The sequence below is a fragment of the Camarhynchus parvulus genome, chromosome Z (assembly GCF_901933205.1).
Source record: "Camarhynchus parvulus chromosome Z, STF_HiC, whole genome shotgun sequence".
NCBI lineage: Eukaryota > Metazoa > Chordata > Aves > Passeriformes > Thraupidae > Camarhynchus > Camarhynchus parvulus.
This window is the reverse complement of record NC_044601.1, coordinates 62,545,931-62,616,899: the sequence shown is the minus strand read 5'-3', so window position 1 is coordinate 62,616,899 and position 70,969 is coordinate 62,545,931. Positions and strand designations below refer to the sequence as shown.

At 50.0% G+C, this 70,969-nt stretch overlaps 2 protein-coding genes across 2 annotated transcripts in view; one reads left to right on the top strand and one right to left on the bottom strand.

Moving 5' to 3' along the window:
• Positions 1–23,930: 23,930 nt before the first annotated feature.
• NOL6 (nucleolar protein 6) lies at positions 23,931–50,545 on the bottom strand. The gene is made up of 26 exons (XM_030969175.1): positions 50,520–50,545; positions 50,201–50,425; positions 48,812–48,928; positions 48,368–48,547; positions 47,602–47,770; positions 46,712–46,846; positions 46,400–46,563; positions 46,062–46,182; positions 45,670–45,728; positions 45,406–45,507; positions 44,768–44,883; positions 44,213–44,390; positions 43,688–43,810; positions 43,376–43,524; positions 42,580–42,655; positions 40,230–40,370; positions 39,833–39,944; positions 39,459–39,613; positions 39,066–39,229; positions 38,467–38,619; positions 37,210–37,307; positions 36,205–36,329; positions 35,955–36,044; positions 33,688–33,885; positions 25,418–25,519; positions 23,931–24,322 (listed from the first exon to the last, which is right to left on the bottom strand). Exons 1-26 carry the CDS (start codon positions 50,523–50,525, stop codon positions 24,173–24,175), a joined length of 3,408 nt encoding a protein of 1,135 aa, XP_030825035.1. The 5' UTR covers positions 50,526–50,545; the 3' UTR covers positions 23,931–24,172.
• Positions 50,546–69,857: 19,312 nt separating this feature from the next.
• The window catches only part of UBE2R2 (ubiquitin conjugating enzyme E2 R2), a 54,404-nt gene continuing 53,292 nt past the window's right edge, over positions 69,858–70,969 (top strand). Inside the window, exon 1 of the mRNA XM_030968439.1 lies at positions 69,858–70,185. Coding sequence (XP_030824299.1) covers positions 70,009–70,185 — 177 coding nt within the window. The 5' untranslated portion in view covers positions 69,858–70,008. The remainder of the gene's footprint in view (positions 70,186–70,969) is intronic.

Below are 70,969 nucleotides of genomic sequence, written 5' to 3'. Positions count from 1 at the left end.
AACTTCACAAGAACACTGACTCATTACAAGGACACAGAGGCAACACAAACAACCTTCTTCAGATCCAGACAAGTATAAAATAATTGCACTTTCTTTCTTATTTGGATCTTTGAAAACAAGTGATCATAAAAAACCTCTGAACTGAACATGTAAATGTGTCCTCTATCCTCATCTCTCAGCACTCATCACACCCTCTCTGTAAACAACTCCAGCAAGACAAATAACTGAAATAAAAGAGTTTATCACATGGCACAATTGCCACACTCAGCAAAGTTTTAGCAAAATGACATATCAGAGGCTTCTGTGTTCTGGGTGAGGCAAAGCATTTAAAACACTACCCACAAATCAGACTGTCACCTTCATAGATGTTAATGGACTTTTTAAACATTCTCATTAATTCAGCATATCCCTGTTAATCTCATGATTGGGACATTTTCCTCAAGATGAAACACAAACAAAATTACAATGAGAAAGAAACCCAGTAGGATTTGGTTGTGCTTTAGCTAGCTACCGAGGTCTCAAGACAAGTCTTTAGATTACTTATTCTGAATAATAGGCTTAGAGGACTTCTTTTATTTCATAGAGCTTGTTAATATCACCTGTGCCTGTCCTTTCAGCCTGTGAGTTTTATCCTGGACATGCCCATAAGGATTCTCCAACAAGGAATTCACCCACAAGGTGAAGCCTCCTATCTACTTCTGATACTTGCAGCTCTTCTACTAATTTGGGCAAAAGGGTGAGCCCACTTAGAGCTGCAATCCCTGCAAGGCCTTTCTGCAAAGGGATTGGAGATAAAATGAAACACGCTTCATTGTCTGCTTACTTTAACATCCTAAAAAATACCTTTGTCCCAAAAACCCCTGGGCAAAAACATGCAGGAAACCCTCTGGAGTGGAGAGCCCATCTCCACAAACCATGAAAGAGAGTACGTTAGGAAAAACAAGGCAGTGGTGCCCACGCTGAGGTGAGATGTTGGAAGCTAAAGTGGGTCAATGAGTTATTGCATTCCAGAGACAATGGCTGCCCCACTTCTAGACTGTGCCCTGAATTACCAAAGCCTTCCGGCACATCAGCCCAGGGTTTCAGAGACAGGAAGATTTTAAAACTGCAAATGAGCTGCAATTAATGGAACTGGAATAGAACCAAAATAGCAAGACAAAAGAAAGCCCCTGCCCTTGCGCTGAAATTACAGAGAAGCTGGATCCACCCAGGTGAAGTGCGAGTATCTCACCTCAACTGGATCATCCTCATTAAAACCCTGTCCTCAAAACACTTTCCAGCTCCATCATCTCTTCCGCTCTTTCTTCTACCTTTCAGAGACCTCTCAGAAGCATGGCCTCTCTAAAAAAACTACACATACTGCAAGACTTTATCCAGTTCCCAAACATACTCTGTGATTTTGTGATTCAGAGATCTCTCCTCATTAGCAAATACAGGCATTGTAGTGAGTAACTGCAGGTTTTGCTTTCTTCAAGCCACTGCAAGTATTTTTAGAGGAATCAGATCCTTGTCAAACAACAGCAGTAGCATCACAGCCAAGCTTCCTGGAATTACCTTTTGTCTTGCTGCTACCAGGTAAAATTCAAGATAGTGCGGATTAGCAGAGAGGTGGATGACATTCAGGATGTTTGTCAGCATTGTGAAAAGTTAGGATCAAATCTGAGGCCACTGTATTTGCCTCCCAGAATCAACATGCCCGGCTTGTGATGCAGAATCATAGAAAAATGGAGCTGGGGATGTCTGCCTAGTAATTCATAGATACCTGGGGCTGGATTAGTGGATTAGTATTGCTCAATATACTTTTACTAATCCAGAAAAGGAAGTGAGCAGTTAGGTGGCAACTCGATCATCACTCACACCCTTCTCAGCTGTGTTTATGAATATATTAAGTAGCAATGACCATAAATTAACACTAGTTAGTTACACAATCATAGAGAATTGGGATGCAGAGGGACCTGGAGAGAGCCAAGAAGGGGTCAGCCCTAACCTTGTGATTAGAGACAGATGTTTATCTAGCCTGTTCTTTGAGATTCCCATTCTGGGAATTGCCAGCCTGCCCAGATCACACATTCCAGCCCCCAGAGATCCCACTGTCCCTAAAATTTCCTCCTTTGTAATTGCTACATTACACTCTCTTAACTTCCTACCTCCCCAACCAAGAGAACAAAATTTTCCTTCTATTTTATGCATTTAAAAGTTGCCATTGGGCCCCTTTCACTCTTCTTTGTGAAACAGGAGTGGTTCATTGTCTCTCACTTCAGAGTTGGGCTCTAAGTTCTTTTGCAAGGACAGAACTTTTTAGAGATATTGTATCTGTAGACAGCCCTAAAGCATATAGAAACTTGCTTTTCTTATTCACCTTTTCCAGACCATGTACAAATAGACCAGAAGACAATAGGCCACAGTCTGGAAAACCGCTGCTCTAGACCCTGGTCTCAGCCACAGATCATGTTCCCTAGCCCTCCAGTCACTTCTGTTGCATTGTCTGAGCCCTCTCCCACTGGTACATAACCTTCCTGAAGGGCAGTGCCCAGAACTGGTCATATTACTGCCATGTAGGCATGATCCACACTAAAAAATTATTTAAACTATTTCCTGTGTCCTACAAACAATGCCATTGTTTATACATCCCAGGGATTATTAAATTTTCCTTTCTTTTTTGCAACACCATGACTCTGTTGACTTATGGTCAGCTGATAACTGCTCCAGCCACCTGCAAAGCCCTTTCTGTACAGCTGCTGCCACCCCAGATGACTGTCTCTCCCTTGTTTGTACAAAGGACTGTTCCCGCATCCGCACCGAAATCTGCGCCATCCTCCTTGAAATGTATCCTTTCTCTATTGTCAGAGCTGACAGATACAGTGAGCAAAGAGCTGACGGGGTTTGGCACGTCACAGTGAGCAAGGAGGGGCAGCATGTGGTCTGCAATACTGGGAAAAACCCCTCCATCTTGCAAACTGAAAAATAAAATATTTAATTATTCAAAACAGGCTTAGTTCAGCCTCTCTGCTGAGAGACTGACCACCACAGTAGTCAACTCACTGGCAACATCTGTTCCACGAGTGATCAGCTACATTGTTCATTTTTTAATCAAAAATCTCTGCTTCTTGTTGATGTTCTGCAAGATGCAGCCCAAACAGCACATCTCTCAAAATAGTCTGGACAAATGAGGGTGGGATTGCAATGCTAGCACCACGCAGCTCTGGTTACCATGGGTGAACAAAGTTCAGGCAGGGATTCCCAGAAACAAAAGTGAAAAGTGTGGTTTCCCCAGTTCAGGAGCCCAGCACAAGCTGCCTCCCTGCCAAAGGCTCCTCCTGACGCAAAATCTGCTTGCACATCGCATTTCATCTCTGTAGGGTGGTGAACTTGTGAGCTCCCAGCAAGGTGCAGCTTTAACACCTACCTGGGGCTTTACACCTCAGCTGCCTGGCCCCTGAGTGACCAGGAAACCCATCAGAGTGCTCCTGGCCTTTCATATGCACCGTTGCCAAAGCTGAAATTCAAAGCAAAATAGCAGCAAGAAGCAGGAGGATGGATGAAAGGGAAGTCAGGAATTTTCAATAGTATGTATCCTTTTTCTTTTTTTATCAAAAGGATAAAGTCTGGAGGGTTTTGACATCGTAACTTCACTCTGAAATGTCCCATGGGCCAGAGGTGTGTGAGGTGTCTCATGCAGGGTGGCCTTACAGACCCTGCTCCCCAGGGAGGCCAGGACACCCCAACTCTACAAGCCAAGTAGATCCATGAAAGACCTGGTAATCCCCATGTCATATAAATTGTCCTCTTTAATTTCTCTCCATGCTAAAGAAAATTTGAGCAGGCATCAAGCACCTCAGGTAGTTCAGATCACAGATAAAAACAAAGGAAGGGTCCATCAGGTTTTCTGCATATTTCCTCCCTTCATATCAGGATCTCCTAATCACTATAACCTTTCTTACTAATTAGACTTCAGCTGACAGGATGAGAGAGTTGGGGCTGTTCAGTGTGGAGAAGACTCTGGGGAGACCTTCCAGTACCTAGAGGGGCTTCAAGAGAGCTGGAGAGGGATTTTTTACAAGGACATGGAGAAGATAAAGAGGAATGGGTACAAACTGACAGATGGCAGGTTTAGATTAGATATTAGGAATTCTTGTCTGTCAGAGTGGACGGGAAGTGACACGGGTTGCCCAGATAAGCTGAATTCTCCATCCCCAGAAGTGTTCAAGGCCAGGCTAGGTGGGACAACATTAACTAGTTCACTGATGTCAGCAGTGTTGATATTAATCACTTGAATTTCAGTATCAGGTGGACCTTTGAGCAACCTGGTCTTGTGGAAGGTATCCCTCTAAAGTCTCTTCCAACCCAAACTACTCCATGATTCTGTAACTGAGGAGTGCTTTAGCACCCAAGAGCCTTCCCTGATGTAGTTTATCATGCAGGACACTGTTCACACACCCAGCAGTGCCGTCAGCTCCCAGCTCACACACAGCCAGGTATCAGGTTCTCTTGCCATTGCGAAATACTTGTAGTTGAAAGGCACACAAAAGAATGTAAAATCCAAGGTTTTACCACAAGCACAGCTTCTGTAGCATGAAAGAGCATTGCAAGGGCCCCAGGGCTCAGTGAGGTGGATGGGGCAGCCCCACCTCGCCAGGCTGTGCAAATCGTGCCAGGCCAAAGCTATGCTTGCACCACATCCCTGGCAATCTCAGCAAGAACAACCCAACCTGTCCCATAACAGGAGGGGAGGAAGGCTGGAAAGCGTGGATGAGAGTACCTGTGAGGCCCTGGGATGCTGCATCACCCCTGTTTGACCATCCCCTGGGAGAACTCATGCACTGGCCACACAACGAGCCAGTAGTGACACTGAGCCAGAGCGAGAGGGCCCCACAGTTATTTTTCTTCCTTTTGGCATCTGCAGTGGTTGTTTCCAGCCCATTAGCTGTTCTCTCAGTGCCTAGGTGTGGATGATTCCACTCCTGGGGCACAGATGAGGCCCCATTGATGGATTAACCACCTCAATAGGCAACATGAATGGCAGGCATGATTTGTGCGCTGAGCTGCCAGGAGGAATTGGATTTTAATCTCAGCCCAATGTGGGTCATATCCTCAGCTCGCAGCCTCAATCACATCCTCACCTCACATTCCTGACCCACCTTCTAGCACAATCCAGCCTCATTGGCAAGGAAATGGTGAGGGCATTTCAAGCACCTCAGATACAGCAAAGGGGGAGCTGTGCCTGAGTCGCATTACAACTGGTGGAACATGGGTGCAGCTAAGCCCCCTTTAAACCTGGCCCACAGAAGGAAAATCTTAAGCCCTGCCTTCTTTCTTTTTAAGGAGTTTGGAGATCCCTCTGGAGATGGACATGGACAAAGAGCCACCAACCACAGCTGCATGCATTTGCTTTCCTAAAAACACACCCTCCCAGAAACAGCAAGCCCATCCACATAACAGGAATCAGGTCTGGTCCTTGATTTGGTGAGTGCTCTGCAAATAAATTACATAAGAAATCTCTGATTACATAAAGTGCATTGCACAATGCATTATATAAAGCTAGGGTCATGGCTTAATCAACCAGCACTCAGCTCTCTTACATCAAGAAAAATTAATCTGAGGAGCAGCAAGGAAGGAGGAGGATGAGGAGGATGCTCTTCCTCTCTTAAGGAGGCATCTGGCATGCACATGGCTGGCATACATAACCAATGAGCATGCCTCCACAGCTCAATCAGCCCAAAAGGAGCAGCTTCCAGCCAAACTCTGGCTTCTGGCTCAAAGGTCACCTGCAGGGTACCTGAACAGGGCAGGAGATTTATGCATCCCTCAGAAAACAGACCCATAATCACAACCACCTCTCCATTAATCTTGTCTGGCTCTAATGGGATTGCCCAGAGGCACAGGGTGTCCATCAACTACTGTAATGTATCTTGGAGGAGAGAAATGAGAAACTCCTCATGAATGCATTATTTTAAAAGGCCTGGTTTTCTTTTCTGACACTTACTGATTTCAAATCAGTGGGAAATAGCCAAGGGAAATGTTTCAATGTTGACAGTGATAGAGGAAGTTTGACAGCAGCAGATGGAAACCAAAACAAATTGGAAATTCTGTGCGGAATCTGGTGCCAGAGGTGCCCTAAGATACATAACAGAAGCCAAAGGTCCCACTTCTCTGCCCTAACATACAGGTTTTTCTATAAAAAATAACGTGGGTTTCATAGTTTTTAAAGCCCAAGAATGACATTAAATTAGTCACAGGATTTCCAATCAATCCACCACGGGGCTGGCAGGTGGGACCTGCTCCTTCTCTTGGAAAACTTTGCTCTTAGAGAACCCTGAGGCTATCTGTGGCTTTAATACAACTCTTTCAATCAGTTTCAACAGGTCTTGTACAGGATTTTGAGCCTGCAAGCACTTCAGGGTAAGAAATACCTGCAGAAGTTCCCACCATGTCTTGCAGAATCCAATCAAATCAGCAGGGGTGTCAGTGAAAATCATTTTAACTACTGCAGGTTTCAATGATAATAACATCCATTAAATAGGAAAAGCAATAAATCTATAGGGGACATATGGTGAAAATAAATAGTGAAGTTTCAGCCACGCTTTGAAGTACCATGGAATGGACCAGAGGCAAAGAAATGCTGGGAGCTGCTTGGTCCATTGTTCCAGACAGGCAGAGAACTTTTGTGTACCAGCAGAGAGGCAGAAAGTTGCAAGGAGAGGAGAAATGCCCTCTTTGATGGTTGATTTTGCAGCTTGGCTATTTCATGGAAGGTGAAATTCTGAAAGGAGAGGTGGGGATGCAGGAAACAGCAAGGACAGAGCCGAGAAATCCTCAGGGGATATTTCTGAGCCTTGGAGACAGATGGTTTCTAATAGCTCTTCCCATGAGAGTGACCATAAAGGAACCTAAGAGGAGATAGGATTTTGTGTTCTGTCCCCTTTCTCTTTGGTCACAGGAGCACCAGCTGTCACCAGGGGAATACAAGAGGTGGGCCAATTGGATGTCGTACAGATGGAGGGGTGTCACACCTCCCTGGCACTTCCCAACACAGCTGTCAGCACATTTAGGGGGTTAAAAAGCAACAACAAACCAGAACCTTGCCCTGTGTAATAAAATCCAAAGGGAAATCATGAGAGGCAAGAAGGGAGCCAGAGCACATTCCCTCTGACCAGCCATTCCCAGGAAAGGATTTCCCATCATGTCTTCTGCAGAAAAGAATGAGTCAAGGAGAAGTCACCACAGACACGACAGGGCATGCAGGTGTGCCCAGGGAGACAGCTTTCCTCCTTCGGTCATGGCAGTGGGGGAGCATTACTCAGGAGACCTTTCTTGCAGCCAAGATCTCCACAGGTGAGGTCAACAGGTCCTCAGGAGTCAAGGATTCTGCAGACAGATCAATGTGCTGTAGCCTGGATGTGGCATTAGGAGAAATTCAAACACTTGGAGCCTGCCTGTGCCCAAAAGCCATTGCAATAGTAATGGGTTAGGTTGGAGGAAGAGGATAGGGAGTTGCTCCTAGCTACTCCTTCCACCTGTCCTCCTTTTCTTCCAAAAATGCTGTTATTGAGGGGTTATTCAGTACACAAAGGCTCTCTGTGCCAAGGCTAGATTTCTGAGTCACTAAATGAAAAGCAAACCTATGCCACCAGGGAGGTAATGCCTGTAATGCAAGAGTGAGAGGGCTCTTGCACAAGGCGCTGGGTTCCTGATCATCACTGCCTCATACCTGGCCAAAAGCTGTGGGCTTTAGTGCTCTGTGTAAAACTGGGAAGACACAAGATGCCAACCCATGGGACGCTCAGGCTGGCTACACCTCCTGTTTGTCCAGTTGGGAAACTGGTTCTGCAGCGTGACCAGGGAAACCTGGCCCCTGTGATGCCTGCACCAAATCCTCCCTTTGTGTTAAACAGCATTTAACAGGTGCCTCCACTCACGCGTTCTCCAAAGCGTCTCTGCCACCCGCACCTCTACCCCGCACAAAATGTGTGTTCAGGGGATCTCAAATAATCCCCAGCACAAACAGACTTTGCACTGTGGCCTGGGGAGATGTTCACTCACAGAATTCTCAGTAAGATTAGGCTTTGCAACTTGTATTAACACAAAACTCCCATCAAAGCTAAGTGAAAGAAAACAGAATTTGACCACAAGGTCTCCTAGTTGGTTCTGGCAAGCTTTAGTTACAGTCAGGCAATCCAGAATCCTGTTTGATGTACAGGCTGACAGCTCACAGGGCTTTTTGGCTCTATGGGTTGTAGCACAAGATTGCTCAGATAAAAAGGGAGGTGAGATCCTCTGGCTGCAGAGGAGCCCTCTGTGGACCATGCAGCTCCAGGGAATTCCCAGGACAAGGAATGGATGGGGCTGAATACACTTCGCACCAAAGAATGAGGCTCAGAGGAGAACTCTGCTTAATCTCAGGATCAAACCATGTGCCAAAGCCAAGTCGCAGAAACCACTAATGGCACATTCCTGGCCAAGAAACAGCTGTGTTGGTACAAGGTAGGCACTGCACAATTAGGATTCCTGGCAGCACACCGGTCCATCAGGCAAACCCTCCAAGTTTTGTCAGGCCTCAGGTACAGTGCAGGGGAGTCAGCAGTGACCTCCTTCAGCCTGTGCTCTTCACCCAAGGACTGGAGGATTCCATACACAGATCCCTTCTCTCCCCCAAAAAATGAGACGCAGAAATGAACTGATGAACCCCCAGGTAAACAGCCCCTGTGAGTGTCAGACAGACACAGGTGAGATATCCATATCTCCCCTTTGGAAAGCTTCCTCACTTCGCACAAAAAAATCTGAAAGAGAACACACAAATCAATTCTATCACGGCCATGGCAGCGGGCTTTCAGCAAGAGCCCCTCACCTCAACACCCTCTCACTTAAGCATCCATGAAAGGCTTGTGTTCTGGCCTCTGCAGTGGGAAGGGAGCCAGACCTGGATCTCCTGATACCACAGGATGGGATAGAGAGGTAAACAGGTAGAAAACAGGAAGACAGCCAGGAAAGGAAGCCAGCTGTAGGAGAGCACAGACTGGGACTACATACCTTCCCCCGGGTGGAACCAAAAGGGATAGAAATTGTGGGTATTTGGCTTAAAGAGCTGTATTCTCAGTCTGCAGTATTTTAGGAATGTGGAGGATTCCCCTGCTGTGCTGTGTACAGAGTCCAGGACAGTTAATACCATGTTTCCAGGTGGGAAAACCCACTGGGGTTAGAGGTGCTGTCCCACAGCTGTTCCCTTCCCCGGGCATCCCAGGGGAGCACCATCACCTGCATGTGACCAGGTGCATCCCAGAAGCCCCACAGAAAAGTCCACTCCTCACCAGGCTCTATCATGATAAAGAACCTGGCTCTTCCTCTTCTTGTTTTTGGTGTCTAATGCCTGGCTAAGGAATGGAAAGTGATACATGTATATAGAGTGAGGCAGGTAGCAGAGACATTCAGAGTGATAGCTGCCACTGGCAAGCTTAATTATACAGGCATCATTGTATATTTTTGGCCACAGTAAAATATTTTCCAGCACTTTTCTGTCATATTTGTTAATTGCCATGAAACTGGTGTTTTCAGGGTCTGATAAATATGCACTAGATCAGACACAGCATGAAGCTGTGACAGAAACTATCCATACCATGTGAAAGGAGAGATCCCAAGTGACTTGTACCAAGGAAGAGCTGGTCTGCCAGTCTCAACTCAGCCAACAGACCTCTGATTTTTGTGGCATTCTGCTGCTCAGAAGTTCTGTTGTAGAAGAGAGCCATTGCTCGGGGGAGACTCTTTGCAAACAAGGTTGCATGTCAGGTTTTGGCCAGACCAGAAGCAGCAGTGTTGACCCGTAACTCAGGTGAGAAGTGCTGCAGAGCCAGCCTGGTGATGCTGTGTGTATGGCTTGAGAGAAGAAGGTTTTTCTGCACCACCTTCCCTTACTGGTTTCCCTCTAAAGCATGGGAGAAACAGCAGCACCATGCTGAGGGCAGGAGGGAGCAGGATGTCAGGCAGCTCAGTAAGTGGGCCTCTTCTTTGTGATCTTTTTCAAAGTCATTTCAGCCTTTTACCTTTTTTATTCTACTGCTTATCTGCTGGGAGAGCTTTGGAGCACCACTAGCTGCCCAGCCACTTCTTTATCTTCCTCTCTGTGACCTCTTTGTTCAAGGGCAATGGAACAATCCAAGGCAAGGGAAGCTGACGTCTTGGAGGCATGGACAGAGTACAGACCATGGAATTAACATGGGAACACTCACCTTCCTGTCCTTGGGTCACCCAAGCACACCTTGCACCTTCAGCTATTGCGGTGTACTCTCCTCTCTCTGCTTATGGGGGTTGGCTCCATCCCACATTAAGATCAGTGATTAAAGCAGGGAATAAATAAATACAGTAAATTGAGAAAGATCAGCTCATCAGGCCAAGTGCAAACGCTACAGAGTCATCCAGAAAGCATCCTGTAACATGCAAACAGGAACTGATAGAGATCCTCTTCCAAGGGCTGAGCTTGTTCATAACTGATGGATTCCCTTGGCCAAAACCACCTCCTGCATATCTGGGTGTGAGCTCTGCTATCTGCTGCTGCATCGTGCACAGCCCAGGTCTCTCCTGGGCCGAGGGCAATTCTCAAATTGGAGAGAATGGGAGCATCAGCAGGGGCAGATGTGTTGTCCTCATTAGCCCATTCTGTCAGGGAGCATTTCAGGCTGAAAGTGAGGGAAGGAACATGCCTTTTTATCTTGTCACATTCTTGCATATGGAAGGGAATAACTGAATCCCTGTGGCAAGTTCTGCCTAGCAGAGCAAGCCCAGCTGCAGAACCTCACACTGCAGCCCACATAAACATCACCTTGGGGAGATCTCTTGGGAGTCACAGCACAAAACAGCTCTGTGCCTGGCAACAACTACAACAGTGGAAAAAATCCCTCACTATGGAGCCTGGGTCTCAAGGCACTGTAACACAAGAAGCCTCACCAACTCATTTCCTTACCCTGGGGAGGCTGCACCATGGGAAGCCACCTGAATCCTCTTATAGGAAGCGCTATGATGGGGAGGACATTGAGCAAAACAGGTGGTACCACACCTCACCTGCACTGCACAGGGCATTGTTGAAAAAAGGACACCTAGGAACCCTCAAGGAGGGGTAATGAGGCAAGTCAGCAGCAGGATGAAGCAACAACTTGGGCAGCAAAAGTCACAAGCAGGAAAACCTGCTCTTGGGTCAGACGTTTTAGCCCAGGCCAGATCACCCCTCTCTATCCCATTCCTGTCATTGCTGCTGCTGACCTTTCAGAGCAAACCCCAACATCCAGAGGTCTGCAAGGCAGATGGACAGTAACCATCAAAGCTGACCACTGGCATCACTCAGGCTGAAGAGCTCCACACCCTGTGTGTCTGGTATGCATGGCCAGCTTGTGGTAGGAGAGGGTCTACAGGAGTGGCTTCTATGAGGTTTCTGTGAGAAGCTTCTGGAAGCTTCCCCCATGTCTGGCAGAGCCAATGCCAGGCAGTTCCAGGATGGACCCAGCACTGGCCTCTCAGGACTTCAGCTGGTCAGAGTGACCCCAAGATGCATTAGGAAGTCTCTTTTCCCAGTCAGGCAGTCAAAGAAGGAGTCAGAACTCTTCAGTTCTTGGTCTCAGGGTTGTTTATTGTTTCTTATCTATAAAATTCTCTCTCCTGTCCAGCCCAGGTCCACTCAGCAGGACAGTCAGAGGCACTCTGCCTACTAAAAACTATGTGTACAATATTTACAACTACTTTCCAATACCTATCACCTATGTTTCACAGTGAGCTTCTACTCTAAACCAATCTAAAAGTGCCAGCATCACAGCAGAAGATGGAGAACAAGAAGAAGAAGGAGAAAGGCTGGACACACCCAGATCCCTCCATCTTGCCCCCTGAACCCTCATTCTAAAAACTCCAAAAAATCTATTTTTCACCCCGTGGCAAACTGATTATTATTCTATATAAGGTTGGTAACTTTTTCCATGGGTCATAATCAAAGTCACAGGCATCTTGGGCTCTGTGCCAGAGTCTCTGAGCCCCCTGGCAGGGGTCCTGGCAATCCAGGACAGCCAGAGGGACGTCCTGAATTCTGACACTGGCCAAGGATGGGCCAATCAGGAATGACAGTAATGCCTTTGTGATAACATATTTAAGAAGGGAAAAAAAAAGTTATTGTGCAGAGGTAATTGCATCCAGAGAAGAGCAGGGTGAGAAGATGTGAGAGGAGCATCCCTGCAGACCTGCAGGGCAGTGCAAGAGGGGCAGGAGGTGCTCCAGGCTCTGGAGCTCAGATTCCCCTGCAGCCCCTGGAGCAGCCCAGGCTGAGGCAGCTGTGGCCCTGCAGCCCAGGGAGGGCACGGGGGAGCAGAGATCCACCTGCAGCCCCTGGGGAGCCCAGGCTGGAGCAGGGGATGCCCAAAGGAGGCTGTGACCCCATGGGAAGCCTCTGCTGGAGCAGGATCCTGGCAGGACTTGAAGACCTGTGGAGGGAGGAGCCCAGGCTGGGGCAGATTTGCTGGCAGAACTCCCCTGTGGGGGACCCACACTGGAGGAGCCTGTTCCTGAAGGATTGCAGCTGTGGAAGACTGAGCCACACCATGGGATGCACTCACATTGGAGATGTGCGTGGAGAACTGTCTCCTGGGGGAGGGTCCCTGTGCTGGAGCAGGGGAAGGACTCCTCTCAGGAGCAGCAGCAGGAACAATGTGTGATGAACGGACCATAATCCCCTTTCCCATCTCCCTGTGGCACTGTGGGAGGAGGTAGAGCCGGGAAGGAGGGAGGGGTGGGGGGAAAGTGGTTTAAGATTTATTTTACTTCTCATTATTCTGCTCTGATTTTGATCAGTAATAAATTCAATTAACATTTTCAGTGTGAGCCTGTTTTGCCCATGACAGCATCTGATGAATGATCTCTCTGGGTCCTTATCTCAGATCATGAACTTTTGTTATATAGTCTCTTGTCCAGCTGAGCAATGGCAGAGCAGCTTTGGTGGGTGCCTGGCAGGGCAGGGTCCAGGGTCAACCCACCACCCCCTGCAGTTCCCAGCCTAAGCCTGGCCATCCTCATGGCTGGGATTTGGTGAGCTCCTTGGCCAGGCAGCTGTGTGCTCGCCACCTCAGAAAGGCGCCCAAAGAGCTTTTGCTGGCCAGGGTCCGCCTGGGGACATTCACAGCTCTGAGGGATGGCCCGACAAACCAGATTCCGTACTTTTCCCTGCTGCTGTCATCTCAACCATCCCACCTCTGCCCTCAGCGTTACCTTTCCCAGCATGGCCATTTCTCACATGGGCAGGGTATGGCAGACCCACAGCTGGGATTTCAGACTCAGGGAGATGGGCCTGGGAGCAGGGGATTACCCACAAATGGGGTTACAGAGAGATGGGGTGAGGGTGGAGAGGAGGGGTAGGAGGGATGGCTTCCCCATGCCTTCTCCTTGAGCTGTTCCACCTCATATGGGAAAGAAAGTAAAAAAAAATTAGTCCCTTGAGCCACAGAATGCATAATAGTGAGCGCAGCTCCACCGTGAGTCATCTCTGCTTCCAGACAGGACAGGAGGGCTGAAGTTTCCCACGACTTGAACACAGAGGACAGTCTGGCACCGGCACTATAAATCAGGGGAACATCTGCCACAGGGTCAGAGACACACAGCCCTCAGACACAGCCTGAGCCAAAGCCTGGCCTGAGAGGAGAGAATATCGTGATACACGGCTCTCAGCTGCTTGTCTTATGTGACATTCAGCAGGATCCCTTCCAAGTCTTGTGGAAGCTGTCCCTGTGGTAGATCACCTGGGAAACAAGATGATCTTTCAGGTCCTTCCAACCAAACCATTCTGTTTCAAATCCCAGCTTAATGGGGTCAAGTCAAATTTCCCTGCAGAGCCAGGATCCAACCAGTGTATAGAGAGCACAGCCAGTACCTGCCTATCCACTGGAGAGGACTCCTTGCATGTGTTGCTGCTGAAATCCCAAGATGAATACAGGAACTTCTCACATTGGTGCCCCAATCCCACTGGAAAGACTAAAAGCAAATCTACCCTTGGATCATCCTGTGCGCTTTATGCTGCCATAGAGAGCAGTATGAGAAGCTTCCACCTGCTCTGCTCTTTTCCAGATTTCCCTGCATGTCCCTGGAGATGTAACATGGCACAGAAGGAGCACTAGGGATGACAGTGCTTGTGGGACCCACTAGATTCAGGATCCCAGCTCCAGCCCCTCTGCCCCCACCCCAGAAGCAGATTATGGTGACCCAGCCCCCCTAGGAGGTGTGTGGGGAGGTCGATGCTGCCCTCCAGCCCTCCCAGCTGGTTTGCCAGATGCATGAGCTAAAGGCATAAGCTGGACAAGTACAGCTTGTGCAGGGACTCTCCCTCTGAGGGCTTTGCAGCCCTTTTTGGGGTTACACAGGTTCAGGCTGTCCTAGTGGGCAGTGCAAGGGTAACCCCAAGCCCAAGGGTTTCTCTGGGAATGGGTACACTGTTGAAGACAGCATGGAGGCAGCTTGGGCAAAGCAGTGCAAGCCCTACTCTCCTCTCAGTGTTACATCCATGCCCATCTACCTCCCAGGCTGGCTATTTTTGTTGACAGTGCACACAGCCAGACCCTGTCTTCTCAAGAACTCTGTGTGGGTGATCCCCAAACAGACCTCAGATTCTCTGGCACCAGTTGCAACATTCCTGCTGTGCACACTGAGCTCTGCCTCAGCAATGCTAAAAATCTCAGAAAAACAGATTTCTGCTCTCAGGATCCCCAGAGAGCTGCTCTGGTAGTGAACTCACCTTTGCTGTCTACAGCAACCCCCAAAGGAGGGTGTGTTGATCTCTTTCCTAGGAGATGAACACTTCTGGAGGGCAGTAGCGCGTGCGTTGTCACGGCCAGGTCTGCCCTGACTCACACTGAGCCCCGTTTGCCCCAGGGCCACCAGTTCCAGCCATAAATCCCAGCCTGGGAATGGCCTGCCAGCACGCTTGGCCCAGCCAAAATTCCTGCAGAAAAGCTAATACTAATAAATGAAGGTTTGCTGGAAGTGCTGGCACGAGGCAGCAGGATATTGCTGAGCTCTGCACAGAAACCTACCAGCAGCGTTGTGGTTTCAGATGAAACTCCAGGCATGTGAGTCCTCCGGCCAAGTTTCACCACTGGTTTCAGTGTCACCCTCAGCAGCAGGAGCCAGCCACCACTGCAGGACACCAGGATGCTGGGCTGGGAGCACAGCCAGATCCCCAAGGCTGGATATGCTCCTGGTTCAGGAGGCAGAGGGGACCTGGTCTCCCCTGTACCCACAAAGACAGGGTTCCCTGGCAGCCTGCATGTCCTGGATTTCATATCACTCCCCAAATGCGGTAGGGAGGCACTACCCCAGTCCTCTCACACCAGGGACACAGGAGAGGCTCATGTGGGTGGCACCTGGCTCACAAGCCACACAGTGCAGCTGGGACCTGGCTGCTCAGCGCACACACCTCCATCCCCAGCCTGACTTGCTGCAGTGATTATTGGAGCTCAGGCAGCCCCCGTGCTGAGTGACCTCTGCATCCCTGTCAGCAACACTGCCACTGGGAGCTGCAAGCCCAAAGCCTCCTCTAGCCTCCTCATCTCTCATCCTGCATCTCCAAAACTGCAGCTTGTGGATTCAGGGCTGCTGCTTGCTACTGAGCAGGCTGTTTTCTCCAATTGCCACCACCAATAGATTTTTGCCCATGCAAATCTGCAGACAAGTCACCTCCTATTTCCAGGTGCAATAGGTTTGTGGGGGAAATCCCTCCAGTCAGGCTCTTCTGTCCTCATCACAGGAGGGATGGCAGCTCTGCAGTGTCCCATTTCCATGGAGCTGCCTTGCAGCAGGAGAGGTGTAGGAAAGGCCTTGAAGAAGTGTGTTACAGGCTGATAGTTTATCTTGGACCACTCCTGAGCACTGGCAATCCCCCAACCCTTGGAAGAAAACTCTCTTGGCTGCTTTGAACATTACTGTTCAAGCCCAGCAGCAGACACATGGAAATATTTTCATGCTCCAGGACATGTCTTGCTGGAAGAGGGAGAAAGAGTGGCCGGATTCATGTCCCTGCTTCCAGCACTGCTGGTGGCTTGTCCTGGGACTTGGGTCCCATTTTTTCACAAACCACACCATGTCCAGCTGAGATGGGAAGATAAAGGCAGCTCCACACTGCCAGACCATGGCCATCAGACATTTTTATAGCCCTTTATACATATAAGTGGTAAAGATTGCAGCCTTAAAAGGGAACTGACATGTTGACCCCACAGCCTGGCTCTTGGTAGGTGAGGAACAGGTGCTGCACTGGGGAAATGGTGTAAGCCAAGCCAGGAGCACAGGTCTGGAAAAGGCCAATGCTTCTCCCCATGGTGGCTGCACCAGTGACACAGCCCCACCTTGGGATGGACACCACATCACCGGGGTGAGCAGGGGGTGCCAAATGCAATTTTGGATTTTGCTTTGGTTGATGGCTGAGATCCATGTCCATGGCATGGAAAAGAGCAGGGGAAGGAATCCTGCAAACCTATATGGCTGCATATCAGCATGCCAGCCATCCTCCTGCCTTGCACAACAGGGACAGGCTTCCCCTCTTTCCAGGACCATTCCCAGACCCGTGGCTGTGATGTCCCACCCATTCCCTGCCCAGACCCCCTGCTTACCCTGAAACTCCCTCCCCATGTGCCGCTCACACCCTGCATGTCTCATCCTACCTGCCTCCAACCGTTGGTGCTCCAGGGCAGGGAAAGTATCTCCTTGCCTCCTTTCCATGGGCTGTGGCAAATTGCTAGGGCTAAACAAATTGCAGTTCCTGCCAAAAATCATCACTGTCGTGGGCCAGGAGCTGGGAGCGTTACTCACCCAGGGAATTGTGTTTGCCTGTGTCAAAAAGGGCTGGGGGCAGCAGCTGCCCTGCTCACTCTCTGCTACACACCAGTGGTGACATGGCACAGGCCACCAGCCCCCAGCTACATATTCTAGGGAAAGGCCTGTCATTCCCCAAGTCCTCGCCACCCTCCAGTAAGTACCCAAAAGAGTGAAGGAAAGGCATACCTATATAAATATAAGGTATAGGGCAGGCATAGGGCAGGGCAACACCTTGCCCTCTAACCGTGCAGGGGAAGGATATGAAGTGTACTATGAAGGCATAAGGAAAAGGAAATGTCCTTGGGATGGGACCGCCTGGGCAAGAGGTCCTGGTGCTGTGGCAGCAGGAAGAATGTTAACCATCTACAGCCCCAGGCTGTACTGGGAGGGAGCATGGGATTTGGTTGCCAATTATTCCACCTGGCTGAGCCTTTAGCAAAGATAATCCCCTCTGACAAGATCTAACAGAAAGGGCTGGCTCAGCCCTGCACTGTAGGACACCCCTTGCACCATGCAGTCCTGCCCTGTGAGCCCTGATCCCACTGGATGGAGGAGAGGCATCTCCCATCCCCTCTGATCTTCCTTTGGTTTGGGGAATGGCCTTGTTTTGGGACAGGGTCTGCTGGTCCCTGGTATCCTTACAGAGCTAGCTGCCCACCTGCAATACACAGCCCCTCATCCCTTCCCTGTAACACTTTAGGGTCTCCCATCATGCAGAAGGACATGGTTATCCCACAGCAGCATCTCCAGCCCACAGCCATGGTCTTGCCCTGCATTAACACAAAGAGGTCAGCATTCCACCAAACCAAGCCTGGCTACTGTGTGTATTCACAGAATCAGCACAAGCTAAGCTGGAAGGGGCCCAAAAGGATCATCAAGTCTAGCTCCTGGCCCTGCACAGAACCACCCCAAGAGTCACACCATGTGCCCAAGAGCATTGCTCAAACCCTTCTTGAACTCTATCAGGCTTGGTGCTGTGACCATGTTACTGGGAAGCCTGTTCCAGTGCCCAGCCACTCTCTGGGTGAAGAACCTCTTGCTGATGTGCAACCTAAACCTCCCTGACACAATTCAGGCCATTCTCTCAGGTCCTGTCACTGGTCACAGAGCAGAGATCAGTGCTGTCCCTCCTCTCCCCCCATGAGGAAGCTGTAGCTACAATGAGGTTTGCCCTCAGTCCCCTCCAGGCTGAACAGACCAGGTGACCTCAGCCCCTCCTCACATGGCTTCCTCTCAAGGCCCTTCATCATCCTTGCTGCCCTCCTTTGGATGCTCTCTAGTAGCTTTATATGCTTTTATTGTGGCACCAAAACTGCACCCAGAGCAGAGCAGAGCAGAGCAGGACAATTTGCTCCCTTGCCCAGGTGGCCTGATGTCCCCAGGACAGGGATGTCCCTTCTGGCTGCCAGGGCACTGCTGACTCATGTTCAGCATCTCATGAACCAGGACCCCCAGGGTCCCTTTCCCTGGCACTGCTTCCCACCTCTCATTCCCCTGTCTGTCTGTCCCATGTCCCAACCCTGTATCTAGGGTTGTCCTTGGTGCAGAATCCGGCACTTTCCCTTGTTAAGCTCCATGTGGCTGATGATTGCCCAGCCCTCTAATTTGCCGAGGTCTCTCTCAGGGTCTCCCTGCCTTAGAGGGAGTCAACAGCTCCTCCCAGTTTTGTATCACCTGGGAACTTGCTCCACTTCTGCATCCAGATAATTTATGACAATTGAAGAGAATTGAAGAGCAGAGGGCCACAGATGGAGCCCTAAGGAACCCCACTAGTGACAAGTCCCCAGTCTGGTGTCATCCCAGCCACTATAAACCTTTGTGTATGACCTGTGAGCCAGCTGGTCTCCCATCCTATAATGTCTTTAACCAGCTGTGGAACGGACATTTTGTCCAGAAGGATACAGTGAGATACAGTATTGAAAGATTTACTGAAATCCAGGAAGCTGGCTTCCTGAACTGGCTTCCCTTGATAACTAGGCAGGGAAGAGACAGAAAATGACAAACTTAAAGCCTAGTGGGGCCACCACTGTAGTTTGCCTCCCAGACACTGATCCTCAGTATTTTAATATGCATGAAACAATGGGATGCAGCCAAAAAGGAGAGACTCAAGGCTCATAAATCAATACCAGGTTCCTGCCATGCCCTTTTCTGGCACCTCCCTTAGACTTCCTATGCATATCCAGGAGCAACATTAACAGGAACAGTCTGTCTGGCACCTTCAGCAGTGCAGCAGTCACCAGCACAAGGCACAAGTGTTTCTCTGCAGGCTCACTGCCAACACAAGCTCTCGGCACCTTCGTTTGTGACAGCAAACGAAACCCTGGGGAACAGATTCCCCCTTTCTTGCTCTCTGGTGGGAACAGGCAGAGTTTGCAGAGCCTGGTCAGGATGCTCAGTAGGAAAGTGGAATGATGGGGAGGTCCTTGATACACCCACAGTTCATTCCTCTGCCAGATCCCATCATGCATCACCAGCTACCCAGCACCTCCCCACTGTGCTTTCGGCCAATGTTTATTTTTCTCCTGGTGGCTGCTGAGCCTCTAGCACTTGAGTCTAGTGCAAAGGCTTCACAGCACCAGAGAATACATCTTTGTGACAGCTCGTATGGTCTGAGCAGCTTGCAGTTTCGTTCTGCTCCCCCTCACACTGTCCTGGGATGCCAGCAACCAGCACTGCTTCTCCCACTACCCCTTGTTTCTCAATCCCAGCATCTTTCCAGACTGCATTTCTCCCATTTTGCAATTCCCCCACCCAATATCTTGATTTCCCCTTCCCTGTGGTGCACCCTGCACTTAGTAAACGCCACCCTCACCCCTTAGCTGCATCACTGCCTTTCTGAGGAGACCACAAGCACTAAAAGCTGCCACCCGCCAGAGCTGCTTTGCTGGGGACCCAGTACTTCCCAAGAGCTGCTGCCTTGGCTGGGAATAATAACTTCAGGTCCAGAACGTTTGTCTGATAACAAAAACCCCAGCCAACAAGTCATTGCCCAGGCTAGAAGAATGGCCATTGTGGGAACAGCAAACTAGGGGAGATTATTCCCTTTCTGTGCCAAAAAAAACCCCAGACAATCACTCCTTCCCTAGCCAGCCGTGGAAATTTAACCTAAGGGTTTTCAAAAATGACCAGTAATTGTGGGTGCCTGAGCAAGAAGCTTCTTTAAAAGGCCTTATTTCCAGGACACATGTGCTTCTTGCTTTCAAAGGGTCAGCCTCAAGCCAGGCAGCCTCACAGAGACCACAAACAGCCTCTGAAAAGATCTCAGCTGCCCCAAAGAATGAACATCAAAGTCTGAGCAATTCAGCAAGCATGGAAACCTCACAGCACTCAACCTGCTGTGGTCATCCCATCATCCAAGCTTGTTTCATCAACCTGTTTCCCCTGATCCTTTTCATAAATCTGGTCACTCAAAGCTGTCAAGGGCACCTGGCAAGCAGAGTCTGGTGGCACAAGAAAGGCTCCATCTCCCTCCCCTCCTCCTGAGCCTCCCAACAACTGCTGTCTGCCACATCCTTGCATCCTTGCAAAGCATGACCTGACCCTTTTAGGAGAAAGCTGCCCAAAGGGTGGCTCAGGGAAAGGCCCAGGAGGACCCACCAGCATTTGGAAAGCCCTGCTAGAAAGCAGAAAGCACACATGAAGCAGACAGCACTTGAGCCCTGTCTTGGCTGGCTCCATCCATACACTAAGTACACCAATATCGTCACACCAGCCCAGTCTTGCATTTGGAAGCACCTCCCTGTTTGCACTCACCCCCCACGCACAGGAGACCCCTGGAAAGAGCTTCTGAGGTAGCTTTGCAAAACCAACACATCAAAGCCCACTGCTGCTGCCTCAGCTCTCCCTCTGCCCTCCTCCCAGCTCTTGCAACACAACACGACGTGGGCTCCCCAGGGCAGCTCTGTGTTTGTGCAGCTCTTGTTTATGGCTGGGACCACAGCTAATCAAACAAGCAAGAGCCCACTCACTGCTCTGGAAGTGGAAGCCCAGCATGGTTGTCAAACAAGAGTGCTCTGAATAACCCAGGCCCTACCCCAGCTTTCATAATAGGAATTAGTCACAGGGCTCCAACAGGAGCAGTAAATCCACAACAGGAGATAAAGTTACAGCAGAGACCTCACTTGTCCTCTCTTGTGTACCTGAGACACCCCTTTCCTTCAGATCCTGCCTTTCCAGACCCCTTAGAGGTGCAGGGACCCCCTGCTCTTGAGAAAGGTGTTTTGGACTTTCCTTTAGGTAAACTGCTGCTCAAGAAGTCAGAGCACAGCAATATCCAGGCCCTAAGAGCAACCAGCAGATGTGCAGAGGAGGCCATCAAATTTATTAAAGGGATGGAGCACCTCTCCTGTGAGGAAGGGCTAAGAGAATTGGATTTGGTCAGCCTGGAAAAAAAAGGCTTCAGGGTGACCTAACTGTGGCCTTCCAGTACCTGAAGGGAGCCTACAAGGAAGATGGAGAGGAACTGTTTACAAGACACATAGTGACAGGACAAGGGGGAATGGCTTCAAACTGAAAGAGAATAGGTTTAGACTAGGTATTAGGGAGAAATTCTTCCCAGTGAGGATGGTAAATACTTAGATATTTGGAGATTTAAGGCAATGCAGAGTTATCCTTACCCTGAAAGCAGAGCCTGTGCATCACCTACAGCTTTGGCAACAAGAGTATTGCAAGCAAAGCTGGGATAATTTGTTATCTGGGTAACTTTTGCTGACACAGGTGTATCCCTTCCAGGTGATGTAACCTGGGCTAGCAGTGGTCAGTACAGTGAGTCTTAGGTCAATTCATGACAAGGTCTTTGCTGAGGTGCCCATGTTTGTCACCTAAACTGGGCTCACATCTGGCTTCTGAGCACAGTGGCACCACCTTATGAAACACCAGCAGGTTAGGACTTGTACAAGGGTTTGCTTATGAGTTTCATTTATCATCATTTTATTGGGACCTGCAGGAGATTTGCCTGGATGTTTCCCGTCCCTTTGCTGCACGCTGCAAATGGAGGGTGGAGGAGCAGTTTTATGCCTTTTTAAAGGCAAGAAGGAAAAAGTAGAAATACAATACCTGACAGTGTAAAAGAAGCAGATAAAAGCAGAGCTGGGCTGGGGAGGACAGGGTAGAGGAGATTACAGCATTGTTCAGCTGAAAAGGCAGAAGCCATCACCCCATAAATATATCCAGGCAGGGAATAAGCCACTAAGGGGCCACATCCCATGACAGCCCCAGAGAAGGATGAGCAGGACCTTCAAGCCTGCCTGGTGAAGGTAGCTGGAGGAGCTCTGCTGCCTTAGAAGCTAATGCAGGCTCTGGCACACACCTGTGACCTGGGGAAAAGCAGATATATGCAGTGGGGAGAATGTTCCAGCATCTGCAATACACAGCAGGGGGAAAAGCAAAGGGGGGATGGGGCATGGAGGGAACAGAGCTCTGGCACAAGCAACCACTGCACCATCTCCAGTGGTGTCCAAAAGCTGTGTTGGCAAATTTACATGATTCTAATGTCAAACTGTATGTCAGAGTGAAGGCGAATGGACACAAAAAGAGGGAACAGTCCAGCTACTGAGGAAAACTACAGCCATCACTGAAGGCAGGTTGGGCAATTCCAACATCTAGAGGATGATAATGCACAACAAAGAAAAGATTAAGAATTAATCCCTAATTAGCTGCTTCTGAAACCTGTCGAAATCACTGCCTGCATCATTTGTTAATGGACTTGTCAGCAAGTTCTGAGGCTGCAGGGGTCACAGCAGCAACAGAACGTGCTGCTTTGTTCTCAGGTGAGAGGTCTGTTTTGCCCACCAAGAGCTTTTGATGATTTCACTTTAGGTGTACTCAGAAAGCTCTTTCCAAAAAACAACGGGCAATGGATTCCACATGTAGCCTCCCTCAGCCACCAGCACAGGGAAGAGAGAAAAATTATCCTTGTCATTTAAATGTACCAGATTTACCCCATAGCCAGGGGTGCTGCACACATATTCCTACCCCACTGTGTGAGGACACACAGTGTTTCCAGCACCGATCAATGGGCACTAAGCAAACAGCACAAGCCCAGAGTCCTATCTCTGCCATAGCCCACTTTAAAATGATTCAGAGAAAATGTCTGAAAAACAAGTTGTGAATTTCCTCAACAAAGCCCTGGGCTCACTGCCAACAGCTGGAAAGGCCAGTAGGTCTTGAAGCAACACACTAAACTTCCTATCTGAAATGCTCCTAACCAAGAAACAACTGCCTAGTTATCAGGCTGCCTAAATATCCACTTGCCTTTCCAGGCTTGATCTGCAAAATCAAGCAAAATCCGCTGTCATGAAGCCTGTTTTCTTTGCTCTACATCTGATTCATCCGTGCTTTGCTGTTGAAATGTGTGTTCTGCCTCCACCAGAAGAGGGGATGGGACAGTTGCATTTGCTCCAACTTATTTTCCTCTCTTCTCTTATCAGGAGCCTTCACAATGATTCCACGCAAGAGAAACAATCCAACATCCCTGCTCTGAGTAGGGTCACCTGAAGCAGGTTGCCCAGGACTATGTCCAGTTGAGTTTTGAGTATGAAGTATGCAGATTCCACCCGGGAGTCTGTGGGCAACCTGTGCCAATGTTTAATCACCCTCATGGTAAAGAAAAAGCATTTTAAGCAGAACTTTCTGCCTTTCAATTTACCCCTCTCACCCATCATTTGGACTCAATCCATCTTCTTTACTGCCTCACCAGGTATTAAAACACATTGCAATAACCCCCTGAGCCTTCTCTTCTCCAGGCTGAACAACCCTGGCTCTTGCACCCTCTGCCCCTCATCACAGAGGCTTCAATTCCTTTATTGTCTTTGTTGCCCTTCACTGGACCTGCTCCAGTATCCATGTCCCCTTTTTATTGGGAAAACCAGCACTGAACTTAGTGTGCCAAATATGCCTCACTGGGGCTGAACAGCAGGGAATAACCTGGTCATTCTTTTAACAACTGTTCTTTTGGTTTTGCTAACCCCTACAACAGCAGCATCTCATATAAACTCCCTACCAAACCAGGAAACTGCCTTTCCATTGCACACTTCAGCCATATTTTTCAGACCTTTACATTCTCATGTAAGCACACCTCCAATTCCTACAACAAACAAGAAACAGGAACATTTTCAAAAACTTTATCCCATCTTTATATTTTCTTCAAAATAAAAAGGCATTTGTATTCTTGAAAACAGTATCAGGTCCCATTGCTTTTCTGAACCATACATATAAAGATAAATAGAGTAAAACATACAGTTCTGGGATTTAGAAAGCTAAAAGGCTCTTCTGGGACTGATTTATAGGAAGGAACAGACCCAGAGGTAACAAACTGCTTGAGGACAGGCCGCTCTTACACCTCTCAGTGGTTTCAGATAGTCCATTTCTCTGTACGAGCTTCCACACTTTTGACCAGGCCTTCTCCCAAAATCTCAAAGTCCTCCAGAATTGCCTCCACATTGGGAATGCAGACCAGCTCATTGTTCAGAGTTGTCACCTTCCTTCCCCTCATGCTGGAGACCTGCAGGACACAGAAAATATTGCACAAATGAGAGCGCACCTGCTCAGCGTTGCATTGCAACCTCTGCCAGCCCCAAGCAAGAGATGTAAGTTCCTCTCCTGCCTTGTCATATACAAATCCTGCTACACCACTGCACCCAGTTCCACAAGTTTCACTTCTCAACACTATCAGTGCTCATTTTTAGAGCTAACAAAGTGCAAAAGTGGCCCTTCCAGCCCCTTTTAGGGTTTACCCTGGAGCCACAGTCCAAAGACTGTGAGGCAGTCACAAGGCAAAGCAATGGCCAGGGGCATGGTGGAATGACAAGCGTGCAGATGCATGGCAGAGCCTGGGTAAGCAGGGCACAAGGAGTATGCAAAAGGGATCACAGCACAAGGCTGAGTAAGAGCTGCTTCTGCTCTTTGGTGGGTGTCAAGACCTCAGGTGGGAAGATATCCTTGGCTCCAACAGTGGCAAAAACAGAACCCTTGTGTTTAATCCAGCCAGACTCAGTTCCGATGCAAGCATCTCCTCCTCTGTTTCACCACTGTGAATAACTGGGTTTCACAACAGCAGCCAGGGAGAATGGCCAATGCCCTCTGGCCGTGAAGAGAGGGGAGATAAATCACCAGAGACTGACAGAAGAGCCTGGGCTGCCAGCTCCGAGCCATGACTAACTGGTTTCTTTGCGTCTTTCCTTCATAGAAAGCAGCATGAATCACTCCAGCATGCCTCACACCTGGCTTAACCACCCTCTAGGGTTTGCCAACCCACACAGTGCAGCTGGAAAACAGCTCCATGCATCAGTGAGGACATGGGCACCCTGGACCTACGCTTCTTGTGGGTTGGGTATTACTGGTAAGATCCCGAAGCCACAAGAATGGGATAGTCTGTTTCCCTTCTCAGTTCTCCTGATGACTGAAGGCACTGTGGCCACATCTCCGTCTTGGTTTCTCCCCTTCCAAGCAGCAACAGAACCATAACCTCCACTTCTCAAAGGGCTTTGGGGCTGATGAGAGTTGGACAAAGCAATTACCATACAGAAAAATAAAAAGAGCCCTTCAAGCTTTCAGGGTACAAAGGTAACAAAAAGCTTAAAACTGAGACAAAACTCACCTTAAAAGGCTGAGGCTGGAAGCTCAAAGGTTTCCACAGAACTGCAATCACTTCCCCTCCATGCTTATCATAGAAGAACAAGGCAAGATCATCAAAGGCGTTCTGGAGAGAAAACAAACACAGGTTAAGGACAGTGACCCTTCAGTGACAACCCACTAAGTGTCCCTCACTGTGGTCCTCCGTCAGCTGACCTGGCACTGCCAACCAGTGTCCACCAGTGTCCACCAACCATATCCAAGATTCCACAATGCATGAGACAGAGAGAGGCAGGCCCTACCCAGCAGGCAGTCCTGCCACAGTACAGTTCATGGCACCAAAGACAAACACAAAACCAGAGGCCAGCATCTCAAGCTGTGCAATCTGTGCAACCAAGGTATCAAAGCTCCTTCTCCCACCAAGATAAACTCCGCGTGAGCTGTCAGCACTTTATCCAAAAAGGAAACATTAGAGCAGAGGTTTTAAGTAACACAAAGTTCTGTGGGGTGGAAAAAGATGGAAAGCTCAAAGGAGGCACTGCAGCAATCTGTTCTCCTTGCCCCTTGTGTTTCAGCAATGGTGTCAGTGAGCATCTCCTTTGGTGGTGCTGGGCAGCAGAGATCAAAGAGAGATGTTGCACAAAGGGATGACTAAAGCCCAGTCTGGCTTCCCCCAAGCCCACACCAGCTGGATTCCCATGGCTGCAAGGAGGCAGATGAGCGTCACAGCAGAAGGAAACAATGCTGTGTGCAAGCAACTTCTCAAACCCAAAAGTCTGGCCCTACAGCTCATCACCCAACATGCTGATACAAAGAGATGTGTACCCTGAAAGAAGCTGACCAAGACAGCCAAGCAGCTGCTCCCTGATATATGTTTGTCTTGGTGGAGATCAACATCAGGCAACAAGATGTATTTACCAGGCTGAGCAAACAGTCCCCAGCATCAGTACAGGAGAAGCTTCTGCACAGGGTTTCACCAGACTTGGAACAAACTATTGCCCAGAACACAGACCCTCTGCTCCCTCTTCAGCCTTCTTCTCCATCACCTGAGTTTCCCAGCTTTTATCAAGAGAAGTCTCTGCTGGCATCATCGTATCATGAGATTTTCATGAGGATGTGCATGAAAAGAAAATCATAATCAAAGACAAGTTTGGATGGGCTCTTGTATGGACATACCAGAATTACAGTAGGAAAAAAAAGGTAGAGTGGGTTGGTATTACCAGTGATCCTAAAAGGCAAGGTGGAATTTTTAGAATACAGAGCTGACAAGCAAGGAGAGGTGGAGTTGTCTGCAATCTTCAGAGACAGATTTGAGTTTGGAGTGTTGTTGCCCTCACAGAGGGCAACGAAAATCAGGTCATCAAGATGGAAAGATCCCAAGAATTGCCAACTCATCCCACTCCACGGGCTTTTACAGGGGCAAGTCTGGTCAAGGCATTATTTCACCAAACTGGCTAGAAAAACCACTGTCTAAAAATACATTGAGAAAGAGGTAATCCACCCTGGCATTTCTGTACTGAGAGCAACGGGTTATGCTCAGAGCCCAGTCAGCAGGGAAGACTCCTCCTTTTCTAGCCAAAGAGGGAGGGAGGGAAAGCTCAAGGAATGGCAATAAAGCTCAGGGCACGCTGACCGCCAAGGTGCAGATTTCTGAAGCAAAGGGGAGCAGACATGTGAGAACCTGAAAAAGCCCAGCTACTCTGCAGGGCGAGGCCTCAGTGCCACGCGATGCTCCTTGTGAGAACAGTATTTTTTACAGATGCATCCTGCTGGGCAGAAGCCAGCAGCATTTGCAGTAAAAAAACCCTCCCAGGCTCAGCTGATTTCCCAATAAAACCACTGTTTGGCCTGATACCCAGGAGTTTTTTTTGGTTTTTTTCCCAAACAGCAGGCAGCAGAGGGCAGATGTTAAAAGGATAGCATCCAATCCAAAATCTCAGCACTTGTCCTGCTCCCAGTGTCATCCATGTGGTCGTGTTTCAAACTGGCCCACCAAGCTGTGGAGTTCTTGAGAAATGGCAGCATTAAAAGGGTCAGGTGTATTAGTCACTGCACTTCTGTTTGTTCAGAGGCTTGGGGAGTAAAAGCAAACAGTTCACCCTCCTTTCCACATCCCACGTTCTCTGCCCAGTGTCACTGGACTTGTCTGAGCCTGCAAACACCTTCTTCCAGGAAAAGTTTCAGAGAAAAGGGAGAAAAGGCAGGGAGTACATTTGTTCAATTCTCCAGGTGCTCTATCTTTGGTTGCAAGTCAGCATTAAAGGTCCATGGAAATCCCTGCCATCAACAAAACCTACAGCTGGTTCCCATCTCACAGGGACATGGGGGACCTACAAGCTCAGGGCTTCACTTTGGAGAGGCCTCATTGTCCAGAGAGAAGGTGTGTATGGCACCTGGAAGAAGATTAGAACCACCTCTGTAAGAGACCATCTGGGTTATAGGAATGAAAAGGGTGGAGAAATGTAGTGAGTAAAACAATGCCTGGATCTAAAATGGGATTACCAGATTAAGCAGCTCATTCTGAAGCATGGATTTTGCAATGAGCTAAGTGAAATTTAGTTAAGTATCTACGAGTTGTTAGATATCTACATTGTTAAGTATCTACTTGCTGCTAGTTAAGTATCTACTGTTTAAGTATCTACATTGTTTTTTAGGGATAGGGTTTTTTCCATCTGACCCTTTATCCACCCATTTTTTTCACTGCTTCTACCAAGAGATTAGGCTCATTGCATCACAGATGCTGGAAGAGCTTTTTAGGGAGGTCTCTGCACACAAAAGCGTGTCCTACAGTAGTATTTCCTGGTTCAACAGCAGCTCAGAAGGCAAATGCATCAATAAACACTTGCTCAGTGTTCAGAGCATTTTAAGTGCTCTTAGCAAGGAACTCACCAGTGTCAAACCTTATTAAAGCTACTTACTTCCAACAAACAACTATTTATTTGTGGTTAACATTTCAAGGTTTCTGCCACCCTATTGTGACCTGCCCTGATGCTCCCAGTTATGTGACACAGAGAGAGCCTCCCCCACGACCCCAACAGAGAAAGGAGATTGTCCAAGTAACCCCAGGCTGGGGCTACCTCTGTGACTTTCTTTTAAAAGACAAAGGAACCCTTAGGTTTGGGATTCAGCTGATAAAAGGTTTCACATTGAATTCAAACTAAGCAAACTTTTCCACCTGAGAGCTACACACTTATCCTTGTCTTGGGGCTTGGGGGCAGCAGGAAAGAAACGTGGAAAGGAAAGAAGCCACTCGTGTCCTCCTGGCTGCATCAGCAAACATGTCAATCCACCAAATCATTGAGACAAAAGTCTTCTGTCACTTTCTACACAACAAACCCTGCAGAGGCTCTGGGAGGGCATTGCCAACACAGAAGAAATGCAGCCACAAGTCCCCTGTCAGCTCAGCCCAGGAGCACAGGGGGCTGATGCCCCACTGAGCAAAGGGGCACACACACATGTACCCGCCCTCAGCCCAGGGCACTATGCTACAGGTCTGGTGGCAGCTCTGCAGCCCTGAAAGCAGGTGATGGATTTCCTGACACCTCTGCCCTTCCAAAGGTGCAGATCCAGACAGGAAGCTTCCTGCCCAAAATGAGAGCCCACAGAGCTTTTTCAGCTTTCCCCTGTCTACCTGGTGTCACCACAGGAGGAGTCAGCCCTGTCAGTCAAAACAAGAAGGGAGCAGACTGACCTGGAAAGATTTCACCAATTACAGCTACATCACATGATCACAGCTTACATGTTTTAGGAGACAGAGAATTTTTATTGTCATTAATTCCTTTCTAACATGCAGTAGCAAGAGACATTTTTGCACCATGGGAGGAAGAAAGGAAAGGGCTCAAAGTCTTCCTGATAGGTCTTGCCTTAAGGTGCAAGAAATGCAAAACATTACTTTAGAAGGATGTTTATTGTAAAGCGGGAACATTTTCCTGCTCATCCACACAGGAAAGGTCTCACAAGATGGACAGTTTCTCTGCCACAAGCCCTTCCTCTGGCATGTACAGCCCAAGAAAGCTGAATCTCAGTGAATGACAGCACATCCCATCAGTGACCTGGTGAGACCAAGGACCCAGGAAGAAATGTGAGGTCTATTACAGCCATAACAGACAGGCAGATGGACATGGCACAAATAGCTTCACCCAATTTACCCCACAATGAGTGAACAGTTCAGGGAAGTGACCAGAGCCTTTGGCTTTTGTGAGCTCCAGAATGCAGGCAGACAGGCATGGCAAGCAAATCCAGAAGCACCCCTGTGTCCTCTGGATGGTCTCGAGTCCAGAGGACAGCCAAATCACCCTGGAGCAAAAGCTACACGGACTGAGCCATCTCAAACCACATCCCCAGCAAACACAGGGGTGTTCTGCAGCCACACAGCCACCAGAACACAGATCAGCAGCCATGATGGAGACTCAACAGGAGCCTCATCCCAGACACTTAAATTTAACTTAGCCTTGCTGCAGAATCCCCACCAGGAGCCAACCCAGGGTTTGCTCAACCAGGTGCTCTGAACTGTAGGTGGCAAGGAGGCTGCTGATGGGCTGAATATCCAGGGAAGCCCTCTCTGTGGGATGTCTGGCACCTGCTTTCCCTCAGAACTGTCTACTAAGCCTTCTCATGTGGACAGGATCACAGAACAGGCCTTCTCTATCAGATCTGTTCTGGAATTGAAGAATTTGCTGCCTGAATCCCATAGCCAGCCTTTCATCTCTACCAGAGCCTCCCAGACACCAGAGCAACTCAGGCCAGCTCCTGCAGCACATCTCCTTGAAGCAGGAAAAAAAATCAAGCAGTCAGGACGCAGCACCTCCTCTCCTTTCATTTTCTACTCTGATTAAGCTCCCTGGAAAAAGCACACAGCAATCCTTCAGCTCCAGAGCACTACTGCCTTGCTAAACACTTTGACTTTAGAAGAACGGGGGGAAACAGGCTGGACAGAAGATCTCCTGGATCTCCTGGTTACCAGTCTGAACTAGGGGAAGAAGCCACTCCCTGCCCCCCTCAATTCAATCAAAACACCAAGGCGTTTAAATCCTGTTTTCGTGGGGAAATTTCAGTAAAGGGCAGATGTTTCTTTTCTGCCCACAGAAGAACACAAAATCCCACAGCATCTGTGAGGCAGATGTCTCCCTTTGTTGCTACAAACCCATCATGGCTGCACTGTCAGCCATGGCCACAGCCCCATTGCTCAGTTCTGTGGTTTGTGCTGTTAAGAGAGAGCAAATTACTCTGAATCAAAGCCAGTCAGTTCTGCGTCCAAACTGCCTTCTCATCCAAGTTCTCTCAGAAGGATTCACTGCTGTCACCACACTTCTTTCTGGCACCAACTTCTTGCAGGGTTTGGATCACCCCCAGGGCTTCCAGCCCACAGGACAAGGAAGAGCCGAACACTGCTTAGAGCAGCAAGAGCCAGGGAAGGAGAAATAAAAAGGTGCTGCAGAGGCTGCCAAGCAAAGCCAAAATGAATGAAAAGGTCTTGCCTTGAACAACAACATGAATACACTGAGACATGAAGTCAGATGATTTCTAATGGATAGAGTAGCTTCTACTGACAGCTCAGCATCAGCAGCTTGCAGTGGTCCTGTAGTGCAAAATCAGCTTTTGAGGACTTCCAACTTAACTGCATACAGCTGAGTTCTCTGAGACCATGTGCAAGCACCACCTCTGTGACTTTTCCAGGAAAATGAACGCCTGTTTGCCTAGAAAAGCAGGTATTTACCAGCTCCTTCAGGACTGCCCGCTACTGATCTGGATGCTATGAATGACAAGCAAACTGTTACTGCAAGATGTCTCCAATGATAGCCACAAGAGAACAAACAATATTAAGAGCCTTAAAGACAAAGAAAAGCCTCCCAGACAGAGGCGGATTTCGGGCTCTCTGCCCCAGAGCTCACTCTTCAGAGAAAGCTGCAACCAGCTCCTGATCTGCTCCCTCCTAAGAACCCTCATGTCAAAGAACAAGGGACACCAAGAGAATCAACACTGCTTCCAACAAGCAATGTAACCTTTGCTCCTATCCATCTTTCTTCATCGGGATGTTAGTATATTGGATTTAGAAGCAGCTCTAGTTTGCATCCTGAGCAAACCCAATTCCCAATTATAACCTGTATTAATAAAAATGGGCAGTAAAAATTCAGGCAATTTGGATGTCACTATTGACTAGACCACATAAATCAGAATTGCCTGAAGATTAATGAAAGCTGCTTTCCAGGAAAATCTTTTCTCTACCTTTCACTTCCAGAGCATTTACTGACATCAACTTGTCTAGATGCATAAAAGTAAACCTATAAACCCAGTGAGTTTCCTGACTGACTGCCTCAGTCTACAGCCAGACCTGCTGCAAGCCTCCCCAAACAGACAGCTTTCCCAATCAGCTTATCCAGCATCCTCCAGCTTTTCTTCAAGCAAGCATTCTTCTTTCTTTCAGGCTTCCACGAGACTTGCTTAGCCCTGTCCCCTTCAGAGATACAGAGTCTCTGTCCCCATGCATCTCCAGCACCGTGGTAGCTGCTGAAAAGCTCAGTTCAGCTATAGAACCCACTTCCAGCACTAGGGAGAGAAGCATTTCAGACTTTAAAAACTCCATTTCCTACCCACATCTGCACCTCTTGGCTGAGGTTTCATGGCAGCAGGTCAAACATTCATCATTGAAAAGCAAGGGGATGGTCTTGATGTGACTCCTCAGACACCAGAAAGGAAAGAGCAAACAGTTCCAAATCTGCTTCTTCCTCCCTTTTAAAATCCTTGTGAAGGATGCTTCTCCCCTTCCTTCTTGGCGAAGAAACCCCAGTGCTCTCTAGAACATGTTTGCAGGACCTTCAGGTCCACCTTCCTTCTCAAAGGGAGGAGAGCACTGGGCACCTCCTCTCCCAAGTGTCCTTCCAGCTAAGGAAGCAGTGCTTTTTGCAGGGAAATTATGTGACAATTTGGTGATCTTTGTCAGTTTCATGAAGCCTTTCACACATCCCGGTCCCTCACCAGCCAAGACTGTCCCAGGCTGCTGTGGGTGACAGGAGGACTAAGCTTACACCTTGGTAGACCTGGCAGCTCTGCTGAAGCCACAGCAGATTCCCATGGGCACAGGTTATCATGCACTGGGGCTGGCATGCAACTTGGGGGGTAACAGGGCTGTGCCCAGTATGAGGAAACCTTCAAAGAAACCCTTGCAAGTTTTCTTTGCCCAACTCCTAAGGTACCTAGTTAAGGTGAAAGAAGAGCTTGAACTGAGAGGGCCCAGAATCTTCCAGCCTAAACTGGAGTTTCAATTCAGGCACCACTTTTTCAGCGGTGGCCAAACACTGGGGCAGGGAAGTAGGGAATCCCCATCCCTGGAGACAGACAGCATCCAGCAGGACTGGGCTCTGTGCAGCCTGCTCCAACATGAAAGCTGTCTCTGTCCTGAGTGGGGAACATGGCCAGAGACCCTCACAGGCCCCTTCCTGCCACAGACAGCCTGGATTCCCATGCTTACAGTTCTGACACTGCTCACAGCACTCCTGTCAGTAAGGGAGGATGGCACTTCAAAGTCAAGGCAGGCTTTGAGAAGAGGGCACCACAACCCCACCTCTCTGCACATCCGACACTAACATTTAATCCAGCAACCACATCTGAAGCTGGGAAGTGCCGAAGTGCCAGGTGCTGCACAACTGCAAAGCACAGGCTGTCCAGATCCAGGGAGGATCACTGCTGTCATCCAGGATCCTGCATACCTCCCCACCTTGCCAAGGCTTTGGCTTGGCCTTATGGCAGAAAAGAACACAGTCAATGACTTTGGTTACTGATGTTCTCCATACTTCCACATTACCAACTTCCTCTGTTGTTATGCATGTGGCCAAACACAGAGAAACCACTCTGTGACCAATTCTGATCTCCTTTGGCTCACACAACCACTGGCCTAACAGTAGAAAGCTTACTGGAACCATGTCATGGATGCCTGTACTTCCCCCAAGAAATTGTATATGGCTACTGACCATCACACACACCAACTGGTAGAAGAAGCCATGAAAAGTGAGTTAACTAACTGAAGACAAATGGCTTAAAGACACTTTTGTGCTGAATACAATCTTCTTCAGCAAAAGCTCCTGGTAGTTTGTATCTGAGCTCATCCTCACATCACAGCAGCATCCCATTTCCATGCAGGAGGTGGTGTATTCACCAGGACTTCTGCTGGAGAAGCAATGCCCATCCCATGAAAATACCTAAAGATGTCACCAACCACATCCTGCACCAGCAGGCAATCCAAAAGCCAAGGGGAGCTCCCCCTTAGGCACCTCTACCTCTCCAACAGGCTGTGCTTACCCTCAGCTCCTGAAGGTACAACTGCACAGGGTCATAATCCACCACAGGAAAGAGGATATTCATGGCAGAGCTGTTCTTCACCACGCCACGGCAAACCGATTTCACCGGCCGGTCCACGCTCTCCAGGAGCCGAGGAATCTGGTTGGGATTCAGGTGGATCAGGACATCATAGAAGTCCAAAGGAGGGCGGAAGACCATCTGCAGGGAGAAACAAACAGTGCTGGTCAGTACAGGACACAAGCAAGCAGGAGAGGTAAGAGAGGTTTCCCAAGTCCTTGTTAGCATTTTGTCTCCTTCTCCTCAGGAAGCAGTAAACCAAAGACAAAATTTTTTTGAGATTAATGTTACAAGTTTGCCACAGATCCCAGGAAGCCTACCTGAATAAGTGCTAGTGGGGTGGGAAACAGAGAAGGACAAAGAGGTGAGCTGAGATAATTGCACTGCACGAGGCAGAGTCCCAGGATGAAGAGGGGAATCAAGAAGCCAACAGGAGCTGAACAACACGGAGGGGACAAAGGAGCTGTTTAATAATGGGATGGCCCCATCTGTCCACCAGAACTTGCCCCAGAGGGCAACAGCATCTTCCATCAAACAGACACGGTGAGAGCAAAACCTCATTAATGGACAGGAGCAATCCCAGACACATAAATATTTGCACAGGCAGGATCTAGCTGTGGATACAGCTGTATTAAAATGGAAAAAAACTTAAAACTATGTGTACATTTTCAAATGGAACAAATGATGCAGAGACATGAAGAGAGGCATGGGACACTGCTCATCTTGGCACTGGAAGAAAACCCACTGCCTGGAACTGGTTTACAGCCAGGCTGGGGAGAACACACATGAAGAACATCAGTGACCAGCACTGAGTCAGTCCTAGCTCTGTTCCAAACAGACCTCCTGTCCCACCCAGTGATCAAGTCCATGGCTTCCTGTGTGTGCCCTGGGAGCAAACCCATGTGTGCATCTTCATGACAGCAGGCATGTCCCCATGGGATCCAAATGCAAAGACAAAAAAAACAGCTTGCACCACTCTCTTAGATACAGGAGGCAACTGTAGAGGAGCCAACTCTAAACTAAACTGGAAAGGCTTTTCCTTCCTCCCTGCCCCAAGCTCTGCCCTGGAAACACCATCCCATGTTTATCTCTAAGGAACATCATAGGCCCCCATAGGGAGGACACTAGCATGGACCAGAGAAATTCCATGGCAATGAGAAACATTCCCACTGCAATGGAAGGGAGGAAGGAGGAGTCCCAAGGAGGCTGAGTGAAGGAGTTGGGAGGCTGCTCCGGCCAGATGACACTTTGTTTTAGAAGTTAACCATCCTCAGCTCACAATGTGCCTCTTGAATTTCAGTCTTGGGCCAGCACTGTGACTGCAACACACCGGACATGCCTCATTCCTTCACAGCCCTGTAACACACACTGCTACTGCCTCAAATACATCCTCACCTCATAACACTTCCAGTGCAAAATAAAGCAGAACAGAAAGCAGTGTCAGTAAGTCCTTTTTATACTGCTTAGGCAGAAAAAAAATCCACTGTATGTGCTGCTTTCTGGTTTTGGTTTTCATTTGGGGTTTTCTGTCCCTAATGTGAATCTGCCATATCTAACCACTGCTTGGCTTCTTTAGTCCTTTGAGATTCAATCTCCTGGTTCACTACCTAGTACACCAACAAACTACCCTTCAAAACACATGTATCTCCCTTCAAATGGCAAATAAATATACCTCTCTCAAGTCCATTGCAGTAATCGATGTTTTAGTTTACTTAAAGAATGAAATCACTGAGAAACTGAAGAGGGTTAAACTCCATAGGGCTTTACTCCTCCACTCAAACCAAAATAACATCCTCCTGAATTGCCTGTCCTGCCAAAACCTCCAACACCCTGAGTATGGTTAGAGTTGAGCACACAAGCCAGATTTCCACAACTATTCCAGAACAGTCTCCCAGAGGAACCATTTGATCACGTCATGGACACACAACCGGTTTGGCACAGGAATATTGTGGGTTTGCTCATGTCCCAAGAAAACTAGAGAACACAGAATAAACTTGTCCAAGTCACCCCAAGCTGCAGTGCAGAGCTGGGTCCCCCAGAAGCAGGGTGGCATAGAGGGACACCAGCCTCCCTCCTCCCATCCTTGCAGCTTTACATCCCAGGGCAACCCCATGGCCACAGCCTGAAACCTCCTAACACATCCCAGCAACCACCACCAAAGCCCAGTCTGCTTGGCCAGAGCCTGAAAACCCTCTTCCCCAGGAGGTCACCTTCACATCCTGGTCGCTGAGCGGGTCCATGAGCTGCTCCTCCAGGGCACGGAGAGACTCTGAGGCGAGCAGGACAAGGCGCTGCAGGATCTGGGGAGGGAAGGAAGTCAGAGGGTAACACTTGGCAGTCTTGGATGTAACTGGGACATCCGTCCCTCACGGGGCTCTAAGAGCCGGCTCCAGCACTAGGAGCAGAGAAATGCCCCCAGCCACCAGCACCACGGGCAAGGGGACAGAGGGCCCAGCTCACTTGTGCCGAGGGGCGCTCCCGGGTCCACATGGAGCTCCACTGGTCCTTGGGGGTGGCCAGGAACATGACGGGGAGGCGAGAGCGAGCTGCTACAAACTTGTTCTTGATCTCCGTGCAGTCAGAATCTGGAGAGGGCAGGCAGAGAGGTGAGATGCTCTTCTCCATCCACAGCCCTCAAATCTCCTCACCCACATCACAGCCAGGAAAAGGCAGCACAACAGGATTTATCCTCTCCCATCCTCTGATCCCACAGTCCATGTGAAACCAGAGCTCCTTCACCTCAGGCTTGTGCCTCACTCCCATTAGATGGGCCTTTGCTCTAAATCCACTCAGGTGAGCTCAGGCATGGTGGGTACTGAGACTGACACAAGCTGGAAATTCACATTATAAGCTAGTGACAGTTTGTATTATCCAAAGAGTGTTCTACCTTTTGTCTTTTATTTCCCCTCAAGTGGGGAAAAGCTCTTTAGTTCATTAAAATAAGTTGGAGGGCACTTCGGAAAATATTAGTTTTCAAAACCCAATTCTTTCCCAAACACCTTTACTTTTTTTTATAAATCAGCTTTAAAGCTGGGTGTAACTATCTCCCCCATCCCATGACTTTGCAGAGCAAACACAATCCCATGGTCTCCTGTGGCTCCAGCCTGTACCCAAACAACAATCAACAGACAAAACACTAGAGGGCAGGAACAGACTGCTTCAAAGACAACTCCACATCCAACATCACCCACGCTTGTAACAGACTTCAACAAGACCAGAAGCAGCAGAGCATCATCACGGAGACCCATCTCTTCAGAGGCAGGCAGGGGAAAAAAGGAAACCACACATGGCACAACCAAACCCATCCTGCAGGCAAGTGAAACATGACAGGGCAGGAGCAAGGGAGTGGAAAATCTCCTTTTCATAGTGCAAGCTATGATGTACCCAAGAGATGGGGAGCCAGGCACTGACCAAGGAGGGCTCAAGAATATCATGCTGCAGCTCTCCTACCCACTGCCTGCTCACCTGTGAGGCCAGTGTTTAGGTTGACTATCAGAGGGTTGTTTTTCCAGTCAAAGGTTGCCAGCAAGTTGAGGAAGCGCAGGAACCCCACCTGTGGAGAGCTGGGGGCAGGACAAAACAGTTCAACATCATCATTTGCTCTCCTAGCAGCAAGAAGGGCTGCACTTGGGGGTAACTTAGTGAAGGCCCAACCCACATGCAGCCCAACAAGGGATATCTGTGATGGGAAAGGGAAGTCCAGAACAAATTTGAGACACTTCCCCTTCTCCAAATCTCCAGGGAAAGTCTTTTCACCTTTTTCCCTCATTCCTCAGGAAAAAGAAACCAGCAAAACGAAAATCATAGCATCCCCCCTAGTCCCCTCCCAGCTGCCCAATCTCCTGATGCTCTTTCCACCCAGACTCCTGGGTCTGGAAAAAGGAGGAGGTGGAGAGAAGGCTGCTCCCATCTCTGGTGCAGGTCTGAACACTAGCCAAGTTCCCAGAGTGCCTCTTCCCCTGCAACACGACACATGCACAAAGCAGATAGCTGGGAAGATGGGGATTCTGTTATTTTAGGAGACAGGAAAGCATTCTAGGCATCAGACTGCTGTTCCTGCTACTTTGGGAAAGGAAACTGCACCACAAGTGCAGGGCAGAGTAACCTTTCGACTCCACACAGAAGAAAAACATTTCCTTTAACTTCATTTCACTTCCTCTGGGCCCCATAACATCTGTCTGACAGGGGCCAGCATCTACCAACACACTGCTCCATTCAGATTTCAGGGCCCAATCCCTTGTCCTTCCCTTGGAAGCCTTCTCCAGGAGGGAGGCTGGAGCTGCCATCACCACCCTGACATCCTTCCTAAGGAACTCAGGAGCCCCAGCATGCTCGTAGCCACAACACAGCTCTCACCCTGCTTCTCCTGGCCATCACGCCCAGAACAAAGGGCCTCATCAGTCCTCCAGAAGGCACAAGACACCTCCAGTTGTGCCACCAGCCCCTAGAGGCCACAAGGACACTCACTCCCAGCCTTACCTGCTCTCCCCTTTTTCTCTACAGTGCACAGTGTAGGGAAAGCCACAGCCCTCAGTGCTAAGCATCTCCATCTCTTCTGACAATTCCCAACAGGACTTGGGACAGTATTTTGGCAGCACAGGGGCCTCCTGCTCCCTGCTGTGAACCCTCCCAACACCTCCCACCTGAGCAGCATCCCACCCTTCCTCCATGCCATGTAATAGAAGGCACTAAATCCCCATCGGGCCAGCTCCTCATCCTCACCTGGGTGGTGTGAAGGGGGCTGAGTGGAGGAAGAGAAATGCCACAAGCAGGTCCACACACTCCTCAGAGATGCTGTCGCTCAGGAGCTGGGCGCTGATCCAGCGCTTGGCCAGCCGGGAAGTGCTGCCAAACACAGGGTGCTGCTGCTGGAGCCTGTGAGGAGGGACACATGCCACTGCTCAGCCCACACACCCCAGGACTCACAACAGCCTCTTGGCATTTGGCAAGAAAGAAAAGAGGGGCAAAAATCTGCAAGGAACACTTACACAGCATCACAAGCACAGAGACTTTCAGCAGATATTGGGGGAAAAAGGGAAAATGCTGCCTCATGCTTCCCTCTAAGCATGCTGCATTTTAATATTTGTCTCCTCACACCAGTGACACAAGGTGAGAAGTAGTGCCACCCACACCCACATCCCTCCCTTAATCCTTCCAAAGAGCTTCTCACAAGGCCAGCTGAAGGACCACTTCCCAAAGCAACCTCCTCTACCCAGGAGGCATCCAAGCTCTTCTACCCTGCAGGATCCAAAGGCACCTCCATGCTGGTTTCCAGCCATGTCCCACGTTCTGACCTCTCAGGCACTTTCTGCCTCACTTACCCATGCAGTGAGCTGGTTAGATAGGGCAGATGCAACGTTTCCAGCTCCAGCTGCCGAGATTCCTCTGTGTCCTGGTACTTCAGCATTCCTTCTGGAGTGACCACTTCTTTCAGGATCAGGGGCTCCCGGTGGTAGGCCACTTGGAGACGGAACACGTAGCCATCCTGAGATGGGACACAAGGCAAAGTCAGGCTGGATGGTGACATAAGCAGCATCATGCGTGTTATGTTGCCCCTCAGGGGATACAACAGCAGCATCCTGACATCAATGCAGTCTCACCACACTCCTTCCTAGGCCCACCATCCAAATATTGTTTTTGTCCAGTGGAATCACTGCCACAACCCCCTGCCTCAGTAAGGTCAGGCCTGGGGAAGGTTCTGGGGATCCCCCTACCTTGTACACATCAGTGTGGGTGACTGCAGGTCTGCACACGAGCTGGTGCTGCTGCCGGAGGAGCTCAGCCAGCTGGAGGTGGAAAGCAGCCTTGATGCGCTTGATGGCTCCTTTGTCCTGCGGCCACTGGCCACTGCCTTCCATGTGGCAGATGACTGGGGGCAAAGGGAGAGCAGGAGGTCAGTGAATCCCACCCAGAAACAAGGTGTTGTATAGGGGTGTCTGGAACTACAGGTTACAGCACAAAGGCAGGAGGAGACAGGGTTCTGCTCCTGCCTGTAGCACACCAACACAGCAATAACAGAGCCAGGATTGATGCTTGCCTCCACTTCCCTCCAACAGATCATCTCCCACTCACATCTCACCCCACTTACTCTTCAAAGGTGTTATGTAGGCTGGGCAGGGCTTCTCCTCCGAAGGAAGCAGAAAATGCTTGCTTCTGTTATGGAAGGAATAAATTGGCTTCATAGGAATGGGAGGAAAGACCTGAAAGAGAACAGCCACCCAGCAACTGAGAACAGGAGCAGAAACCTCTTGGCAATGTGTATCCCTTCACCCAAACCTCCCACACCAGCAAAGCCCTCCAGTACAGAGGGTTTGGTCAGCTTGTGCACAGCCAGCCCAAAGGATGGAACAGCAAAGAAGAAGCACCATATTGCCCCCCAAGGGCTCTCAGGAGCCACAAAAGCAGAGAGTGCCTCATTCTCTCAGTCCAGCCTCACCCCAGCTCCCTGCAGCCCCCCAGGCGCGGCCATGGCCCAGGACACTCACGTCTGTGTAGCGGAGGGCTGGGTGCACGCCCTGCACAGCCGTCACCGTCAGCGGCAGCTCCTTCAGGTTCCACAGCTTGCGGCTCAGGTCATCGTAGGAGCAGACCACACTCACCATGGCCTCCTCACCCGTTCCCCCTGCCTGCGGACACACAGGGAGCCTCTCCAAGCACCTCTCCTGCTCCTGCACTCGACTCACCTCCCTCATGGGCTGGCATCACAACCAAGCTCCAAGGAGCCAGCACTGCCACCCCAGGGAACAACTTCTGGCAAGAGCGCTCAGCAAAATGGGGAGGTAAGAAAGAGAGCAAAGACAAGGGCAAGGCTGTCTGCGACTCCCCAGCAGCCACAGATATCCCAGAGGCAAATAAAACTGTTTCTTTTGCAAGACACTAAGGCAGCACCAAGAGCTGTATTGCCAGCAGTCACTATAGTAAAGGAGAAGCCAAGAATGATCAGGGAATAGAGATCATACACTGGCAAGGTGAGAGCTGTGCTACTGTCTCCCCAGTAGTTACCATGATGCCAACAGAGGCAGCAGTTAATAGAAAACTCCACTGACTACATCCTTAGCCAAGGCAGAGCTCTGGCACATGGCAAAAACAAAGACAGAAAACATTCAGAGCAGCACAGGAACCCTGCGGAGGGCAGCAGAGAAGCACCAGAAGGAGAACTGCTGCTGCCCTCCACCTCTCCAAATAACAGCAGAGCAGCCTGATCTGTCAGGGAAGCCACATGGGTGACACCAAACCACCCAGCTCAGAGGCAGCTGAGTCACACAAGGAGCCAACCTGCCTGGAGTTTTCCAACCTGGGCTCTCTGGCGGAGCAGCAGCACCCTCTGTGGGTGTGCCATGAACCACCAACCCCATCCTGCTTGTGGCTGCACCCTTCCTCTACCTCCATCCTGCACACCCTCACATTGCTGGCTCCCCAAGCTGCCTGCACACAAGCAGCTGGAGGAACAGGTAACCCTGCACGCAGCACCTCACACTCAACAGCAACTTTCTCCTTTGTTCCTCAAGGACTGACAACAATGGAATCCCTAAGCACCCCTCAGGCTCCAGGAAAATGCATCTCCTATCAGACTGGGGAGTATCAACCCTGCTAACCCCAGATCAGCCTGAAAGGACACAGCACACAGACCTTCCTGCCTCACCACACAACAGGCTGTGAAAACCAGCATCTCATCCCAAATCTGACACCCAGCTCTGCCCAGACCACAATCGGTTCTGGCAGAGGAGATCCTTTCCATCAAATGTGCACCACTTCTGAAAAAGGGGAAAGGAAACAATTTCTTCCTCCATCCAACAACCAGGTAAAGAGCTGGTTGTACTGATGCCTTTTTGGGACTACTTAAAGCAGAGGCCAGACAAAATTAAGGGAATAAAAAGGGCCTTCAGGTACATTTTTGGGCAGACAAAGCCCCCCTCAGGGGCTACGCCCAAAAATGGACGACAGGTCATGGGTTTTTATACTTGCATAAGTTTGGTTCATTTGCACATTAGGGGTTAATCTTCCAATTACAGCTTCAGGTAATGAAGACATTTACTCCAAGTTTGCTCCCTCTCCACTTTTGTTTACATTTCTCAGGACCTGAGACAGTAAGGTATCCTTGATTTCCAGGGCTAGAGAGGAATTGTTTTGTCTAACCAAAATGCGAAGACAGTAGCTAACACTCTATGTGGAGTTTAGAGTTATACACTAAAGAACTGCAGGATTATAAATATATGAAAAATATTAATGCTAAAATCCTAAGGCATCAGTACAAAAAGACCAACAAAGTGTGCCAAAGTGCTCATGGCTCATCTCCAGACTTGAATTTCACAAGCTGAAAAGCAGAAGTTGTAAAGAGGGACATTTCCCAGCCTCTGAGATGCATCTTTTCTGTCCAAAAGTGCAGTTTTTTTGTTTCAGCTGCACATTTAGATGGAGTACAATCTAGCCCTTTGCAATATGCCAGGCAAGATCCTTTTCCTGAGTTTGCCAGCTGGACCTAAGGGATGGCAGCACAGAATTGCCTGGCCCATGTCCTGAAGGATGCAGTACCCCAGAGGTGCAGCCAGAGGAGCACTGTGGCACAGTAATATATGCTCAGGCATGTGGACAGAGGGGCAAAAGCAGTGAGACTAGGACAGTGGGGTGCTTGCAGGGGAAAATGAGGTCTGGGGGATGCTAAAGCAAGAGGATTTCAGCAGTTATGCATTGGCTGCCATTAAAGACTTGGCAGATCCTTACCCTTACTACATTCTCTTGAGAACCACCTAGGCGCCACTTGAATGACCTCCCTACAGCCCTTCCCTCACTGCTCTTCCTGGAGAGAGCCCCAGCTCCACGGGGAAGCAATCATACCTCTTTCCCAGTCCTGATCACAGATTCCAGCAGGGCTCCTGTGTAGCAGATGGAGGACTCTGGAATGTCCGCATGGCTATGTAGGAGAAGACAACAGAGCAGCACAACTATGACATGCCAGCCTATTGATCTTATTGACACTGCATGGGTCAGCCCAAGGATGAGCAATCCCTCTCTAAGGAAGGTCCTGGTGAAAAGACAAATCTCCGTGCATTCCTCCCTGCCCAAGTAATCCACCCAAAGTGGACCAGTACTTGTGCAGCTTCACAGGATGCACAGCCAAAGGCACCAATGTGCAGCCTTTGCTCACAAGACCCATCCTCAAGTCAGGACAAAGAGGCACAGGCAAACCCTCCTTTCTGTGCAAGAGGGCCTCACTTTTGGCAGATGGTATAACCTGCTGCAGAGGCATTCCAATGCCATAGGGAAGACACAATCTTGTGAACCACTACAAGGTCTCAGAGGATTTGACAAAAATGTCCTGCAAGGTCCAGACAGCTTCTCTTCCACACTGAGGAGTATCCCAGCATCCCATCCACATGGTAAGGGCAGGACCATGCTGCCTCCTTGCCCTCTGCATTACATCCAACAGAGGCTACAGCACCAGGTGCTTGCCCTTCCCACCCGCTCTTGGGAAGCGGCTCACAACATTAGGACAACTAAAATGATCCCACAAATCTGAAAGAACCCACAACACCCCACAAACCATGAAGCTGACAATGGGGTCACCAGGGACAGGACTCATGGCAGGAGTGACACATGGAGTGACCCGCAGCTGCTGCTCAGTGCAACTTACAGCTTCAGCAGGTGCCTGATGATCTGCTCAGGAATGAGGCGCTTCTGGCAGGCAGTGCTGGCCTCCCACACCACGGCCTCACAGATGCTGCCATCCTGGAACCGACGCAGCTCTGACTTCTCTCCCCAGAACGTCCGGAACTCCAAGGCCTGTGGGGGGACATGGGGACATTGACCAAGCCAGCACAGGGACACGGGTTATTTCTGGGCCGGACAAAACCTTCCCAAGATTACCAGCCAGCCTCCCAGCTGTCTTCAACCACAGCACAGCACCAGCTTTGCTCTTACTCAGCACAAGCAGGGCTCCCCTCACCTCGGGGTGATCAGCCTGAGGACCCTTCTCCAGCGTGCTGGCAGCAAACTCTGGGACAAACAGGAGGCCAAACGTCAGGGGTCCCACATCCTTGTGTTTTGGGGGCTCAGCATCAATTGGCCACTGTGGGAAAATGAGGAACATGACACACAAGGAGAGATGAAGCTTCTGGAGCAGCAGCTGCTGGGATTATTGGGGTGCTAGATGAACCTCCTGCTATGCTCTCCCAGGGGCCCAGACAAGCACAGACAGGGAAAGTCTCATCTAATAGGTCTCCCCAATGACAAGAAAAGCTGTCTTCACCCTTCCTCATTACTGGACCAGGACTTGTGTCCAGACCAAGCAACACAGCTGCATCCCACAGCCCAGTGCAGGGCCTCAGGTTCCACATTCCCAACAAGGGAGACAAGCCTGTCTCCTTCCCCAGTGAGCAGGGATGCCCTCCCTATGCTCTGTAGTGCCACAAGAGACAGTTGAAACCCCACAAGCTGCAAATGATGCAGTGTCATTGCCAAGCTGCCTTACCTCGGGGATCTGGGGCAGGGAGTGAGCCACAAGCTGTGCTCTCTGGGACAGACCCCGTGCCAGCAGCGAGACAACGAAGGGCAGGGCTGCAGCCACATAATTCCCACCCCAATCCATCAGCTCATTCAGCAGCTGCATCTTCTTGCAGGTACCCTGCAGCTTGGAGACATGCTTCAGGCTACAGAGAAGAAGAGAAGCTGGTCACCTACCTCTGCCACCAAATCCTTTCTGAGAGAGGGCTATGTTAGAGGATGGATGAAATGGGGAACTGAGGGTCCTAGCCCAGGATGGGTGCTACAAGAATGCCCTCTGGCATCTCAGGAGATGCTGATCATTGTTTCCGAGGCTTAAAATTGCTCCCCTCCTCCGGAGGGCTATCTAGACAGTAAAAGTGGAACAACCCAGTGCAAGGAGGAACCAGTGTCTATTTCAGAGCTTAGGAGAGCCACTTCCCACTAGGTAAGTTCAAATCTAACCTGGACCAAAGCCAGCAGCAGCTCAGTTGTCTTTGAGCAGGCTGCCTCAGCACCACCCCACCAGCAGAGTGAGACTCACTGGAAGATGTGGTCAAAGGTCCTGAGCATGGGCTTCGGGGTCATGAGCAGCGCCTGAAAGCCATCCACCATCCGGTCATCCAAAATCTCCATAGAGCGCTTGGCTTCGAACTGGACCTGAGCAAGGAGGGAAGGCAGTGCAGCAGCATGAATGCAAAGGGAGAAGGAAAGCAAATCCCTCCATCAGTGGCCACTTGTGCTCCTCCATCAACGAGGGCCAGCCCAGTTCCATGGTCAGCAGCACACCCTGATCCCAGTCTCTGTCCTTAGCATGAAGCCAAGTAACAAACTGCTCTCACTGCTGGTCAGAAGTCTCTTCTTGATATCCCGGACATCAAGGTGATTTATTTTTTTTCTCTCCTACAGAACAGTTACATCTGCTAAACAGCTGCTTGGCTTCACCCAAAGGTGCACACAAAGAGGGAAAACAAATTTCCCACACCACTCAAGCAAGACTGGTAAGGCAGTACTACATCTAAGTCTCCGAATTCACTTCCAAGCTTCAAAGCTGGAGATGTTAAAAGCTTAGGAAACCACAATGAATGCTCTCCCTTGGTCCTACATCCTCCTCAAAGGTATCTAACCATTCTCTGCTTGTCTGAGCTCACTGATAACACAGCACCTCAAGAAGCTCAGTACCTGGTGGTATTTGCTGGCAGTCATATCAGCACAGAGATTGACTAGTCCAGAGGGATCCACAAAGACCACTTCAAATGCCTGGTGGAAATCATCCAGGACAGGCTGGAAAAGCAAACATGGTCCTTAGTGCTACAGTGCATCACATACACCAAGACACCCCAAAACTGTTGCCATCTGCCATCCCTGCAACAGGCACATCCCAGCCCCAGGAGCAGTGGCAATACAGACAGACTCAGGCACAAGAGCCCTCAGAGGGCTGCTCACCAGGGAGGGATCAGCATCCTTGGCTAGACTGATCCCTGTCACGCTCAGGTCAGTGGTGGCTGTGGACAGACAGGAAGGAACAAGTCACACCAGCATCAACACCTCTCCCCCTGGTGACAGTGGCATGGTTATATGCCAATACCACCAAGGTCTAAGAACGTCAACAGAGCTGCAATACAATGCTGGCCTCCACCCTATGATGGGAATTACCCACTGCAAGCTGCACCATCCAGCCCTGCTCTGTTGACTCATCCCCTCCTGTCCATCCCACCCACAGCGGCTCAGCACAAAAGAAAAGCCACAATGGCCTCTCTGCCTCTTCTCCCACTATGTTCAGGCTTTGTGCAGAAACAGCAACCTTTCCTTGTCCAGAGGGGCCCCTGCAAACTCACCCAGGAATTGCAGAGTGCTCCTCAACACCTGGTAACCACTCATCATTTTCACAATCTTGCGCTTCATCAGCAGGTAGGCAACAAGCATGGAGACCAAGAAACCACTGAAGCACCCCAAGCCCTGTGAAAACAGAAGTACCACAACCCCATGGCAGCCTCCTGGTTAGGACAGGGCCTCCATGAAAACCTAACACAGCTCAAAGCAAAGCCACAAGCCACCACCCCACCCACCAAACCAAAGCACCAGGACCAAAACACCACCCTTCTGCCTCAGGACGGAGAGCAGGCCGAAGGCAGGTTAGCCAAGTGAGCAGAGCCTGCCTTAGCACATGACATACCTTGCTGAGCTGCCGCTGGTTCAGCCAAACTTTGAGGAGGGCCAGGCCATCTTTCATGCCTGGGAAGTCCGTGGCTGCATTAGACAAGAAATGCAGGTGGGAGAGCATCACTGTGTCACAGAGGATGGAGTTGTTGTAGTGTGGAGTCGGGGGCTCAGTCGTTCCTGTGTGAAGAGATGACAGAATGTTGGACCCAAACACCAACCAACCACCTGCCCACAGAGAAGGGCTGCAGCAAACCCACCCACAGGCACCGGAGGCAGTCTCTGCCTGAAACAAACAGCCTCATGTTCCCCCAGCCTCAGGCTGTACCTTCTTTGGGGGTGCTCTGCTCCATGAACCAGGCAGTCCGGACGTTGTTCTTGCTGGGGTAGAAGCGGCTGGGTTTGAAGAGATCCGAGTCGGGACAAGCATGGAGTCGGACAGTGACAATCTTCTCATCCTTGCCTGTAAGCACCCGAGGGGAGATGTACAGGAGGAAGAGATGTCAGAGACTAAACTGGGAAAACATGGAGCATCCCCAGGCCAGGCAAAGGCAAAACCTTCCCAGCAAAGTTCCTCAGCAGTGGAAATAATCTCAGAGCAGAGAGTGACCACATCCCAGAGCCAGTGATGACCATGAGGTCACACAGCTCATGCCCCAGCCCCAGTCTCCTCCCCACTGCCCAGCCTGGCAGCCTCACCTGCCCTGGCCTTGCCAACCCACATCTGTCCCAGACCCCAACCCACTATCTCCTGAGGGCTGTGGGAACAAGCAGCACTTAGCATGCATCCTACATTATCTTATCTCATCAGGGAAGAGACAAACTGCACACAGGTTCCTGGAGAAGGCAGGAGGACAGTGGGGAACAGGGCTGGGGAGAGCAGAAAGGAAGGGCAGTCCTGGATACAGGTGTGTTTTGTAGGGTTTATTATTTTACTCCTTGAAGTACACACAGGATATGCCAGCCAGTGAGGCCAAGGCTGGAGAGCCCAGTGAAGCACAGGGGAGGAATGGGAAGGGGAGAGACCCTGAGGACTAGACTCTGGGTGAAGAGAGAAAACAGTTGAGAGGCACCCAAAATTTATCACCAATTGTGATGGCAGCCCCAGACTGATCCCCCTCCAAAGGGGCATTGAATGGTATCAGACCACCACCAGCACCCTCCACCCAACGCCAGTACCCAGTCACACCCCACACCAGAGCAAGGCTCAAGTGCCACCTTGAGGCCTCAGGAGCAGGATGGGCTTCAGATGGTTGCTGTTCATGTAGGCAAACTTCACACTGCCAAAGAGCTTCTCCTTGGACAAATGCTGGGCAATGTGGGACAGGTACAGGGCTCTCTTCCGGTGGTAGCGTTGATTCAGGTTATCTTTGTCCTGAAAGATTTCCTGGGAAGAGAGGGACACAACAATGCCACCTCACCAGCCAGCCAAGTTCAGTTCAGCCCAAGGCACCCCTGCACCCACAGCTCCCCCTGGCTCCACAGACAGCCCTATCTCAGCCCCAAGGAGCTCCAAGCTGGTCAGGAGCTTGATACTGGCTCACCGAGCTCCAGGACTGCAGGAGACAAGAGCAGTCATGCAGCCAAACAGGGTGTGCTTGGTCTCAAGCTTTTCTTACAATTAAGTCTGGGCAGCAAGGGGAGGTTACCAGGCTCCAAACATCTCCCTCCCTTTAACACAGTCTTGGGAGCTGCAGTAGAAGTGCAATTGGGTACAAAAACAGACAGCATGCATCTCCCTGGCAATGTTCCATCCAGGCAGAGAGAAGGAAGATCCTCACAAGGAACTAAGATCAAACAGCAGCTCTGATAGAGCAAGAGGCCAGCCCACAGTCCCCAGTTCCTTGTGGAAGTCACCCTGCATATCCAGATGCTGCCACCTCACTGAGGAATGGAGTGGGCAGGGCAGGGGTCCCAGAGGACAGGAGAGGACAGGGCTCTGGCAGGCCCCAAGCCATTCAGGAGGTGGCATGGCCAGACTCACCCGTGGCATGGTCACTGCAATGTCCACGTTGATCTCTGGCCTGACACAGGTGCCCAGCAGGTAACTGCCCACCACCTTCAGCTCGGCTGGGGGCACGAAGCGGAACCTTCCCTTGACACTGAATGGCACCTGCAGGAATGGGACCTTCACATCCTCAGAGAGCCAGGCCTGGTCAGTGAGCTGGGAACAGACACGACACACAAAACACTCTGAGCATCAACAGCAGCAGATGTGCAGGGACAAAGACCCCGCTCCCTACAGAGCTGCACAGAGTCTAAAGACAGTGTCCCTGCTTTTTCCTCGAAGAAAAAGCAAATTATTATTTTTTCAGCCCCTACGGGAGACTGTACACGAGCAGCTCTGCTTGAACAGCAACAGCAGAGCCTGCTTCTGCTCCATCCACGACATGGATCTTGCCACCTCTTCCATAACCCTGGAACATACTTCAGTTTCTGGAGTCTCTGGGATGGCGCTCAGCAGGTTGTTAATTTCATGGAGGAAGGAATCGATCTTCTTCTTCTTTTTCTCCTTCAACGTCACCTCCTTCAAAAGCTCTTCAATCTGTAGGGGAAAGGGGACTATCAAAGGCATCTGTAACACTGGAAATGCTCTTTTTACCTTGTCGTCCAGCACCAACCATGAGCCTGCTGCAAACAACAGCTGGTGAGCTGGGGTACACACCAAACTCCCCTTAAACCCTCCTGGAATGGCAATTTGATCAGTTCCTGCCATTTTCTGTGCTGGATTGCAATCATCTCCATCCCAACCAAGGTGCAGGCAAAAAAACCTTGATGTAATTCACACAAGCACAGCTCTCAGGAAGGCAGTTTGTATGACAGAGAATCAGCTGCAGGAAACAACCACACAGGTTCCCACCACAAACCAGGTCCTAGAGACCCTGCCACTGACAGCAGCAAGTAGCCAGGAGATCAAAGCTGTTCCTCACAAAAATCACCAATGTTAGAACCACCTGAAGGATAGCATACCATACCGAGGGACCTGGGCAAGCTCAAGGAGTGGGCCCATGAGATTCAACTAGACACCATGTGCAAGATGTTGAATCTGGCTTGGGGGATGAGCACACCCAGAGCAGGCCTGCCCAGAAGGGCTTGGGGATGCTGTGGGTGAGAGGCTGCACATGGCCCAGCCATGGCACTCACAGCCCAGAGAGCCAAACGTGTCTTGGGCTGCATCCAGAGCCCCGTGGGCAGCAGGGCAGGGAGGGGATTCTGCCCCTCTGCTCTGCTCTGCTGAGACCCACCTGGAGCACTGCATCCAGCCCTGGGCTCCCAGCACAGGAGGGACAGGGACCTGCTGGATCAGCCCAGAGGAGGCACCAAGGTGATAAGATGGATGAAGAACCTCTCCTATGAAGAAGGGTCGAAAGCATTGGGAATATTCAGCCTGGAGAAAAGAAGGCTCTGAAGAGACTTATTGTGGCCTCACAGAAGGCTGGAGAGAGACTTTTTATGAGAGCATATAGTGATAGAAAAAGGGGCAACGGCTTTGAACTGAAAGAGAGTAGGTTTAGATTAAAAAATGGGACGAAATTCTTCCCTGTGAGTGTGTTGGCACAGGTTGCCCAGAGAAGCTGTGGATCCCGCACTTCTCAAAGAGTTCAAGGCCAGCCTGTACGGGGCTCTGAGCAACCCAGTGGTCCTGTGAAAAGTGACCCTGGGGAGGTCGAAACTAGATCATCTTTAAAGGCCCTTTCAACCCGAACTGCTCTATGATTCTATGATCCAGTTACCAGCTGATCTTCCCCTAACACAGCCCCAGGTCATCTCCGGTTCCGGGCTCCCCCCAAGGGCAGTGCGCGGCCCCCCGGCTGACCTGCAGGCGGAGCAGGCTGGAGTGGAATAGATCCTCCGTCTCCTTCAGCTGGGTCAGCTCCTCGCTGGTCGGCGGCCTGTAGAGCTCGGCGCGGCTCAGCTTGGCCGGCTGCGGGGCTGCGGCTGCCGGGGCAGCCCTCTTCCCCCTCCGCACCGCGCTCCCGGCGGGTGGCTCCGAGCCCTGCTCCGGGCCCTGCTCCGCCTCCTCCGCCGCCTCCGGAGAGCCCTGCGGGTAGAACACAGCACAGCATGGCTCGGCTCCGTTCGGCTCGGCCCAGACCAGCCCCGCGATCCCCCGGCCCGGACCCGCCGCGTCTCACCGCCATGGCCGCCGCCCACGTGCACACCCGTCACCACGTGCGGCACCGCGCGCCCCGCCGGCCGTCGAGCGCCGCTTCCGATTGGCCTCGCAAGACTGTGCGGGGCTTCCCATTGGCCCCGCCGCCAGTGCCCGCCCATGGGGGGTGTGGCCTCAGCGCCGCTCTGCTTCCGCAGCAATGGCGGTGGTGCTGTCCCGCTGCGGGGGTCGTGAGTTTGCAGAAATCGCCGCCTTTCGCCCCAAAACTGTGGCTCTTGCGGCAGTGTGACGGACTTTCGTCTTCAGGCGGGCGAGTGCGGGGCCGCCTGCGCGCCGCAGGCCCCGATTGTGGTACTCGATGCTTTATCGGGGTGGATATCCTGGATGTGGCCTGCCGAGAGCCTGAGCTGGCCTGGGCTGGCCGGCAGGAGCGGGCACCGGGAGCCAGGAAAACCCTTCTGGCCTGGAGGAGCGGGCACTGGGAGCCATCATCCTCCTGGCCAGCTTCCGCAGGGACTGGGAAGGACATCAGGAGCCAGTGGCATCCTACGTGCAGATTACGGGAATGGGGGGAATATCCCCTTTATATAAATTAGATATATAGGCCTTTACAGAAGCAGCTCTGGACGCCGGGTCCGATCAGATTTGAGTTGTCAGGGCATTTAAAAGACCATTCCATGAGTGTCCCTGAACAGATTTTGGACCCAGGTAATTTTAATTCTCTTTCCAGCTCTTAACTGTAGTCAGTTAATTCACTTCTCTACACCCTATCATGAAGCAGGACTGCTGAAGTGGGACAGTCCTTCTTTTCCAGAGAGACTGTTCTGGGATAGCAGCCCTGGAGTCTGTCATCCCCATGCCAGGTCCAAATTCTTCCTGAACCCTGGCCACACTCAGTACCACTTTTTTCCTGCACTGTGGGAACACTACAAGCAGGATCTCTTCAAGGGCTAATGTGTAGGCATGTTAAGACAGAGGGTAGAAGATCAGATATCCATCCTGAAGGTAAACATGGGAGTTCAGAGAACTCAGTGAAGTAAGCTGAGGATCCCTAAGCCAGATCAGCCCACTGCTTGTAGGCTGTTGGGGGAAAACTTTAAAGTAAAGAAGCTTTAGGGTAAAAGCTAAGCTCTGTTGGAGGCAGGGGGTGGGAAACAAGCTGTGTTCAGAGGATGTTTGCAGCTGATACTCTCTGCCCTGCAGGTCTTTCCTGTGTCTGACTTGCCTCAGAGCAGGGCAGGCTCTCACCCATCCCTCTGCCAGGAAAAGCAGAGTAATGCCGTGTTCTGCTCATCTGCAGAGCTCATTTCCACAGACTGCAGCATCTCTGCCTGGGACATCAAAGTGCCAAGCTCCTGCTGAAGGCATTGTTTCTGTTCCCAAAGAAGGTTGGCACCTGACCTGCTGCTTGGCTGGGGTGGCCATCGGCACTGTTGCCAAGCCTCTCATCCCTCCCTCATATTTGATGACTTCCATGCAGGAAAATTTGCTGGAAGGTCTCAGCCTTTTGTCAACTGAGCTACAAGAACTCTGCAGGTGGGCATTTGGTTCCTGCTTTCCAAGGAGAGTGTCTGGAGACCCAGGCTGCTGTCTTTGGGGAGCAAATCCTTCACACAAGCAACCTGTGGCAGGGATGCAGATGGCTGTAGGTGTGACATGAGGCTTCTGGTCCCTGTTACTGCTCAGGGCAGTTGCTGCCTGGCTGCTGCATTACAGCCTCTCTGGTTCCCAGCCACCAGCAGCAACTTCCCCAGCCCTCTCCAGAGGATTCCAGGAAAGGATTTTTGCTGATTATAACCTCCAAATCAATTTTTCCTTCATCTCGGTGGCCTTGGTCAGATTCCTCAGGCTTAACCCTGAACCTTGAGCTGGGTAGACAGACCCTCTTCATCCATCTGCATCCATGCACACACACTCCTGCATTCCAAAGTTGCCACCAGAATTTACTTCCAGTTAGTATGGATATTTGCCTCCTGTCCAATTTTGCAAGCAATTCCTGAGTGCAGCCTCAGTGATTCCACCAAGTAAGAATCAGCTCCTATTTTTGGAGGTCTTTATCCTCCCCGTTACCAAAAAAATCCAGTTTCTTGGCTGGAGGAACTCCTGTTCCTCCTCCTCCCTGACAGGGCCAGGACTGCCACGCTCAGCTCTGCTCACTCCCCCAGTGATTCACTGCCAGACACCTGCAGGTGTTGTGGCCATACCTGCAATGCCAGGCTCCTCTCTTTTTTACAGGGAGGGTAATTACAGCCCTGTGCAGGATTTTTAGGAAGGCTGGGCAAACCAGTTTGGTCATCCCTGTCCCCAAGGACACATCCTTGAATTGCCTGAGAGCAGCAGGGGAGGAGGAGCTCGTTCAGGGGCAGGTGCAGGGTGAGTTGCTGGGTTTCCATTGTGCAAATCCCTCAGCATCCCCTATGCACCCCTGCTGTTCCTGGGATGGTGTGTGATGCCCAACTGGTTTGAACAAATGAGTTCAGGGTCTGTTTTGGGGACACTGGGGGGAGTTTAGGGAACTGGGGGCACAGGATGGGTCAGCTCCTGGATGTGTGACCTCAGGGCAGCCCAGCCAGCTCTGCAGTGGAGAGCAGGACCACTCATGCTTGCCCCAGAACAGGTTCTTTAATAAAGTATTTCAGCACATAGTGAGTCATTAATTACACCCAATCCTACAATGCTAATAGTAGTAATATTAATTTTAAAAATTTTACTGCATTCCATACCATGTGCCCGCCCTTGCAGGCATCATGCGCCTTCTCCTATGCTGCCTAGCCCAAAGAGCTACAGCTGAGCTCCTGCTTCTTGTTATGCTTCATCCTTGCTGCTCAGAGACACCTGGGGCATTGGAGGAATGTTCCCTGCATTGTGTCCCTAGAAATCTGGGACCTCCTGGCTCAGATGAAGCCATTCCCAGGTGGATTTTCAACAATGGTAAGCATCCCCAAATTCTGTGCACCAGCATCTCCTCAGCGTGACCTTTTGGAGCTCCAGCTTTCCTGAGAGATACAGACAGATGGCAATGTGGCATCAATGCACCCCTGGGAAAATCCCACTCTGCCACTCTGGCAGAGGGACCACTGGGAGCATGTGGAGCCACATCCTCGGTGCTGTCTTTCCTGGGAGCAGCACCTGAGCACCGCCAGCCCTCAGCCTGCAGTGGTGACGCCGTCCAGCACACGGCTCGCAGCGCACGAGTGCAGCCCCGCACGCACACCTGTGTACACACACATCCCTGCTCCCTCGGCCCAGCCTCAGGAATGCTGCCGGCATCGCGCGCAGCTGCCAGGAAGGGGCTGCGGTCGGTGCGGCTGCCGAGCAAGTTTAGCGGTCACACTGATCCCGACTTGTGTCTGCTTAATCCCCGCACCAGCTTGTCCCCTCCTGGGGTCTTCCCAAAAACACCACTGCTGTGGAAATGCTTCACATCCCCTGACTGCTAAACTTGCAGCAAAAACCTTGGCACAACCCTGTAGCTTAGTATCACCTGCAGGTGTCTGCAGGCAAAGCCAGGTCCTGTTCAGAGCTCCCCCCTCCAGCACTTTGGCATCCATCCCCTAACCCTCTTTGGCCACCCCATGGCTGTGGCTGTTGGTTTTTTGGGTTTTTTTTTGTTTTTTTTTTACCAAGTATCCCAAAACCTCATCCCAGTGGTAGCACCTGGACATGGCCCTTCTCACTGCTTGGCAGCTTCACCCAGATTTGATGGAGTTTCTTGCTGCTTCTGTGTAGTGGAGGCTCTGTTCCACTTCTGCATTTCATTGTAGGATTAAATACTTCCTCCCTTTGGTTTCTGTAGTATTTTCAAGTGTTTTAAATTCTGAAGTATTAACACATGACAAAGTCCTTTGAAACTCTCAAAAATAACCTGGCACATAGGCTAATGACATACTCCCATAATGTTTGACTGTCTATCCCAGGTGTGGCCATATCACAGAAACATGTAGTCACTGAGCAATCTTCACAAGGCCAAGAGGTGGGGGACTTCATCAGGGCAAAAGGGTAGGGTAAAGTAGATGTTCGTAGTTTTTAACTTCAAAACATTGAAGTTTTAAACAAAAGCTCAAGGACTTCACCCTGGGGTTCGGGCAGACAGTCAGCACATTCCTGGCAGGCAAAAAAATAAGGTCCAAGGAGAGCTGGAGCCCAGCTCTGCCAGTGGGATAGGGTCAGAGGGATACCCAGGTCCCTCCTGGTGCTCAGGGACCACCCAGGCAAAACAATGTTGCACTGATTAAAATGAGGTTCAATCATCCCTCTTGGATGCATGATTGTTTAAGTTTCACCTGGTTCATTAAGTCTCAGCCATCTGCATTGGGACATAGAAAGTACTTTGCATCCTCCCTCCACCAGCAGAAGCTGCAGCTTCTGGGCTTTACAAGGGCAACACTGAGGTTCACAGGATGATACAACAGCCACAGCCCTGGGTGGGTCAAATGCTGAGATGATGTTTCTTCAGACACCCTGTCTGAAGAAAAAAACAAAAAAGCAAAGCTTAACTAAATCATACATATATGTCAGGGGCAGAGAGGGAGAGACTGATTTTGACTGTCTGAAGTCAGTCTCTGGCAGCTTTATCTGAAAACTGTGGTGATCTGAATTACACAAAGAGAACTAATGGGAAATTGTTATGCTTTGAAATGTACCAGCAGTTTTGCCTCCTCTTAAATTACCAATTTGCATCTTGCATAGATTGTTTTGTGTACCTTGTTTTTATTCTCTGGTCTCTTTGTTTGCTTTATGCAACAGGCAAGAGAGCAAATTTACCTTATTTCCTGTCTGTTGCCGGGTTGGATTTACACATAGCAACAAGGAGAAGAAACTCTTTTTTTTTTCTGGTAGTAAAGAACAACTTGCAGTCTCTAAAAACCACACTGGAGACACTGAAGGAAAGGAAAAGCTCTGCCCCCTTTTGTCTTGCAGTCTTGTCATGTTTTATCAGTGATGAGTTGGTATGCCTTGCCTGTCCCACCAAGGCACCCCTGGGCAATCTCCCTGCAGTAAAATAGTGTTCTGTTTCCCAGCCACAACAGAAAAAAAATCAGTCTTCAGGGCAGCTCCTGAGACAAGAGGGAGTGGAGAGAGCCGGGAACATGCAAATGTGTTTTATTTATTTGTGGCTTAAACCTCTGAGTGCCAAATTGCCTGGCAATGTGAGAGCCCTACCCGCCTTTCCAAACCCAACTTGTACGTTGCTGAGCAAATGTCAGCAGAGGTGGCGGTGGTGATGACGATGATGACAATGATGATGATGACAACTTGATTAATTAAAATCTTCAAGCACACCTGACTCAGATTTAACAGCTCTAGCCTTTTTTATTCTTTGGTTCAGCGCCCCCCATTCCAATGACTCTTCAAGACAGATATGTTACATACTCATTCACCTGAGGGGAACAGAGGCAAGGCAGTGGAGGGTTTTGCTGGAATGTAAATTCAGGAATTCAGGAAGAGCATTCAGGAAATTCCTTCGCAGTTCTCCATTTTGCTTTTGCTTCTCATAGAAATAGAGATTAAGCAACAGTGTTGACTGTGTCTCTGCCACATCCCTCCTGGTTTGTGATTTTCAGCCCACAGGGGCTGCCTCACCTCCGGATGCAGGTGTTTCAGTGCTTTTTTGTGGAATTTGGCAGCTTAGCTGGGTGGAGGAGAAAGACCAAGTCTTCCACCGTGAGGAGGAAGATAGTGAGGCACTCTGAATCACATTACTAGCCACTTAAGCCTCCACCAAAGATGGCACTATAAGAAATCAGCTTCAAAGCTCTGCCACTCCAGGACCACCTTGCAAAGGACTTACTCTGTGAATGTTGAATCCTCCTTTTGCACTGAGTCCCCAGCATGTGGCCTCACCCCATGGTGTGCCTTTGGGCTGGAAGGGAGAAGCACTCTGTCTTTGGGCTGGGATGAGCCCCTCTGCTCTGTGAGCCAGAGCTGTCATCTGCTTAGGTCAGATTCATCTTCTTCCCCAGCAGGGAAGACACCTTTGAGCTCTGCATACAGGTTCCTCCACCAAAATAAAAACCAGGCATCAGCTTTGAGGAATCTTGGCAAATCTTTGCTGACCTTTAGCCTTGTTTGATCTCAAAGAGTAGGAATTACCTGTCCTGGCTTAGAAAGCGGGAAGAGACATATCCCAAGACAAGTTAGGGGAACACAGGGTAAGACCAGATGCTTCCTGGAGGTGCTGACAGCTGCACAGAGAGCTGAAGGCTTTGTGCTATCTAAAATTCATGTGGATCCAAAAGTCCCAAAACCCAGGGATGTCAGGCATGCCTCCCAGCTGAATTATACCTCGTCCTGCCCTGCTGTGCATTACCAAGGCATGGGCAAAAGGCTTCAATTGCCCCCTGGGAGTTGGGCCTCTGTCCTGAAACAGGCTGCTTATTGTACCCAAGTTTTATGCTGGCAATGAATGACTCTGCTGTCCTAGGGGGTTTCCTTTGCCTCCCCTCTACCTGGTGTATGAGGAAACACAAAGAGACAGATCCCACAGGAAGCAGGACTTGCAGTCTGTGTGAGGACAGCAGCAACTTCCAGGGAACAAAGTATGGGCATGGGACAATTTGAAGTCACCTGGCAGATGGTGGGCATCTCATTTTGGGGAATTTTCCTTTGGTTTGTTTTTCAACAATCTGTAGAATTGTACCTAAGACTCAGTGAGCTTTTTATAAAAGGAATGGAGGCAAAAAGGAAACCATTTTCAAATGATCATAGCACTGCAAGGTCTCTGTGTCCATGGGAGGAACAGCTGTGTAGGCTGGGAATCTTCTGGAACAAAAAGACACTAAAGGAAAGGTTATAGTACAGCCTGCAAAGTTACAAGAGTGTGGCTGGACAGAAAAGGACCATTTGTCATTTTCTCCACTGTGAGGATGAGGGCATCAAAAAAGCTATGAGGTGGCAGGATCAAAACAAGCCCCAAGGAAATGATTCTGCACCCAAACAGATCATTAGATTGGGCAGCTGTTAGGTACAGGATGTTGCAAATGCTTGAAATTTATCTGCCTTCAAAAATAACCAAGCAAATTAATGGGAGAAAAATTTGAAGGCTATTATGTATAAGTACACTTCTGGCTCAGGGAGTCTGAGTCACAAAAAAAAGGTTGGACATTGAGGAGATATTCTGGGGAAGTATCACTTGTCCTTACACCAGGGGTGGACTTGCATGAAGAGAAGTGCTGGGGTAGATGGGTCCTTGTGGGCTATTTCTAGATTCCAGAATAGAGAAGCACCCAGCACTGAAACTTCGTGCTGGCCATGACAAGTTTGCTATCTACCTGTGTGAATCTGCCTCAAGACCTCACTGCTGTGCTGTGCAAAGCACTTCCTGGAGGTTTGGGGCGGACAGGACATGTGGCCCCCAGCAGGTGGGGACCGAAGATAGTGCCTATCAGGACCTGTGCAAGCAGGTCCTTGGAGATAAGACAGTGTCTGGGGAATCACTTAGTGCAGTGCCTTGATAGAGCAGCTGCTGCTGGCTCTCAAGCCAAGAAGCCAACCCTGAAGGACATGAGATAAAGTGAAGGCAGAGGGAAACCATGACCTGGCAGTGAGAATTTCCAAATCTCCTTCTTCATTCCTGTGACATAGGAAAATGAGATAAAAAGGGAAAATATTCAAAGCAATACATACCTCAAGCAGGCACAGCTCATCCCAGCTGACCCAGACTCAGCTGCAAGATCAAGCTCTGAAAGTTTGTGCAACGTTTTCATGATCTTGACAGTCAAGATGCCCTGTGAGCTGTATGAGGAATGAACTGGCAGGAGCAGAATTCAATGTCATCCCAACAGATAGGAGCACTTTTCAATCTTATGGGCTGTTTTTATAGCTGTGTCTATAAAAGAGGCAAGTTCACTGGCCCCAAAACAGCTTCCAAGTCTTTAAGCCTTCCATTACCCACATTGTAATGGAGGTAATTAGTATTTTCCATTGGATGGCTATACACTGTACCCTATACACCAAGGGCTTTGCAGAGCATTGTCATCCCTCTCTCTGTGTGCAGACTATCTCTGGTGCAGCCAGTCTTAGTGCTGACAGAGACCCTCAAAGTCTCAGGTCTTGTTCAGCAATCACCTTCAATGTCAATAAAATATGACTCAAATGGGCCCATTGCCAAACTGATGGCCACAAAACACAGGCAGGGACAGGATGCCGTGCTTGGACAAGCTCGAGGGGTGGGCCCATGAGAATCTCATGAAGTTCAACAAGGCCAAGCACACTTGGGTTGGAGCAACCCCTGGAATCAGCCTGGGCATGGACAGCCCCAGAGCAGCCCTGCCCAGAAGGGCTTGGGGGTGCTGTGGGTGAGAGGCTGCACATGACCCAGCCATGGCACTCACAGCCCAGAGAGCCAAACGTGTCCTGGGCTGCATCCAGAGCCCCGTGGGCAGCAGGGCAGGGAGGAGATTTTGCCCCTCTGCTCTGCTCTGCTCTGCTCTGCTCTGCTCTGCTCTGCTCTGCTCTGCTCTGCTGAGACCCACCTGGAGCACTGCATCCAGCACTCAGGTCTGTGCTATTAAAAAAAGTACAGACCTGTGTGCTGGTTTAGAGTACAGTGGCTGGGGTAGAGTTAATTTTCTACACAGTTGGCTTTCTTCACAGTTATGTGGCTGTGTTTTGAGTTTGTGCTGAACACAGTGTTAATAACATAGACATGTTTTTGTTATTGCTGGGTGGTAACAAAGAGCCAAAGCTTTTTCTGCTTCTCATACTACCACACTGGTGAGAAGACTTGAGGTGCAGAGGAGGCTGAGAGTAGACATAGCCAAGACAGGTGACCAAACTCATCAAACTGATTCCAGACCATATGAAATCATGCTCAGTATATAAAGTGTGGAGAAGGAGGTAGGGCGACATTTGGAGTGATGGTATTTGTCTACCCAAGTAACCATTATGTGTGATGGATCCCTGCTCTCCTGAAGATGGCTGAACACCTGCCTGTCCATGGGAAGCAGTGGATTAATTCCTTGTTTTGCTTTGCTTGCATGCGTGGCTTTTGCTTTTCCTATTAAACTCTCTTTATCTCAAGCCATATGTTTTCTCAGTTTTACTGCTCCAATTCTCTGCCCAATCCCACTAGGGAGAGTGGCTGCCTGGGGCTTGGCTGCTGGCTGAGGCTAAACCCCTACAGCCTGTCAGAGAAGTGGTGGATGCCCCATCCCTGGAAACATCAACACCAGGTTGGACAAGGCCCTGAGCCACCTGCTCTGGTTGAAGATGTCCCTGCTCACTGCTGGGGCGTGGAACCAGATGCTCTTTACAGGTCCCTCCCAACCCAAGCCATTCTGATCCCATGATTCAGTAAGTGAGAATCCTTTTGTTTTCTCCTGCTTTACCAACACTTTGGAAATACCTCCATGGATAGGAACAGCCAGGAGCTCAATGAGCTCCTATTTTCCAAGAGCCCCAGATAAAATATTACTCAAATGGCTTTTATTATTTATTAATCATCAGAATATGAGGAGTAACAGCAGGGTAATTTGATTGTAGCCTGTTATCAGAACTTTCCATTGCTTTTGCAGGTTTCTAGACAGCAAGTAGAGGTGAAAGAAGCATATATGTATGTATATTTAATCTATATGTGAAAGTCAGTATATAGATGACTGTAAACAAAAACAAGATTAGGGTAGTAGAGTCAATGGGACAATATTTTCACATGTATGAAGAAACCCCACAGAAAAATGCCCTATGGCGTTGAAAATGGCTCTGGAAGAAGCAGCTTTATACTGTTATAGGACAAGTTAGCATACTGTTTGCAAACTCTCCCTTCTAATTTCTTTTGCTTGTAAGCATTCAAGTAAATGAAAGTATGTCTCACTCTAGGGAAAAACTCTGCATTTCTGAAGCTGAGCACGTGTTCTGATGCTTAGGGAAGGATCTGAGTGTCCTGGCACTGTTCACCAGTGCTGCACTTAAAGAAAAAGAAAAAAAAAAAAAAAAGAGAGAGATAAATATATTAAAAATGGATGCTGAGAGAAAAACATGCTTGAGGTGGAGAAAGGCTTTTATCTAACTTTTGTGGCCTTCGTGGAATGTTGGCTGCTTATTTGCAGAGAGAAGAATTCACTCCTCTGAAAGTTCTTACTGACTCCTCTGTTCCCATCTTGCAACCCCCGCTCTGCACATTTCTCCTGAGGAGGGAGAGGGCTCCACCCCATAGGCCTTTTCTCTCATACCTAAGGGGCAGCATGAAGACAGAAAGAGCTAAAACTTGCCTTTTTTTGGTTCTTCTTGACCACTGGCAAGTATGTTCACAGTTTTTTTTAACTTCCCCAGGGCAAAAGCAAAGTAAGGGCCTTTGATTATCTTGGAGATAAGGAGATGCAGACCCACAGGACCAGACTACAGCCAGCTCACCCAGCTGGAAGCCTCCCCTGCAGCACTACTGAATGTGTCAAAGACAAGAAGAAAAGCTTATTAATTTCAAGCACTGTGCAAATGAGGGTCCAGATGCAAAGGCTTAGCTCTTAAGCTTCCTCCCTCCTACTCTTCTAGATCCTTGAAATGGAAAAAGACATAGGAAAACTAAACCCATTTGAGATAAAAACCACAGCTTATTGTTTGGGACAGCATCAGAGCTTTCTCCATCTTTAAAATGGGAATTCTGCAGAATGAATTGTCCCTGATGTACATCCAGACACAAACATGGCTGTTGGCTCTTTTTGCACCCTTTCTGCCCTTGAATTGGCAGCTGCAGGTCAGAAGAGGGAAAGAACCCACCCTAGAGGCCAGGCAGAAGATCTGAGATGTGCTAGACGGGACAAGGAAATGGGATGTGCCAAAGCTACCGTAGATTGAGAGCTTCAGGTTGGTGCAGCCAACAGGTTCCCTGCAGGATGGAGAAGCATGAGGTTAATTAATGGAAATGTCACAGCAGGTAAACAAGTCTGGAGGAGATATACCTGGCCCTACAGGCAGCTGTAGATGGGGATTGAGATGTTGGCACAACAAAGCATTGAGGGGCAGCACCTGCAGGGCACAACCATGCTCTACCCTGTCCATATGCCCCAGGGACCCCTTTGCAGGTCTGAGCCCTCCAGACTCAGTCACAAAAACAAGGCAGGAATATAACTGTGGTTGCCCCAAGGTCTGCAGCAGGGTGCTGATGGAAATGGGGTAACCAGCAAGGGGTGGTTGGAGGGGACAGGAATGCAGAGCAGCTGGTGGAGCCAAGAGGAAGACAATCAACCCCTGGAACAGTCCCTGCAGGCTCCCATCCCTCCCTTCTCCAAGAGAGTGTGTGAGCACTGCTTTCCAACATGGGCAATGCCGGAGAGTTTCAGCCTTGTGAACTCTGGTTTTCTATTTGTTTTTTTAAGACCCCATAGATGTTCTTTCCAAATTTCCATGGACAGCAAGCCCCAGGGTGGAGATGACAGCATCTCTCAGCATGCTCAGGACAGGTGGGAAGGCTTCACCAGACTTGTTCACCTGTCTGGGAAATTTGCAATTACCCTCTCAATGATTCAGGCTCCTGCAGGAAAGTTCAGCCTCTTCCTTTCTACATATGAGTGCCCAGAGGAGTTTTCAGGATTGGTGCAAGGGTGTTCCCCTGCCCAATTCTGCTTCACACTCACCACAAAGCAGTATCCAGAGCTCACAACCTACCGGTGCACACAGCAGAGTGAGACATTACATGTGGCACACAAGCCCTACAAGAAGTTTTTCAGAGGAGCATCTCTTTGTTAGGAAGTTGGAGGCGGAGATGCTAAGGGAGGATCCCCTGCCCCTGACCCTCTCTGGACCTTTTCTCCCAAGATTCCTTCTCCTATTCAGCCACCCAAGCCTCCTGGCCATGCCTTGGGCTTGGTACTTATGCTGCAGTTTGGTTTTGTTCCTCTGGATCTGTTCATATTTAATGTAGGAAGAGTCATAAAAAGGCCAAATTCAGCCTCAGCAAAGCAAGGTCCAATGCAATTCACTTGGCCCTCCCTGTTTCCTAATGGAAAGTCTTCTTGTGGTCAGTTTTGAAGGTCTCAGGCTGGATCTGAGCCATGCATCTTCATCTACGCCTTGCTGGGCCTGCATTTTAGTTACTAGCAGAAGGTCTTGGAGATGAGCCCACAGAGACCACCCAAGGTATGGCAATGAGTGAGAGCATTGTAAACTCAGCTGATAGCAGCTGATATTGTGCCATTCAGCATGGTACATGGTGTTGGTGCCCCTAAGCCAGGAATGGTGTGAGACCAGAGAGCTTCCTCCTCACCCTCACTCACCTTCTGCAAAATGCTATCTGTCCCCACCGTGGCTTCTGCAGAAATACAAGAGTAAAATACCCTTTACTCTGAGGGTCTGGTGAATCCACCAGCAGCTCTGTGTACTCCAGCTCCTTCACTCTGCTGCCAATGCCTGCCTAACAGAGACGGCTCATCCCCAGGAATGGGGGTAGCTGTTAGTCCCTCCTTGATGGTCACCCACCCCACAGAGCTGATCCTGTGGGTGAGGTGAAGGTGAAACACTGGGGATGTTGTGTTAGGCTGAGGTCTCTCAGAGCACACCCCATGCTACCTTATCCCAGTGGTGCTGGCACCCACGCCACCTCAGCCACACCAGAATGCTGGAAACAGGGATGTCTTGTGCAGCAAGAAGAACCTAAAATTCCAGCTCCCAACACAGAAACTATTCCTGGGACTGAGCAATATGGATACCCCAGTCACAGCCCCGTCAATAAAGAATTATGTTCCACAGATTGCTGCTGTGGAGGGGGGTAACAATCACTTCAGGTTTCAACTGAATCCTGATGGGTCCTTTCCTTCCAACTCAGCACCTTCTATGATCTCTGTGAGATCATGAATCTCTGAAGACCCCAGCACATACCACCACCCCTGTGGACAGCTGGAGGACTGTACCTGTAGCTGGTAGCTTGAAAAGGCTCAGATATTCTGCACACTGACCCCAGAATGGAAGGTGTAAGGTGACCTGAACAGCCAGGTACACAAACTCTTGGAAATTCAAACCACTAAGGTCACAGTCGTCACACTCCTTAGGCCCTTGAATCACAGCTGAAGTAGCATTGTAATGCACTTATAATTTATTCATCAGCTGAATGGGAGCAGCAGGCATTGTGACAGCACTCTTTTATCAAGCCCTTGTGATGGACTTCATCCATTTTAAAAGAGCAAACTGGAGCCAAAAGGCAAAAAAAAGGAAAAAAAAAGCCAACTTTATTCAAATTAAAACAAGCAGAAAAAAGGCCAAATCAAAATAGGGAAAAAGAATAAGCTCCACTAAAGATCTAGTTTTCTCTTAATTTTTCTTCTCCTTTGCTCTGAATCTTCCAAACTTTGCATTACCCTGCTGGTGGCTACTTTGATGTAGGAGGCTCCTGTTAACCCAGATGCTGCTGACTGATGCTCAAAAGCATCTTTTCATCCCTGTGATGAGTTCTGCCTGAGGATGAGCTTGCCCCATTTTTAGATGAAATAGAGCCAGAAGGAGAATTGTGGACAGATTTTATTCTCAAAGATTGACAATTACTTCCCTTGAGTACTCTGATGCTCTGCTCCCCAGATAGAGGAACTTATGTAGGTATCAGTGTGAAGGTGAGGGCCCTTGTGGAACTGTTCTTTTGGTGTTTTTTGTTTGGGGTTTTTTTTGACGTGAGACTCACCCCATGCACTAATAATGCATTGTTCACTTGGGCAGCAGACCAGATAATCACATTTTTATTTTCCTCACTAAATGCTTAGGGAGTTTTATGGGAAAATCTTTCTTTGGCATCAGGGTTTTTGTGTCAGGGCTGAGATCTGTTATGATGGTGCTTGTCTGTCGTCTGGTCTGGGACTGAGGTATCTAGTGTAAATAAAAGTAACTCCAGATTCCTCTGTTACTGCCCCTCCAGGGCAGCAAAACCAGCCTGCAAACCCCAGGTGCTATTTCCCCTTGTTCCATAGGCAATGTTTGCTGCCGCTGTGGGAATGATGGGCTGCCAACACCTCTGTGGCCTCTGCTGGAGATTTGCACCCAGCCAGGGCAATGGCACTCCAGGAAGGAGACAGAGGAAATAATCTTGGCCCTTCTCTCTGTCTTCTATACCCCTACAGTGGTCTTGGTAAGAAAAAGCTGGGTAAAATTTGGGCGGTGGGGAGACCTATGAGGTCTTGAAGAGGAAGAGGAGCTGAGTCCAGAGCTGAACCACACTGACCTAGGAGCACGTGAATTTCCACTTTGGGCAGTCTGAAGGACAAATACAAAAGAACTGGTTGGACAAATATATCTTAAGCTGTTTAGGACCAACTTTGGGGCAGGACAGTGATGAAGTGGACCTGCAGGTGTCCAGCTCTGTTTAAATACAGCCCAAGGAATAGCTGTGCTTGTTCCTTGAGCTACAAAGGGCTCCTGGTGGGGTAGCTGTAGGCTAAACAGAACTCCTACTGCCTGCCTAATATTCTTCATCACTTCACCATCTGACTTGCTGGGGATAAGAAGGTGTTAAAGTCCAGCCCAGAGTCCCCAGGATCCCTGCTGATGTTTCACCAAAGCACAGGAGTAGGAAAGAGGCAGGAGGAGAAGAAAAGGGGTTGATGGAATTGGATTTTATCCCAGGGGAATCCAGTTCTCCTGCAGAAGGAACAGGTATCTCATCCTTTGAGCCACTCAGGATAGAAATTAGATAAAGCAGTGAAAAGTATCACATGAGAGGAATCTGTCCTGAGAATGGAGTCACACAGGCACTCCCACATCTTCCCACCTCTTGTCCTCTCTCTCTGACAGCTCATGGAGCAGTAACCCTCTAATGTGACACCAGGAGAGGTTTGCATTTTCAAAGCTTCTGCTGTTGCTAAGCAGAGGAGTTAATTCTCAGTTTGTCATACTTTGTGAACACAGCTCACAGGAAGAAAGAAATAAATGAGGAAGAGAGATATTAAAACCAGCTGATAATAACAAAGCAAAGAACCTAGAAGTTTTGAAGTCAGATTTAACCTATTGCACTGGTGGCACCTTTAGGTCCAGTTTACAGTGACAAGTTCTGCTGCGGGGGACTGGATTAATGGTATGTGCAGCCTCCTCCTCCCTCAGTGAGACTTGTCCTTCCTGGAGACCCATGTTCCCACATGAGACCCTATTTCTTGTTCTGTGAACCCAAAGAACAAACTGATTAATTCAGGTGAAAATAAAAGAAAATATTAAGAAGGAACAATACTGTTTGTGGCAGAGCACACCCCATGTAAAGTGCTGCCTGCAGGTGAGCTGCGACCACCCATGGGAGAGCAGCTGAGGGAGGAGGAGAAGAAGGCTTCATCCTTTCATTATGATATATCAGAGGTGATTGGAGGGGAGAAATGCCATATGAAAAATCAAAAAAGTTATGCTAGCCTCAGGGCAGCCTGGGTTCAGGGGAACGGGACACCAGGCAGAGCAGCGGAGCCTCCCTGAAAGCACAGGCAGAAATGCAGGCAGGAGCCTTGGAGGGGGCTGCCAGGCAGCACAGGCTTCAAAATGCTCTGTTGCTTCAACAGTTTCTGTTTTCTTTTAGTGCTGAATGTTTTTGCAGGAAAGGGAAAAAAATCAGAGGGAATAAAGACCAATACCTTTTCTGAAAGCAGACACTATGGAAAATTTGCAGTCTGCTCTCTTGAATACACTAGGGCTTGCTTTACTTTTTGCCTTGCATGATTACATCTTGCATTAACATTCAAGACAGGCATCAGGCAGAGATAAATCCTGAATAACTCCAAACTTTGCTTCTTCCATCTCTTCCAGCATGAGGCAGGTTGAGACAAAGCCTGTGCTGGAGGCTGGCTGCAAAAAAAGATGTTTTGAGAGCAGTACAGTACCAAAAGAGCTTGGCTGCTGTACATTTTTTTCCAAGCATGAGCAAATCCATGTTTTACCAGCAAGCCGGGATGCCCTATTAACAGAGCAGGTCTTTGCTGGCTGGCATCAGCACAGAAGTCACAGCATGAGTTATGTCCATCAGCTAAGGACAACTTAAGAAGCATGTGAAGATCCATGAATATGTCCTGAGGAGTGCAACAAAGGTGGTGAAAAGTCTGGATGAATGTCTTTTGAGGAACAGCTGAGGACTTTGGGCTTATCTAGTCTAGAGAAAGGGGGCTCAAGGTAATGCTCTCTACAGATTCCTGAGGAGGGGAAGTGGAGAGGGAAGTACTCAGCTCTTCCAGGTATCCAGTGATAGGACACATGGGAATGGTTCAAAGATGTCCCAGGAGAGGTTTAGACTTGGCATCAGGAAGCATTTCTTTGCAGAGTGGGTGGACAGAATAGGCATCCTAGTGAGGTGGCTAATGCCCCCAGCCTGTCAGTGTTTAAGGGACATTTGGATAATGCCATGAACAACATTCTTGAACTTTTGGTCAGCCCTGAATTGGTCAGGCAGTTGAATTGGATGATTGCTGTAGTCCCTTCCAGCAGAAACAGTCAATTCTTTTCTGTTCTATTCCACTGACATAAATAAAAAGAACATGGGATCGAACTTCCACCAGAAAACACACACCATGGTGCTGCCCGGCCTGCAAGGAGTTTCTCTGAAAAATAGTGTTTCATGATCCAGCCCTCCAGCCCCCCACTGAGGAAGTGAGAGCTGAATTAAACAGCTTTCAGTAAATCTGAGCTCAGTCCAAGGTGGTGAAGAGTGAGCCACAGCCACTGACCTGTTCCAGTGGCTGACCTGTCCCTGTAGGGGAGCACACACTTTATTTCAGTAATCAGTCAAGCTCCTGACGAATGAAGGATGTTGCTCCATATTATCCCCCTGGCACTGAGCAAGAATTCATCCCACCTCCATGAGAAGATTGATGCCAGTCCCCACAGGGACATTGTGCAGGGTGAGATGGGATTTTGCAACAGCTGGAGTATTTTATAGCTCGGAGGCAATCAGAAGCCCTGGACCAGGTACCACCAACAGTGCTGGGGCACCTCTGGACAGGGTAACGGGGGCGACTCTGGGGAAAGCTCAAGAGGCAGGAGAAGGGCAAGCAGAGCAGTCTCAGGGACAATGGAAAGCATGCCTTGCTTTTCGCTGGAGAACAGCAAATTTGTCCTGGGAGCAGCTGGAGCTTGGGGAAAACTGTCTGCTTCCTGCTCACCTCCCTGGGCCAAGGTCTGCAGAAGGAGCCAGAGCCAAGGTTGCCAAGTGTCAGGGAGACACTTCAAGGTCCCCCTGCAGTGCAGGCTGCCCAGCTGCATGATCTCCCACCAGCACACAGGGCCCTGGCTGTCAGTCCTGTGCCTTTGGGAAAGTCCATGGCTTTGGGAAGTGTAGGAGATTGATCCAGTGGTCACCCATGTCTACAGGATTGTCGTCGGGATGGGAAAGCCTGGGAGGTGATGGGGGCAAAGAAGTTTAAAGCCATGTAATGACATAGGGATGATGGGACACATCATCCAACCTGTTTGTCCAAGGAGCAGGTGCCCCTGTGAGGTGGCCTGAGCCCTGCCATGAGCAGAAGGATGAAAGAAATGCCAAGCAGAAATGGGTCATCCTCTTCCTGGACAATTACTGTTATTTTTCTTTCTTTATTTTTTAAATGAATATTATTTATGTTATTCATTAAATACTCACTAAGGAACAGGTGCTGGCTCATGTTTACTGGTTGATAGATCTCTACACTTCTGCAAGCATTTTTCACCCTTAGCCAAGCCAGGGAATGGCATGAAGGCTGGAGAAGGTTTGTTCTGGTGTGACTACATCACACATCTGTGGAGAATGTGAGAACAACATGTTGGGGTGAGGGATGGCAGCTGTCTATTTGTGTCCTACTGCAGCTTTGGAGCTGCTGCAGGATTTCTATGGGGCCCTGAATCATGTGAGTTCACTCCTCAGAAACCATGCTCTGTACAAAAACATCTGCTTTGTGACTGTGGGTGCATGTCAGTGGGCGAACCATGCCCTGTTGTACCCACTCATGACCTGTGACTATCTAGACAGGCTGGATGGATAGACCAATTGTGTGAGGTTCAATAAGGCCAAGTGCCAGATCCTGTCCCTCGGTCACAACAACTCCTGCAGCTCCAGGTTTGGGGTAGAATGGCTGGAAAGCTGCCCAGTGAGAAAGGACCTGGGACTGCTTGATAAGAGCTGAACATGAGACAACAGCAGTTTGCCCAGGTGGACAAGAAGGCCAGTGGTATCCTGGCTTGGATAAATAATAATAAAAGCAGCAGGATTAGGGAAATGATCCTTGCCCTGTACTTGGCAGTGGTGAGGCACCTCAAGTGCTGTGTCCAGTTCTGGGCCCCCAAATCCAGGAAGGAGATTGAAGCGCTGGAACAACTTCAGAGAAGGGCCATGGAACCAGTGAAAGGTCTGGGATCCACGTCTTGTGAGGAGCAGCTGAGTGATCTGGGGGTATTTAGCCTGGAGAAGAGGAAACCCAGGAGGTCTTTTCACTGTCTGCAGCTCCCTGACAGCAGGGTGCAGCTGCGGGTCAGTCTCTTTTCCCAGGCAGCCAATGACAGGAGGAGGGGATATAGAATCACAGAATCACAGTTTAAGCTGAGTTGGCAGGGAACCACCAGCACCATGGAGTCCAGCTCCTGGCCATACACAGGGAACCCCAAGAGTCACATCCTGTGCCTGAGAACATTGTCCAAATGCTTCTTGGACTGTGTCTTTGCACAGTCTGTTCAACTGCCCAACTACCTTCTGGTGAAAAACTTTTTCCTGATATCCAAACTAAACCTCCCCTGACGCAGCTTGATGCCATCCCCTCGGGTCCTGTAACAGAGATCAGTTCCTGCCTGTCCTCTGCCTCTCATGAGGAACTGCAATGAGGTGTCCCCTCAGTCTCCTCCAGGCTGAACAGGCCAAGTGCCCGTGGCTGCTCCTCACACGGAGGAGCCACCCCCTAGAACATTCATCATCCTTGAGGCCCTCCTTTGGACACTTGCTAATGGCTTAATACCTCAAACTGTGTCAGGGAAGGCACAAGGTGGACATTAGGAAGAATTTCTTCACAGACAATGGAATGGGCTGCTCAGGGGGTGATGAGGCCATTGTCTCTGGAGCTGCTTAAGCAAAGACTGGACGTGGCAGTCAGTGGTAGTGTTGGGTCATAGGTTGAACTATGATGCTGTCACAGATCTTTTCCAAACGGCTTGATGCCGTGATTTTGTAATCCCCCGCTACACCACAACCCTGCGTCCCGCTGCCACCCCCACTTCACCCCCTGACTCCTCCTCCTGGGCGGCCACAGCGCCGGCGAGCGCGGCCCCTTTAAAGGCACGCGGCGGGGGGGCGTGGCGCGCGGCAGGGCGTGCGGCGGGGCGTGGCCCGGGGCGAGGCGGGGCGTGGCCTGGCTGTGCGCCGGGGCACGGCCGGGCGTGCGGCGGGGGCGTGGCCCGGGGGGCGGGGGGCGTGGCTAACGGAGCGGCGGGGGCGGGGCCGGCGCGGCGCGCTGAGGTCAGCGCGAGCGGCGCCGTCACAAAAGGAAGTGGCGGCGGCGGGGCCGTCAGCGCGGGGAGGGGCGGGGGCGGCACCGGCACCACCGGCACCGGGACCACCGGGAGCGGCACCGGGAGCGAGGAGGCGGCCGCGGCGGGGGCCGCGCCGCGCCATGGCCCAGCAGCAGATGAGCAGCTCGCAGAAGGCGCTGATGCTGGAGCTGAAGTCGCTGCAGGAGGAGCCGGTCGAGGGCTTCCGCATCACCCTGGTCGACGAGTCCGACCTCTACAACTGGGAGGTGGCGATCTTCGGGCCCCCCAACACGCTCTACGAGGGCGGGTACTTCAAGGTACGGGCCTTTCCCCCGCGGCGCGGGCCGCGGTGTGGGGCTGGGCCGGGGCCGGGCCTGCGGGAGGGGGCACGGGCACGGCCTGGGCAGAGGGGGAGCCGCGCCACAGCCGCCGCTGCGCTGCCAATCTGCTCCTTCAGCCCCAAAGAGGTTCCCCGGGGGAACCTCGGCCCGGCGTGAGAGCTCTCCCCTTCCGCCCCGAGTTGCCCCCTGGGCTCTGCGCTGTGTGTGTATTTCACAGAATTGTTACGGTTGGAAGGGACCTCTGGAGATCATCTAGTCCCGTATTTCCATATCCTTTTAGTACCTGACGGGAACTTAGAGGAAAGATGGGGTAAGACTATTTACAAGAGCGTTTAGGGACAGAACAAGGGGGAATGGGTTCAAACTCAAAGAGAGTAGGTTTAGCTTAGATATTATGGCGAAATTGCTGATTATGAGGGTGTCGAGGCACTGGCACAGACTGCCCGCAGAGGTTGTGGATGCCCCATCCCTGGAAGTGCTCAAGGCCAGGTTGGATGGGGCTTGGAGCAACCTGGAATAGTGGAGAGTGTCCCTGCCCTGGGCAGTGGGGGTGGAACTAGATAATCTTCAAGGTCTCTTCCCACCCAAACATTTTGTGATTCTGTGATATTTATTTCAAAGTAAGGGGCTTCCAAGCCATCCCTTGGTAGCTTCACTCATTGATGGCTAATTCAGGGTAAAGGCAGTGTTTTCCTCAGGTCTCCATGGGCTTCACGGCTGTTTGGCACAATTTTTTTTCTACTCCTGTGTTCTTCCTCTC

Bases quoted from the DNA above. Each gene is read 5' to 3' on its own strand.
- NOL6 (XM_030969175.1), bottom strand. The intron at 46,183-46,399 runs GTATGTCATGTG...CTGTTTTCACAG, and splicing joins ACCAGCGGCAGCTCAGCAAG to GGCTTGGGGTGCTTCAGTGG. The intron at 39,945-40,229 runs GTGAGTGTCCTG...GTTCTCTTTCAG, and splicing joins CAGCCCTCCGCTACACAGAC to GTCTTTCCTCCCATTCCTAT.